General features: G+C 47.4%; 1 protein-coding gene across 1 annotated transcript; it reads right to left on the bottom strand.

Moving 5' to 3' along the window:
- Positions 1 to 8861: 8861 nt before the first annotated feature.
- Positions 8862 to 39145, bottom strand: LOC146199529 (phosphatidylinositol 4-kinase alpha-like). Its single transcript, XM_084595039.1, has 13 exons — positions 38738 to 39145; positions 35106 to 35528; positions 33673 to 33960; positions 32493 to 32694; positions 31072 to 31280; positions 30281 to 30391; positions 28131 to 28426; positions 24951 to 25854; positions 22547 to 24282; positions 21290 to 21860; positions 15844 to 16134; positions 11654 to 11965; positions 8862 to 10452 (listed from the first exon to the last, which is right to left on the bottom strand). The coding sequence occupies exons 1-13, from the start codon at positions 39140 to 39142 to the stop codon at positions 10006 to 10008; spliced, it is 6195 nt and encodes a 2064-aa protein (XP_084451165.1). The 5' UTR covers positions 39143 to 39145; the 3' UTR covers positions 8862 to 10005.
- Positions 39146 to 68369: the final 29224 nt, after the last annotated feature.

Here is a 68369-nt window from a genome sequence, read left to right as displayed (position 1 = left end):
GTGCATACGGCGCTCTTGGTAGGGCCGCGCGCTGACTTCGCCCGCGCACAGAGCGGCAGTAAATGACCGCAAGCGGAAGGGATCCTGATCCCTGCAAGCCCCCCCCCCCTTCCCCCCCCCCCCCCCCACACACACACACTTCCGCTTCGTCGTATATTAAACGTGGGTGCAAAAAAAAAAAACGTGCGTTGTTGGGCGAGTCGGTCAGGCATATCTTCCAAAGTATACTGCGCACACAAAAACAAGGACGAGAAAACTAGACATAACAAGCGCCTTTTGTGTGTACCTTCCTCTTCCTTGTTTCTGTGTGCGCAGTATACTTTGAAGCGTGGGTGCCTCGTGCTTAGCGGACATCTGAATCCCTAGCACACGGCACCAAAATAACGTGGGTGGTGGTGGTCTGTGGTTCAAAACCGTCACCCGAAAAAAAGTGTCGAAGGGTATACATGACATTACACGTGGACTAAAGTCATCTGAAAAGAAATTGCCCCTGCACGTTAAGTGATACAGAAATGATACTTGATGTGTTAATGACTTAATGTCTGTGTCATTTCTATACATAAGCAATAACATAATCAGTTAATCATTTAGCATGCTGTTGAAAAGTAACGCTTTTCCTTATGTAACTGATTAATCTCCTTGATCTCATTTGATTTTTTTTCGTGATTAATGCGCAATTTAAAGAGCGACGATAGTCAGTGCGGAAAACCTAGCCGAGTCTTAACTGCCTCAATATGTAGCTATTATTTCGCTAACCTCGACTAGCATGAGGGTATATCGCAATGCCTTTCACAGCAACCTTGCAGCTGCGTATCTTTCAGCGCGCTGCGCGTGGCTTCAGAGTGTCGTACAGCTGCGATGCACAATGCCGTCTGCCCGTAGCAGGCGGCTGCGATGCGTCGATCGGTGGAGAACAATGGACCGCTTGGCGTGACATGACTCATTCTTCAGCGCAGCTTCGGCCGCGCCACATGCTGGTCCCGACTGACGGTGTCGTCACGTTGTTCGTGCAAGTGATCACCACGCTTTTTCGCCTGCCTGTAGCCGTAGATCTGGTGTTCATGGGCTCCAAAGAAGGTGGCTGCTGAAACTGACATGCACACGGGGATTAGTTTTTTGAGGGCATAACAAAATTTCCGTTGCATAGGCAATCGAAGCGCTGCTTGTAATTACCATAGGAATACATTCACGTCTAATTTCAGTCCACTTCTTCTGCAACATATTTTACCGCCATAGCAGCGAACGAACTGTCCTCTGGTTCTCTCCGAAATCCGGTTTCGGCTTTGTCGGCGTCGGTTTTGTGAGAAATCGTGGACATGGATTTGGCGGGTGGGAGCTGCGCGCTGACGTGGCCGGGCGCTCATTGGGCGTAGACTCGTGCGACTTCACGCATGACATGGTCGTGTTGGCTGGAGCTGCCGACTTGGCGGTTGTCAATGCAGACGGGAGAATGCGGGGAATCGAAACACCAAGATCCCTTTCATTCCGAGACAAGTGCTACCCATAAGCCACGCGGGCACCTTCGTACAACAATGGTTAAGCGGGGCTTTATATGCATGTCGTATGGTCTTTCCCATAGTGTGGTAGCCTCCGAATGTATGCTGGGTGAGCATGCGAGAGATAATTGGGGCACAAATTAAGAGTTTAGTGGGTAAAAGAGTTGCAATGCGCATGTTCGCCAACGGGAATCAGCAATATGAGCCAGGCCATTAATGCTGTGGCATCATACCTTGGTTTCATTAGGCGCCACTTGTACTTTGCTAATCAGGCGTAGTGGCCGCGTCGCGGTAAAAGCTTGTCCTCCCTGCTTGGAGGGAGCCTAACCGATTCTGCAGGCATTTTAAATAAAAGTTGTTCTCTCTCTCTCTCTCTCTCAATCAGGCAACCAAACTGTTAGCATGCACAACTTTGGTAAGATCGCAGCTAAAATATGCCGGTTTCATCTGGAACCCACATCAAACCTATCTCAGAAAAAATGGAATCGCTTCAAAATCTAAGTTCATTACAAGGAAATACGCCCGATACGCAAGCATCACAAATATTAAATCATCTCTAAATTTAAGCTCACTTGAAAAGCGAAGACTTATTAACCTGCTATGTCACTTTCACAGGCTTTATCACAATCCATCGCCGTTCACTGAATCTCATATCACGCCAGCACATCGCATTTTCCCCCGTTTAGACCACTGCTTTAAAGTGCAACTCAAAATTTCTCGCACCCAACTTATGCGGCATTCACCTATGTTCTTGGCGATTTACCATTGGAATAAACTACCAGCAGGTATTGTTTCTGAAAAAAAAAATTACGACGCATTTGTTACCAAACTGAAGTGCTTACTCCATGCCGATGTATAACAGATTGTTGTCAGAATTGTACTCTTTTATTCTTTACATCCAGCACTGTGTTCCACGTGTGTACGTGTATTTTTTTTTTTTCAGCTATGTTCTTTGCTTCTGTCAGCGCATGTGTCTTCATGGTTTGATATTTTATATTTCACTGTTATGTAATATAATGAATTTATGTACTTTTCAGACCGCTTTGTAATGTCCGTAAAGGGCCTTTAGGGTATGTGAATAAAAAAAGACCCTTAAATGCGCAGCTTAGGTATCGCCCCATTTTTTTTTTCGCTGTTCGAAGTTCCCATTAGAACAACATGAGTAACATGTATCTCGATGCTAACTTCGTGGTGTACGTAGTCCATAGATATAAAGGTATAGCGTCATCATCAACAATAAAAAACTACTAAAAATTCTGCAACGTGATCCCAGGTTCGAACCTCGGACCAGGACGAATTTTTCTTTAACTACCAAAATCCTCTGTGGCCATATGGCTGCGCTCAGGTGGATCGTTCCTTCCTTACAAATTCTACTCCAGTTTGGGTGTTTCCTTAAATTTAGTTGGAAACACATTTTCGACTTTGAGTTGTCAGATCAATGCCGATGAATCGGTAATTCAGTAACTATAGTGAGGATGAAAAGAACAAGAAAAAAGTCCCTTCTCTTTAAAGTCCCTCTACCTTTACGGATTAACCGACACTGATCTGATTAAACTGTTGATCGGTCGAGCAGAACTAGAATGTGTTGACTGATCGCAACTAGAATATGTACGGTACTACTTTTACATTGATGTAAACCAGCTCGTGTCTGGTTCTTGCTAATAGAAGTTCGCTCACTATTTTCTTTTCCTCTGCAGGAGAAAGGGAACATAGAATCAAAATGCGGGTTAATGAGAACAAACAATTGCGTCTTTGGTGAACCCGTGCATAAGCTTGGTTGTTTTGTAGCGAAAACTACACTACGCTATACACTTTAGCATTTCGCCGGTACTTGGGTGCCTGAAACAGCGTCAACTCGGGTCTCTCCTCTCATGTGAGATGGGGACACTCAAATAAGCCTGCCATGACATCTGAATCCACGTTACCCCTATGCCACACATGCACGTTCATAACAAGCATGAAAGTGGGTTCTGCATAGAACAGCGGTGACCTTTGATGCGCTCAACGGAACGCTGGCTGTGTTCGATGTAACGCTCGGTCGCCCGCAGCCAAAGCTTTCGCTCCACGTTCGGTTCAGCAGCGTTGGCCCCTATATTATTGTATACGCTTCATTTCAACTCATGCGCAAGGTACGACGCCGAGCTGTTCGTTATGTATGAACGGTTGGCGTTCGGTAATTCCTAGCATGTGCATGCTGGAATGAACATTGGAAATCATAATTAAGATGTGGTGCATACAATAACCCAAAAATAAAGCGACGTCTTCTGTACTCCAAACATTGTAAATCATAATTCAGGTGGTGCAGATACAATAACCCAAAAATAAAGCAATGCCTTCTCTCTGATGCACCATACCACAGTTCAAGAATTTGCATTTCTTGTCTAAAACGAGTTGGTACTGTCCTTCACTGCCATGGCATCAACCGCTGCCTCCACAACTCGGCAGAATTATCAAATGCGTAATTGCTCCCTGATAGACAATATATCATGCCTCCAAAGTTAGAATGTGAGAATAGAAACGTCATAGCGGTTCATGAACTGTCCCTTTTTAGAAAAAGTCAAGCGAAATTCACAAACTATGGGCGCTAAAATCAGCATCCACAGAAATGCATTGCAAAATGGTGTAGCTGTGCATAATCGATAATCAACAATGTCTGACAGGGTTTTAATGTGCTCTCGATAATGCGTTCTCATCAGCACGAGTACCATATCGAACGTGTACCGTACCGTACTGTAGCGAGTACCGCACTGTATCGAACAACCCGTCATCAACGATTATCGAGAAAGATAGAAAATGTCGCCACCTGGACTGCCGCTCTACCAGCCCCACTACGCACCCGTGGCAGCGACCAGCCTGGCTTCTTTTTCTTTCCTAATGAAGCTGACTTGCCTGCCTGAAACATGCGCATATGTGCTTCATCATCTTATAGTGAGATGGACAAAAAAGGGAAGACAAAACACTCACTAAAATACAGACGCTCAACATGTGCCTACCTTTCGCCTTGTTGTTGTTGTGGCTGTAGGAAGAAGGAAAAGAAAATGCACGAGCCTGCTACTGGCTCTGTAGCTGAGCCACCTCCGCTGCCTCGTGCGGACAGAAGAGAAAATAGAGAAGAAAGAAAAATAAAAGGGAGAGAAAGGCGCGCGCCGCAACAGCCGTCGTCCACCACTTCAGCTGTGGCGAGTGAAATGACCGCCTACAACAGATAAAAATTTGGTGGCTGGCTAGCCCTCGCCGCAAGCGGCGTTGACCTACCGTCCCAGCCCCGTAGGGCCAGGAAAAGCCACCCTTCACCACCTCCTTCCTTTCGCTTTCAATCAAAAGAGCCTGCGATTAATCAACTCTTTAAACACGCGCCCTTCGCGTGCAGTCCAACAGCGAATCCTCTCCGAAGTGTTTATTGTATATGTTCATGTCTCATCGTAGTCGCGCTACTATTTGAAAAAAAAAAAAAAAAAGAGACTAACTTCGTGGTAATCAACGACAACGCATTCGGTGCTTCGCTCACATGTCAACATGCGACGGAGACGGCGGAAAAGCGCCAAATGGCCTCGGAACAGCTGCCACCGCCGCTCCCAAGCACAACCGCCTCTCCATGTACGGAAAAAACATACAGAGACAGGGCGCAAAAAAAAAAGAAAAAAAAAAAAACGAGACTTGACTTCAGGGAAAAGAGGAGGCCTCAAGAAGGAACAACAGAATGTCACGAAGTTGCAGTGGAGTTGCTCCGCACTCTCATTTCAACACTCCTGAATCATGTACCGTATTGCTTACCTTTCAAGTGGATGAGAAGTGTTTAATTGCGTTTTTTTTCAATTAACAGATATGCTTAGGAAAGTTAATCACACTGAGAAGGAAACTAGTGCTCAAGAAACATTCAGCCATTTTACAAATGCGCCGCGCTCATTAATAAATCATTCAATGCCCACCAGGGTCATTCAATGTCCACCTGAAATTCATGAATCAAAATTCCTCACAGGTGCTAATTTCAAGCCGTAATACAATATTAATATCATAATAAAGTGATGGACAAGTGTAATGAAGCTGAGAGCTAGCGCACTACTGCAACACCAAGAAACCCGCAGCCTTGCCAGAAGCTCTCGTCAACAATGATAGTAATTGCTTGCTAGCTGATATAACTTCATTATTAACATGTCAACAAAATGCGGCCCCAGAGCAGTCACGCGCAGACATTAGGTGATATCGCTTTCCTTATCGCTTCGAAATAGCGAGGTAAAGATGAATCGCTGGTGGTGCTGTCACGACCACATATTAACTATACATCTATAGCCTGAACTAAAACTGCCGTTCAGTGGAATTTAGATTATATTAGAATCAATTGCGCACGCAACTTTGAAAGCTAGTCCGATCTCCCACCGCGTTTCGCGCTTAAGCGCTGCCAGTTAGAAATGCTACAAATACTCGATTTAACTAAGCGCAATTTAAGGAAATCCCTGATTTACCGAAGTTATCCTGATTCCCCCTCAGACGCTCTACACTGCGAAGCCAATTTCCCGATTTAACGATTTTTATTTCGTAGAATGAAGGCAAAAAAGTAGAAATTTTGGCTTAATTGTAGGAAACTACCTGAATGTTTTTATTGCTAGCCAGGGGCAGCATCGAGGACTGTCTTCTCCCTTTTACGAAACCGCAGCGAGCATAGCGATATTTTTTATTTTGAATTTTATTGACCAGATGGCGGGTGAAGTGGTGGATGCCCTTTTTTTGCTGCGGTAATTTGCTGGAATACACGAAGGGTCGAAAGCCGTTGTGGACGTACATAGAGAAATCAGCCGGGTGGGTCGTTACTTACAATGCGCACGCAAGCAAAGATCACAGACTTCTTTGTCGGGAGACAATTTTGTTGTCTCCTGGGGCTCTCGTTGTTCAGGTAGCAATGTTTGCTGTTCATTTTCATAGGCGCTAGTGGTGACGGTTGTTTCCGCTGGCCGGAATTTCATTTTTAGCACAGTTACACTTTGTAATTATGTGGAGCTGGATGCCACTACAATCGAATGTATAGAAACAGGTGACCGAGAAATGCCTCATTATATTAAGCAACGTTCCAGGTTTAACTAAATATTTCGTGGATCCCCTCAACTTCGCGAAATTAAGTTTTGAACTGTAGATAAAAACAGAGCCCAACTCTGCGTCCTGTTAATTTCTACAATGCCATCATATTCATTTAAACGTATCTCGTAACGCCATGCATTGACTCGAGCAATTGTGTCCGTCGTGAGTAGTAGTGTTCGCGTTAATTAGTGTCAGATGTATGAGGACTATTAGAATGCAGCTGCACGATGATAACTGAGTTAATAATTACCTGAAGAACAAATTCTGTACGCGGATAAAACTCGGTAATGCGGAGGCAAAACGGCACTTAAATTAAGACATCCAGCGTATGGCGACAACCGTTTCTAATGACTTCGCGGTTAATTCTTGAGCGTGAAATCGCAGATGAAAGGCAGATGCACCTGTGAAGGAGAACTTGACGCTGTGATTACGAATTGTGTCCGACTATAGACTCTGCTGCGTACTGCAGTAATCCTCGCTTTGCGCGTTTGATATTGGCAGAAGTTGCCTCACGAGGAATTAAATTCCAGCCAGCAGTTCATGGCTCCTCCATGAATAGTGGCGATTATTGCGGCACTCCACAACTCAACAGTAAAGATTTCCAGCTTCGTGCGAAGACACAAAAGCAGATAGCGAAACATGCGAGGACATTACATACGTTTCTAACTTATACAGAGAGATAAACAAACTTGATTTCGTCCAGCCGAGGGACCAGTTTAGTTTAGCTTAGGTGCAGGCAGAAAATTCTTGTGTCTCAGCGGCAGCATTGGCCAGTCGGATTACTCGTAGTTGGTTATCCTAGTCTTCGCTTTGCATCTGCTGTCTCCTCAACCCACTACAATTTCACCCCTCGCATCAAGGGGGACGAAAGGCTCTGCTATCCCGCTGGCAAACTCGAGCTCTGAGCTCCTGTAACTATAGTCGAAAACAGCTGGTCACGTGTTAACGTGCAATTATTCACAATGTTTCAATCACAGCTGACCATGCAGAATAATTTACGGGAACTTTTTTATACCTTAAGGCGAGCATGTGGGGCTCGGAGGGAGACGTTTACCAACGCTCTTTAATCTCTACCAGTGCATTTCGCCTTTTATGTCTATTCTCATTTATACCTTTAGTTATTTTTCCACCCAGTCATTTCATTGCACTGCATAATTGGACAAAAGACCTATTAATTGTGTAGGGGGACCAGTAACAATAAGGTACCCGTAGTGAACCTAAACTCACATAGTTTTTCTAGTTATATCAGGTTCCAGAGTACACTAACGTTAACGCGTTATTCATTTCTCTAACAACTGAACCCTTGATTAGTGCCTTGGTGGTAGCGTTGCGGCTGGCATCCCGGCCCACCCTGGCTACTCTGCACACACATTTTAAGTACTGGTGTTTTAAATGAGTAAGTAGATTATGGGCAAGTGAGTACTACACGCAAGCTTAGGCGTCAAGGTAAATTTATTCAGCTAGGCGAATGCTGTATAGTGGTCCATGCAATTTTTTTGATGACTGTAAATCAAGAAACAACAGTAGTACTTGCGAGCGGGCTAGATGGCCAGACGACTCCCTAGACCTCTGGCGCTGCATAGTTACACACACACACACACACACACACACACACACACACACACACACACACACACACACACACACACACACACACACACACACACACACACACACACACACACACACACACACACACACACACACACACACACACACACACACACACACACACACACACACACACACACACACACACACACACACACACACACACACACACACACACACACACACACACACACACACACACACACACACACACACACACACACACACACACACACACACACACACACACACACACACACACACACACACACACACACACACACACACACACACACACACACACACACACACACACACACACACACACACACACAAATTAAAGACGTTCACACCACCGATGATGCGAATCATCGGTGTGAACGTCTTGCTTTAATCTCGCGCGCACGTGTGCGTGTGCGTGTGCGAGTGTGCGCGTGCGTGTGCGCGTGTGTAACTATGCGGTGCCAGAGGTCTACGGAGACGAGAAACAGGCGCGCAAATGCGTGACCTAATTTATTGTACGTGCGCTGTTAAAAGATCAAGCATGCAGCCGCTGTTTGCAGGCGCTCCACGAAAGAGTATTTTCTGAACAGAAGTTTTGGACTGCAGAGAAGGAATTCAACGGCATACGAGGTTGCTAAAAAAGCATCGATCCCTACCATGAGACTGGTGAAGGCGCTTTTAGACTCCCCGAATCTTTTCACATTAGAAGACCTGCGTGGCTCCAAACAGCTGACATCACGGACTTAGTAGTGCACGATTTTATGCGTTCCGCTGAACTTATGCTAAGGGTGCTCGGGGAGCAGAAATCATTGTCCCTGAAAGAAAATTGCCCCGTAAACTGTCTTGCAACAAGCTAGACAACGTAGGCTCTGGGATTAAAGCGAAGTGAAGAAAGCATTTAGGTACCTGTAACTACAAAGACGCATAAGTTTGCCACATGTCAATGCTACAATGCAGTACAACGAATAAGCAACATGCATTGTAATGAAGGGTGCAGCTAAAAATGAGTCCCAAGGAGGTAAACGTTTCACACTTAATACACGAATGTGACACTTGCCTAATCTTCTGCATGCCATTCGAAACACCAAAAGCTGTCACTGCAGCAGAGTTGAGCTGCCGACAGCCATTGTTGTTAGGTTCCCATACAGTGATAGTAACATGGTGAGTTTAATCGCACCAAGATGTACTAGATATACTAAGTAGCGTTGTTGTACCGGCTGCCAACAGTCCGATTGTCGGGGCGCTCTCGGCAGAGAACATGAGGCACAGCGCAAGGAACCTCCAGGACAAGATCGGTTCCAAGCTCAACGCCTTCTAAGAGACGTTGTCATATACTCGGCGCGCCTTCACACTTAGATCTAAGTTTATGCTTGGAATTTATGAACGACGGATGTCAGTTCTTATTTCTGGTACTAAATTGAGATTCTCGTAATTTCTGTAATTTATGAACAACGTGGTTTTGGCCGTCTCAATTATAAAATATTCAATTCAATACTTATTAAATAAAATTGCCACTGAGTTAGGCCGCGCGGAACATTGTCTCATCGATCTTCGGCGAGCAGTTCCGGGTCGTTCCGATCGCACTCTGTTGACGTCCTCACAATCTATCCTTTCCTGTCTTGGTCAAAGTAGGTGTCACAAGGCCATGGGCGCCATGCTCACGTTCCCAGCCTGCAAATTTCACCCCTGCTTTTTCTGATGTTCACCCTTGAAGTTTTATGTCATGTCCTGGTATTGATCTTGTAAAACGTCGGTGACGTCACCATTACAGGCGAACAATAAAATGAGGCCTCGTGTCGACTCTCACATCCTCGCACGGATCTCAGTACGGGATTTGGTTCTGGTAGTACTGGATCATGTCGTACGTCCTCGTCCTGATGTTGAGGTACGAGTCATTTATGATCTTGATCATGAAGGCCGCCGCCTCACGCTCGGTGGCCGTAGGCGCGAACCTGAGTCTCAGCAAGCGCACCGTCTGTCCGCGGAAGCACGGCAGCCCTGTGTCGAGCATGAGCGAGACGAGCGTGACCACGTCTTCGCGGTACGGCCTCACGGCCAGGAAGCAGCGCACGCACAGCTCTGTGAACCACTTGAACGGCTCGGCCTCCTGCTTGCCACCCATTATCATGACCATCTCTTCGGTGAGCTTGATGTCTGGCTCGAAGCCGATGTTGCCCCCTGGCGAGCTCTCGAAGAGGAAGCCGAAGTCGATGTGGATGATGTGGCCATCGTCATCCAGCAGGAGGTTGCCATTGTGGCGATCTTTCACCTGGTGATAAAATAATTACATAAAATTAGGCCGTAAGTAGGTCTTGTTTTGCAAGAGCCAAATTCACAAGCACTGACCAAATTCTCATGCGCTCACCGGCACTCTCGGTGTTTACCGGAGCGACAATTTATGCAGTGTTCAAAAACCTTCACAAGCAGTGGAACCACAATGAGTTACTTATTAGCTGCAACCAGACAAGCCAATTATGTTACAAATTTCTTTGTCCCACAGCTTTAGTGCATATATGAGCAATAAATAGACACCGTTGGATTATATTTTAGGCAGCAGTGGGAGAGGTCGTATGATGCCCATGCTCCTGATGAGCATGAAAAAATACGATTTCATTTAATGTCGCGCGGTGCGCAGAGGTGTGGTATGGAGTGGTCTATTTGGTCTAGTTTAGTGTAGTCTGCATGATATGATATGGTGCCATATACGGTGTGGTACGGAACAGTACCACGCAGTATAGTGTAACACCGTATGTTGATAGTTCCGAAAAGCACAAGAAGTGAGAAATGCCGAAGTACGGGTCTCCGGATAAATTTATGAGAACGTGCACCGCCGCCATCGCACAACATACAGCGATTTTGCATCTAACCTTAATGTAATATGAAAGATTATAGCGTCAAAGGGGGATGTGACACACACTTTAGAGCACGTCGTAGAAAAAAAGTATACGCATGGTGAGGACATGGTGTGTCATGCCCCTTAGTCATGAAATGCAGTCGCGCTAACAGAAGTGAACGAAGCTCGCTATTAGGCTTGTAGTCAGATTCACTGACTTCCAGGATTAAATTTGCAGGTGCGACAGGGTCACCTTTTTCTTGGCAACATTGTTTCTTAATTCCGTCTTGAACCCTTGCGCCACGCCTCCACTTAAAACAGCTCCCGCCACGGTGGCTGAGTGGTTACAGTGCTCGATTGCTCAACCCAAGGATGCGGGATTGAAATACCCGGTTGCAGCGGCCGCTTTTCGATGGAGGCGAAAAGCAACGCGCCCGTGTTCTGCGCGATGTCAACGCACGTTAAACAACCACAGGTGGTTAAAGGTTTTGCGGCCCTCTACTACAGCGTCGCTCATAGCGCGAGTTGCTTTGGAAAGTTAAACTGTACAAACCAAACAAAAACAAATCAGCGTGCACTCTTTACATAAGTTCGCGCTTGTACCACTTGAATGACGCGGAGACAAAGATGTGCGCACCTGCAGTAAGAACATGGCGACGCTATAGGCGGCCATGCTCTTGACGAAGTTGCTGCGCGCCTCCTGAAATCCGCGCGTTGTCTCGTCCCCGTACTTCTGCAGGAAGTACTCGTACATGCCGATGTCCGTCTGGCGGCCCAGCTGGTCCCGCGACGTGGTGTCCGGCACGCACTCGATGACGCCGCAGCCGGGCGATGTGGCCACCACTCGGTACGGAAAGAGATACACGTCGATGCCGGCGATGGAGAAGATGTTCTTGAAGAGCGAAATCACTTGCAGCGCCAACATGTCCTGTCGCACGTCGTCGCCTACCTGTATACGAGAACAGCACAAAAAGTAGAGCTTCGAATCTGAGGACACCGAGCGGTAAATGAGGCGCAATGGCGCTGATAATTTTGTACCAGGCAAATCGCAATGTGCCCTATTTCTTTTTGTGTGTGTGTGTGTGTGTGTGTGTGTGTGTGTGTGTGTGTGTGTGTGTGTGTGTGTGTGTGTGTGTGTGTGTGTGTGTGTGTGTGTGTGTGTGTGTGTGTGTGTGTGTGTGTGTGTGTGTGTGTGTGTGTGTGTGTGTGTGTGTGTGTGTGTGTGTGTGTGTGTGTGTGTGTGTGTGTGTGTGTGTGTGTGTGTGTGTGTGTGTGTGTGTGTGTGTGTGTGTGTGTGTGTGTGTGTGTGTGTGTGTGTGTGTGTGTGTGTGTGTGTGTGTGTGTGTGTGTGTGTGTGTGTGTGTGTGTGTGTGTGTGTGTGTGTGTGTGTGTGTGTGTGTGTGTGTGTGTGTGTGTGTGTGTGTGTGTGTGTGTGTGTGTGTGTGTGTGTGTGTGTGTGTGTGTGTGTGTGTGTGTGTGTGTGTGTGTGTGTGTGTGTGTGTGTGTGTGTGTGTGTGTGTGTGTGTGTGTGTGTGTGTGTGTGTGTGTGTGTGTGTGTGTGTGTGTGTGTGTGTGTGTGTGTGTGTGTGTGTGTGTGTGTGTGTGATGTCAGTAGAGTCGGTTATAACAGCTTAAATTTCATCCTTAATGGGCCATTATTTATGCTCTTTATCTTTTACGTCTCTTACATACGCCAGGCCTAATATTCATAACGGAGTCTCAACGGCACAGACAGCTGCTGCCGGTAATAAGAGGGACATCACGAGAGGAACAAAACCTGATAACGCATAACCGCAGGTCCCCGGTACAGGTGAAAATATTTCCGAATTGAGAATCAAGAAAGAATCACACACAAAATCGCGACCAAGCGAAAGAAACACTTCTGTTAGTTTGATATCTACAATACTAGATCCGGCATTCCTAACAGAGTGCATGCGGATTGTGCTCCTAGAAGGAGCAGCGAACAAAAAAAGTGCCTTTTAGTATCTTGCGTCCGCTGTTTTCAAAACTCAAATTTATGGTTGTTTTTCGTTTGAAAATTATTGGCATCACGTAATACTGTTACGTGAAAACTCAGTGCATTTACAGTATATTTACAGCACAGACGCAACTGGCATAGCAGTGAGCAGCAACACGGAAACCATCATCAAAGATTTTGCCCGTATCGCTCGTCTTCTCACCAACCTACTTAAGACTGACGCCGCTTTCCCGTGGGGCCCTGACCAGAAAGGTGCGTTTTCAATGCTTATAAGCTTACTTACGTCTCCCCCCGTCTTGGCTCATTTCGATCCCTTAGCTTCTACTGAAGTTTGAACCTACGGATATGGAATCAGTGCAGTGCTGGCCCTAGCGCCCCCATGGCAAAGACCGCATCATCGCATACCTATGCTAACCGCCTTCTCTCCAACGCCGAACGCAATCATTCGATTACTGCGCTCGAACTTCTCGCCCTTGTATGGGCGGTCGCTAAATTCCGACCTTACTTATTCGGCCGTTCTTTCTCAGTTGCAAATGACCATCACGCGCTCTGTTGGTTGTCATCCCTGAGAGATCCCTCCGGTCGTCTTGGTCACTGGGCCCCGCGACTTCAAAAATACTCGTTGGTGTACAAGTCGGGGCGCCTTCAACAAGACACCGACTGTTTGTCTTGCTATCCTGTAGAGCTCCTGATCTCGGTAACACAGACACCATTCCCTGCTTCTTCGCTCTCTCTAATCTCGCCAACATAAGAGACGATCAGCGCAATGGCCCATCTTTAAGATCTATTATTGAGGACCTGACATCTGGAAGATCGTATTCTATGCAGCTTTTTGTTGCGCAGGATGGTGTCCTCTATCGCAGAAACTTTCATAGTGACGGTTCTCCTCTTCCGTTGGTAATTCCCAAAAAGCTCCGCTGCTCGGTTATTCAAGAACTGCACGACCTGCCCACAGCTGGCCACCTCGGTGTGTCTCGCACTTACGACAGGGTACAATGTCTTTTTTTTTTTTTTGTTTTGCCTGGATACCGCAGCATCCGGGGCTACATCGCAGCCTGCGACACATGTCAGCGTAGGAAAAAAACATCGAGGCCACCAGCTGGCCTTCTCAAACCTATTCATGTTCCCCTGCAACCGTTTTCTCATGTTGGGCTCGACCTTCTTGGCCCGTTCCCGACGCCACGGTCAAGTCACAAATGGATTGCAGTGGCAGCCGATTATGCGACACGCTACGCCATCATACAAGGTTTACCCACGAGCTATGTCGCTTTCATCTACAACGCGTCATTCTGCACCACGGCGCTCCTCGCCAATTCATCACCTACCGCGATCGCTACTTTTTGTCCCGAGTTACTTAAGACATCCTGCGTTCATGTTCTACAAAGCATAAGCTCGCGACCGCGTACCATCCCCAGACCAACGGCCTTACCGAGCGCTTTAACCGCACACTAACGGACATGTTATCTATGTATACGTATCACCTGACCACCACGACTGGGATGTCATATGTGACATTTGCCTATAATTTTTCCAAGCACGACACGACGGGTTATTCACCCTTCTCCCTGCTCTTTGGCAGGAACCCCGCTTTTACATTGGACACGCTGGTCCTGCCTGCTGGCCGCACCATAACCACCTACGCACATGACGCCATTGTTCAAGCCACTGAAGCGCGCCATGTAGCCCGTATTCGGCTCCTCGCCACTCAAACTTCCCAGAAGTCTGCTAACGATAGACGACATCGCCACGTATCCTATGACTCTGGATCCTTGGTTCTTGTATGATCGCCTGCACGCCGCGTTGGTTTCTCGGAGAAACTTTTGTCCCCTTACAGAGGCCCTTATCGGGTGGCGCGCAAAGTCGCCGATGTGACGCATGAAACTTGCCCCTCTTGTGCCCACGCCCTCTTCCTCTTGACCTTCTACTGACATCGTCCATGTTTCCCGCCTGAAGCCATACGAACTCATGCCTTCTTTGCCAGTTTAGCGCCGGGACGGCGCTTACACAGCGGGGTCATGTTACGAGAAGACGAGACAAAGTGCTTCCTTCCCTAGCCTCGCGGAAGGGACAAAGAGATGAAGATGAAGTGGGACTGTTTCCGTGTTGCTGCTCGTATACTATGTCAGTTGCAGCTGTGCTGTAAATGTACTGTAAATACATTGAGTTTTCACGTAACAAAACTTTATCTGCGTAATCGTTACTGGGAACAGAACATACATATAATTACGGGTAGTGCAAATGAGCTGCTGGCTACCTTAAAAATCTACAGTTTGGTGTACAGCCAAGTTTTCAAAGCAATCTTCTCTGTATCGAAATACAGGCAAGTTGGGTTCGAGAGGGTAATCTAAAAATAAATAATTACTGCTTATAAATATATTGCCTGTTATCAAGCATTTGCGCACTGCTTAAGCACTTTACTCGTTTAGCACCGGTTGTGCTATATCGCTAGTAGCGGTATCTCAAACACGCAAGCGCCAACAAATGAGTAGGATTATTATCAGTCAATGGCTGTAGTCCGCACTTGTACAGGTGAAAACAATCTATTATGCGAATGAGTGAAATCAGACAGTTGTCGCTACCATCGCATCGATTCAGCTAGCTCTTATTTCGTACATCCTAGAGAGGTTTGCATCTGCTAATGCACTACTCATAAATGCAACTTATTCCATAAGTGGTTAATAAAATTCACAGATTTGCATCACTGGACTAAACAAACCGGAGTAGGCTAGATCTGTGGCAAGGACTGGCCCTATGTTTTTCTTGTACCTGTACGATAACTGCGTTTCTTAGCGAAGACAAAAGGTTCCATACAAAACCCAATAATGCAAGGGAAAAAATGGTTTCGATACCTTGAAGATGGCGGCCTGCCAGTGCTCCCTGCGCAGATCCGAGGCGCTGAAATATCCAGCATCGCGCAGATCCTTGTAGCCGGCTGTGGCGATCTTTTGCACATTCTCGATGCCCACTGTGCGCACCTTGAACTTTGCGCGGAAGGGCGCCTTGGCTGCGCTCTGCATAGGCGCCCCTGACGCGTAGTCGATGTCCACGATTACGGCCTCAGGGCTGGAGGGCAGGTACGAGCCCTGCTCCACCTTGATCTTGGACAGCTCGCACAGGCACGCCCGTTTACGCTCGGGACCCTGCAAGATCAAGTGTTAATAAACAAATGAAATAATGAATTGAACAATAAGATTAATCACCTCATCAAGACGGAAGGCAAATGTGCACTGCTTCGTAAGGACCGACTTCCTGTTGACGCTGTGCGCTTTTCATACAGGAGACATTACTCTCTTACTGAGAGTGTGTGCTTCGTCCATGTCTGGGTTCTCTCTAAGTTCACGCCCTGTTCGGCCGTTCCTTCTCAGTTCTATGCTACTATGCTCGCTTTCTTCACGAAGAGGTACCCTACGCCGACTTGTTTAAAGGGAGCTGCTTCTCCGCAAATACTCGTATATTCTCATCTACAATTCAGAGTGTCTCCAACAAGACGCTGACGGCTTGTATAACTATCGTATGGAGCCATTCGATCCTGGCACTTCGTCTCTAATTCCTCCATATCGCCTACGAACAGCGCCAGAACTCATCCGTACGACCCAACATCGATGGCATTAGCGCCATTAATCCGAATCCATACCTGGCACTTTATTCACTCGAGATGAGCGTTCACTAACGCAGCAGCCTCTGCTCTGATGGACTTTGGCTACTGATCGCCATTCCCCCAAAAGCTACTTTCCTCTCTTCATCGAATAGTCAACAATTTCCTGACAGCCGAGCACCACTGGATGTCGCGGACGTACTTTAGCGCCAGGCACTTCTTTTTTAGCCTAGTTTATATTTCATTATCTCGCCGATTGTCCCCTTTGCCCACGTCAGAAGAGTAGCACTCCTGCTGTCTGCCGGTCCTCTGCAACCATTTTTTTTTTGTAGGAACTTTTTCGATGTTTCAATGAGGTAGCGACTAGATTGCTATCGCGAATGATTATGCGCCTTGGTATGCATTCACGCATGGTTTGCCCCGAACAGATGTCCTACAGCAAGCAATGGGCTTCTCGTGAATTTCTCACTGACGGCTGTCGCTATTCTCTGCCCAGAGTAGTGACGACCGGCTCCGTCCTTGCGCCACACGTAACATAAGCTCCCGACAACATATCCCCACACCAACAGACTTAGGAGAGGCTGAAGAAAATAACGTTCACAAAAATGTTGATGTGTTGGAAACCCGCCTTACCTTACGAGGCATTCGTGTAAAGTTCTTCATAGCAAGACTAAATGGTCTATTCCAATTTCCAACTTTTGTTTTCTAAACACGCCACCTCACCATTGGATACACGCCGCCCCTGCCCGCCACACAGCATATACACGTAACGCCAATGGTCAAGCCCCAAAGGCGCACTGATAGTCCATCTGCCCAGCTTAATTGCCAAAGGTCCACTTACAGTCGCCAATACCGCAACATCTACTTCGAACTAGGGTGACTCGAACTTCTTTCGTGAACACACCATGTCGGCCTCCGAGTAGTTTCCTTTCTCCAGCAGTGGCTCCTAGGCAGAGCTCTCCTGGTGACCTCGACATCACCCACTCGCCTTTCCACCGACAGCGTCACATCATCATCATCATCATCATCAGCCGGACTATACTCACGGCAGAGCTAAGGCCTCTCCCATATTCCTACAATTAACTCGGTCCTGTGCTGCTGCATCCACTTGACCGCAGCTGCGAACTTCTTAACCTCATCCACCCACGTACCTTTCTACCACCCCCTGCCACGCTTTGTTCCCCTTGGAATCCAGTTTGCTACCCTAAGAGACCATCGGTTATCCTCTCTTCGCATTACATGTCCTGCCCATGCCCATTTCTTACTCTTGATTTACATGCTTCCTATCTCTTAACGTTAGCCCTACCATTTTTCGTTCCATATCCCTCTGCGTTGTCCTCAACTTAGAGCCCTCTTCGTTAGCCTCCACGTTTCAACCTCATAGGTGAGTAAAGGTAAAATGCAACTGTTGCATACTTCCTTCTCAAGCGATACTGGTAAGCTGCTAGTCAATCTGCGAGTGCTTCCCAAATGCGCTACATCCCAATCTTATTCTTATTTCCCTTTCATGGTCCGGATCTGTGGTTACTACCTGTCCGAAGTAGACATATTCGCCTCCTACTTCCAGTGCTTCGCTACCTGAAGTAAGCTGCTGTTGCTTCCCGAGAGTGTTGAACATTACCTTAGTCTTCTGCATATTGATTTTCAAGCGTACATTTCTACTTTACCTGCATAGGTCATTAATCATTCTTTGCAGTTCATCAACATAGTTACTTAGCAAGGCAACGTCATCAGCAAATCGCAGATTACTGAGGTATTATCCATCTACCCTTATCCCTAACTACTCCCGTTCTATGTCTGAATACTTCCTTTAACCAAACCGGGAAATGGGGATATCGTGCCTCCTTGTCTAACACCTTTCTTTATAGGAATTTTGTTACTTCCTTTATGCAGAACAATGGTTGCTGTGCAGCCACTATATATATCTTCCAGTACTTTTCCATACAACTCGTCTACCCCTGATTTCGCAATGCCTTCATCACCACCGAGGTTTCAGCTGAGTCAAATGCTTTTTCGTAATCAATGAATGCTATGTATAAGGGCTGGTTATATTCCGAACATTTTTCTATCACCTGGTTGATGGTATGGATATGATCGATAGTAAAGTACCCTTTCCGAAAACCTGCTTGATATTTAGCTTGATTGCAGTCTAAGGTTGCCCTGATTCTATTAGCGATAACCCTGGTAAATATCTTACACGTAAAGTATAGTCAGCTCATTGGTCCTTAGTGCCTTAGTGCTTAGTGCCCCATTTCTTATGAATTAAGATAATGCTTGCGTTCTTCCATGGTTCCGGTACAGTCGATGACAGCAGGCATTGCATATACAGGCTGGCCAGTATTCCTAGCACGATACCCCCCCCCCCCCCCCCCCTCCCCCCGTCCTACAACAGATATGCAGTTACCTGATCCTCTCCAGCTGCTTTCCCACTTTTCATAATTCTTTCTTAACCTCTTCATTCGTCACTAGCGAAACGTCTGACTTTTCCCTACTGCCAATCTCATTATTGTCCCGACTACTTGGATCAGATAGGACTCCTCGGCTACTTTGACTATGTTATTCATATTAGTAATGACATTGCCCGCCTTGTCTCTTAGCGCATACATCTGATTTTGGCCTACGAAAAATTCTTCACCGTTTGAAGGCTTTCTCCGTTCTTGACAGCATACTCAGTTTTCTCCATGTTATATTTTCTTATATCGGCCACTTTACGCTTATTGATTAGCTTTGATATCTCTTCCAGTTCAATCTGGTCTGTTAGTTTGGAAGCTTTCATACTTTGGCGTTTCTTAATCAAATCTTTCGTCTCGTATGACAGCTTACCAATATCTTCTCTAACTATCCTACCGCGTACTTCTACAGCGCACTCAGTAGCGATATCGCGCCCATATATATAGGCCCACATAGGCTACTTTATAACCGCCGTGTCGTGCTCCTGTCATAGAGACATGTGCAAACGACGACAAAAAAGAATTTCAAACTGATAACGATATTGACGAAGAGCTCCTTTTCAGAAGGCTGCTCGCGCCAACCTCCACAGCCGCCGTATTTTGCAAATACCTACAAAAATATTCTGGCGACAATAATAATAAATGGCACATCAATGCTTGAACATTTTTCTCGCATAAAATCACCTGGCTTCAATTTTACTCAGCGGGCAGCTATTTGCTAACCCACCATGCAAACGCCCTTGTGTCTTTGGATATACACGCGTAGTGTTTATTGGAGACCTTTAAGGTAGAATGTTTAGCTGCTTAGCAGACACAATCATGCATGTACGAGGGGGTATCCAAAAGAAACCGAACTACGTTTTTCGTGGGCACCGCTTTCGTAGTATCGTGTTTTGCCGCTAAGAGCGCATAGAGTGAACATTCCAGAGTCAGTCAGACGAGTGGCATCGCTGAAAGTAAGGCGTACTAGCTTCGACATAGTTTACAGTGACAACCGGTTTTTGTGAGTGTCCTTTTTGCAATAGCTGATTTTTGTGAACACCGTGCGGCGGTTTAATTATGCTTTCTGCTCGGAAAAAATGTAACAGAAACTCTTGAAATGTTGAAGATGTCGTACGAGCTATGCTATTTAGAAAAATCACGTGTTTGAGTGGTTTTCCCGTTTCAAAAATGGTGAAATGTCAATTGATGACCAACCTTGTTCTGGTCGTCTTTCCACGGCCCGAACACATGAAAATGTTGAAACAATTCGTGCAATCATCAACAAAGATCGACTACAGGTGATTGAATAAACTGTGGAGCTGTCGGGAGTGACTTGGAGTTAAGTGCAGCGAATTTTGACAGAAGATTTGAGAAAGAAAAAGATGGCTGCCGAATTCGTGCCACGACTGCTGACTGCTAAACAAAAACAAGGTCGCATGGAAGCATGCTGTGCTTTGAAGGAAGAGTCCGAAAATTATCCAAACTTTTTCCAAAAATTATCACAGGGGACGAAACTCGGTGCTATGCTTACGATCCTGAATCAAAACAAAAATCAAGCCAGTGGAAGACTTCAATTTCGCTTCGCCCCAAGAAAGCTCGTAAGGTGAAATCAAACCTCAAAACAATGATGATTTCTTTTTTCTGCGTGAGAGGAGTCGTCCATTTAGAGTTTGCTCCGTGGGGTAAGAAAGTTAACCAGGGTTTCTACTTGGAAGTTTTGAAAAGATTTAGCAACAGTGTGCGGCGGAAGCGGCCTGATTTGTGGCAGTCGGGTGACTGGTTTCTCCATCATGACAATGCCCCTGCTCACACAGCTTTGTCTATGCGACAATATTTGACCACAAACGGTATGACCCTAGTTCCTCACCCCCCCCATACCCATCGTACCTTGCCCTATGGGACTCTCTTGTTTCCCTGAATAAAAAAAAAAAACATGAAAGGAAGGCGTTTTGCTGATGTTGCGGAGGTAAGGATAAAAACGACGGAGCATCACAAAAGATGAATTTAAACAAGGTTTTGAAAAGTGGAATGAAAGATAGACAAGTGTATTAGTGTATTAGTGTAAGTGGAGAGTACTTTGACGGCGATTGAATGTTTAAAATGTGAATAAATAGGTTAAAAAAAATACAAGTTCGGTTTCTTTTGGGTACCCCCTCGTATCGTGATTATGAAAACAGCACGCTTGCATTAGTGGCTTAGTTAAATGACCGCATCCTCCGCTCCCCCATTTGCACAAAAGTCGCGTACGGCAGCTGCCCAGTATCTCACCTTGGGAAAGTGTCGCAGTACGCCCGATATGGCGGTGATCTTTGTGAAGAAGTCAAACTCAGACTCGTAGAACAGCTTCTCCTTGCCCGTCAGGTTGGCCACCATGGTGTCTATCATCGAGTTGAACACCTCGTACAAGTCGGCGTCCTTCTCCTGGCCGTCCTCGTCCCGGAACATATTAGTGCGCATGTTCCAGATGAACTGGTGTGTCAGTAACTGGCTAATGTTGGCCGACGTGATGATGAAGTTGCGGATGTAGCCCATAGTGTCATACCGCACTGCCTGCGCCAGCTGAGGAATGTAGAACATAAGCACGTCCGGGGGACATGAGGACAGCACCCGGATTGCGTACTGGGCGGTGATAGGGTGCGGAGAATAGAGGCGAGAGAAGTAGGCAAGCACTTTGACAGGAGAAACGGGGGCCCATGCCTGTAGGTAGGACAGATCAGGGTTGTCTTCGAGCACGAATTCTGGCGTGATCATATACTGGAGAGCCTCTGGCATATGGCACACGAGATCAGGATTGGCCTGCACCAGTCTGGTAACCTCGGCGCGCAGGGCGTCGGAAGACCTGAAAGGATTGCGACCAGTTAATTTAGACTTGCAGAAAACATGAGAAGTCGCGAAGCAAGCCAAATCACATATGCTTTGACTGATCCTAATCTGAGGAAACGTAGCAGTTTTGAACAAAAAAAAAGAAAACCCTGCGTATTATACACGTATGTCCATCTTTTTGTTTTTGGGTAACTTCTAAAGGCAACTAGGTAGCATTGCGCGCACGTTTATTATTCCCTTCGTTAGATTTTTCTCCGCCTAGGAACCGAGTTTGACGTGCATAGCGCGGATGAAAAACTTATTCCTTGAGATGAAAAGATTCTCTACCGTCAGCCGTCTTAGGTCATGGGATACTCAGCTTGTCGAATGTTCAGTCAGAACCTGATATCAAGATAAAATAAGAGCTTGATAAGACAAAGGCAAGCTATATAACCAATGCACAGCCTATATGCACAGGATGACACCTCAGTTTCCACTCACATGTTCATCGAATCAGCATATGTTTTCTTACAGAAGTTGCAGCATCAGGCTCATGCAACAGCCATAATTGTTTTCAAGCTACTAACGCATCGATAAAAGTTTCGATAAGCTTCAGCCTTTTTACATTCACGTCCGCTGAAGATAAGCAAATGGTAATACTCTCAAAAAGTGCATTATGTTTATTTCTAATAAACAAAGCATTTGATTTTCCAGAGAGCTCACCGGAAACGGCTAGGCAGGTAGACCGCCAAGACCGGCGAGAGGTTCCAGGCGCATTGGGCCATATCAATCCAACCCCTCTCCGTAATGTGTTGACTCCTCCATGCGCTGATGATCTCTTCGCCGGGTACTACCTTATCGGCCATGGACAGTGGATTGTACCACGTTATCAGGAACTCTATCTCCACCGACAGCAGAGCCAGGATAAGTGAGCGCTTGCGCAGGTACTCCTTGGCGTACGCCGAGTCTGTTACCAGTGGAGTCTCTCGCATCTCCCTAGATGTCGTCGTCGTGCTCTGCCGCGTGGTCGAAGAACTCTCAGTCGACTGCTGGCTGTAACCTTGCGGCTGCCAGCCCGCCGGTGTAGTCGGGAACGACCCCCCTTGCGTGACCCCGCTCTCGACTGCCGAGCTCACCATCGAGGACCCCTGGCTGCGATTCACCAGCTGGTTGCCCACGACGTCCCTGCCGAAGCTGGTGCGGCGCAAAAACTTCTTGTCGTTGTGCATGGCCATCCAGAACTTGACCATCATGAGGATGTTCTCTCGCAGCTTACCTCCCCGCTCGGTCGGGTAAAGCTGAGGCCCGCAGAAGTAGTCGAGACTGGCCGAGTAGATGCGCTCCCGCAGGATACTCCGGATCATCTGGCTACTCAGCGCATCTGCGTCACTTTGCAGAAGGGACACGGCGCTGCTCAGTAGGTTGAACCTAGTGCCCACTACCGAAATGTGGCGGCAGCTGAATTTCTCCTCGCCGATGTTGGGAGAGAAGGAGCGGTAGATGAGATTGGTGAAGATCTCGATCTCGGCCTGGCTGCTGAACTTAGCCGACTCAATCTTCTCGACGATGAAGTTGACCCACACCTCATGAGGGCCGATGTAAGGTGCCTTCGGCTTGAGATCGCTTTTCTCGCCTACGGCACATGGGTCCGTCTGCACGGGGTCCTTGGCGAAGATTCCGAGCTGGCGTTCAACGGTTGCGAGCCATGCGTTGGACATCTCGTGCAAGAAGCGCAGTTCCTCTTCCGGCTTGGCCGCCAGGAACCACTGCCAGCAGTAGATGGCGTTCCTTGTTGGCTCCTCCGAGAAATACTCTACGGGCGACCAGCACAGCGCTCGCAAGAGTTTCCGATCGAGATCCTTCATACTAACCAAGAGAGCGCAGATTCGAAAGATGCATCGTTTATGGAGCTTCTTGTTGCATGTCTTCCAACTAGTATGTAGCTGGTTGAGAAGTTTGGCAGCAAGCTCCTTCCTGGTGTACTCCGTATTCTTGGAACTCATGAGCAGACCCGCAACTTCACCCGAGTACCGGCATCGAATCTCCATGGAACAGACGAATTCGGAGTAGTCTTTCTTGACACAGGCAGGCCATCGCTCCAGCAGAGATGTTGACTGGGGCGAGGAGGTGGCGTTGAGGCCGGCAAACAACATAATGCTCTCAATAGCCAATCCAACGCCTGTGTGCTGCGTGAGGGCTTCTACTAACTCCGAGTTCGTGACCATGTACTCTTGGAGGTGAGACCGGGTGGCTATAGGTGCCCACTTCACAGCTTCTTGAACGATGCCTTGGCAGTGGGCGGCCAGATCCCGAACGATGGTCTCCCGGCCTTCCATGGTATCGGTCAGGGTGACCGAGTATTGAGTGAATGGCACGATCACCTCCTGGCCAGTCTCGTTGGGGTCAAGCTCCAGAGAGTAGGCCAGTGCCTGCAAAATGTCTAGCATGGCCCAGAGAACCTGCCCACAAGAACAACAATTATATTTCAAAAAAGCTTTGAAAGATTTAGTGACGCATTGCGTTACGCTGGTTTTTTACATCCGATATGTGAAACTTTGCATAACGCGCTGCTGTCCCCATAAAATGTTTTTCAGCCTCTTTGTGCTGTTGTGTAAAGCAAGGAGGGCGCTCCTTACAACAATAAAAAAGAAACTTTCTCATTGGTATGGTTACAAGTACTCACTTCTAATGCTTGCTATATTATAGAAAATCTTCGCAAGGCATAAATAATGAAAAGAATGTTTACACGGTTCAACGCTCAACAGCGACTGAGGGATGCCGCAGTGAGAGAATGCAGAAACTTCGGCAACATAGTGTTCTTTAAAGGACACTGACATTTTAAGATACACGAGCGCCTTGCTTTTCGGCTCCATCGTAGAGTGGCCGCAGCCGCCGTGATGTATTCGCGCGTCCTTGGGGTCAGCAGTCAAAAAATGTATTCGAACTTATAGTGCAACATTTGGCGAACAGATTTGACTGATTTTTTTCTTGTGCTGGTATAGGCCGAGTATACAGACAGACGGTATGGCAATTAAAACGATGCCTTTTTAAGCCTAACTTGCTCATTTTAGGTGCCTATAAAAACTATTTGGAAACTGTAGTAACACCATTCAGTTCAAACTCTGACCTTTCGGCTCCACAGCAGATGCGGAAAGCGGTCAATGAAGTTCGAAATGAACTTGTCGGCGACGCGACGAATCTGCTTCTCGGGGTCAACGAACTTCACCAGGAGAAAGACAAATGCATCCTCCAGTTCAGCCTCGCGATCTTCGTGCTTTGGTTTATCGGTCATGACGTCCAGGAACATATCGAATACCTTGTCGGCCACAGCTGACATGCAGACAAACATGCCTCCTTTGTCCTTTTGGATCAACGGGAACTCGAGGTACTGCATCATGGTTTGGTACGGAGTCTTCGTAGTCACCGAATTTTGAATCCTCAGCGCCTCTAAGTCGTTCACCGACAAGAGGTAGGTGGCCTGTTGGAAGTTCATTTTGTACAGTATCGTGCTGATTTCGGTGCCTCCCTTGAGCTCCTTGAGAAGCTGAAATTTGACGTCGTTGAGGTCAACGATTGCCGCAGCTTCGTGGCGCACAGGGTTATTGAACTGAAGTATCGGCCTCAGGTGTTCCTTGCAGACCAGGATCGGTGACTTGAGGGCGATGTCCGCCGTGCCGTAGTACCAATCGATTGGCCACACTCCCGACAGCACAGTGAAGCCCATAAGTGAGGCGTACAGCCAGAAGTCCCAGAAGAGCTTGTGCAGGCGAGGTTTCGCGCTGCTGACCGGGTCCATACGCTGAACCAAAGCCGAGATGACGGGTATGAGGACGCCCATGTTGGCGGCGCATCCAGAGTCCTTGAAGGCAATCTGATTCTCGCAGTATCGGCAACCATCGAGGCCTATCTGCACGAACAGCTCGAGGAGCGTACTGAGCAATTCTAGCTGCTCGTCGGGGCCCTCGATGGCAGTGGCCACTTTGACGAGTACTTTGATTACTGGTAGTGCCACGTGCTTGTAGCCAGGAAACCTGAGAAGAAAGCGCGGATAAATCTGTTTAATTTGGAGGTAATCTTTTCAGAGAGAAGAGAAGAAAAAAATAGGGGGACCAGCTTCACCTGAGCGGACGCGATAGCCTGCCTTAAGAGGACGCGATAGCCTGCGGTCGTTTGCTTCATCTAGTTTATTTAGCTACGACGGACTACGAAAGAATGACTCGGTACTTTGTAGTTTCTGTTGCATTTTTTATTTTTAGCGCTTTTTTATTTTGCTTATTTCACTTTTATTTATTTTTATTCTTTAAATTGCTTTCAATTATCGATATTGTTCAATCACTTCTGGCTTAGTATCACCCATCACACTAATCACAATTCCCATCAATTACCTAGCATTGCAACTGCAGGCCTCCCATTTTTCTGCCATGTTCCCAGCCCTTCAGTTAACACCAGACAACCCCGGAGGCGAAACCGCGGTACGGCAACGGCTTTCCGAACGAATGAGCTGAACACGCTTCGCGTAAAAAGGCTGATATTTTGTTTAACTGCAAACGCTTGCTGTAGATAACAGAATGGCAGTGGAGCTACTGAACGAGTATCGCCATTATTCGGTTGCATTTCTATATGTCGCCCGCGGTGTCCGCTAGGTTCTAACGGAACGACGATATACGCGTACCCTGCGCCTTTGTCGCAGTACGCGTGGCGCGGGCGCTCAGACCTATACTTGCACATGCGGCGCGGTGAAATTGCTACATGGGCGGCCGTCCGCATGCGTTTTCACACGTGTGTCAAGACAGATATATTTGCTCCAGAGCTGCAGTGAGCATGCGCCTGAATCTCCAGCTAAGGTTCCTGATATGTCAAGCTAAATTACTTGCACTATGGACTGAAAACAGGAATATTTCAGACGCGTAGTTTTGCTTCTGAACAGTGAGCAAGACTAGTGTACGTTGTTATGGCGTAGAATTCATTTGCACTGGTGAAATAACTTATAATTGAATTTTCCGCGTACAATTTCGATTTCTGATACGGCCGTCTAACGATGACTTAGACGTCACAGACGAGTTGAGATCACGTGAGTCATTAAAGATTGCAACGTTATTGCTACTTATTATTTGTTAGCGATTCTAGCTCTTAATCAACCTAGTTTAAGAATTGGCACGAATTTAAATCATAGCAGCGACTGTATGCAGTAGATTTTGAATGCCTGCAGTCATCTCAAATCGTCGGTGATGCTGCAACCCATCTTTCCGTGGTTGAAACCTATGCTAACCCTTCATGACAGAACAAATTTCAAATTTTAAATTATTGCCTGTTTTAATCTCAATTCCTACTTTGTCATGTGGTGTACGTAACTACAATTTGGCGGCTATAAATGCTTGTGTTTCACTCGGCATAGCTGTGAAGCTGTCACATGCGCGAAACCTACAGTGCAAAAGCGAAACCTGGATGACTGGTACTCGATTGCCGTAATAGCCAAAGCTTAAAAAACACTCTCAGACAAGCTCCCAAAGCTCCTACGTCCAGCAATAAGATACGTAAATGTTTGTTTCCAAGACAGGTCTGATTTTGAGTCGCAACCGAAATGCGACATTCTCTGTAAACACGATTCCCGCGGCCATTGAGCTATTGATCACGCCATTCGCATAAAAAAAAAATAGCAAGAGTGCAATATATAACAACCAACAGCTCTGCTGGTAACAACAATTGTATACTGGTCCTGAATGAAGCCTGCGCATTTCTACAGTAAATTTCAAATTATTCTGAAACAGAACAATCACTTCGTAGGGAAGTAGTGGTTACCTTCCGCGTATAAGCGATAACCGCTAATCTGGTGGGATTACGTAGTGCGATGTGGTGGCTTTCGGGAGCACAACTGGTACCTCAGTTGTGTGCACTGAAAAACGAAGGAAACTCCCACATCCCTCTATTGAAGTTGTCAGTGCCAGCTATAGTGCTTGTATGCCCTTATTCCTAGTATTTATGGCCCACAATGACCGTGGTGCTTCCGGCCGCGCTTGCCTTTTCTCAGGAACCCCATGTTACCCTGGTGAAACATCTATACACGGCCATGCCCTGTCTTTAGGGCCCATTATAAAGTCAATTCGTAATATATTTGGCCTTCGACGCAAACGAAGGAAGCTTTCATACATCAAGGGTAACTTGAAGGGGACAAGTAATAATTGTTATTGGAGTACCTTCTACCTGGAAGAATGATGCTCCTAGTACATTTTTTTTTTTGCTTCAAGAAGTATTTTATTTCTATACGTGGATTTCTCAGTAACTGAGCATTTCGTTAACGCGCTCTCACTTGGCGTCGGCATCAGCAAGCTTTGCCTGCACCGAGTTGGAGACCAGGGTGACCATGGTGAGCATCTTCATGATCTCATCCCGCACGGCCCTGTCCCCCTTGGAGACCAGCATGCGGCCCATTTGGTCTACGATCAGTGTGTCCAGAGTCGACGGAGGCTTGCAGAAGCGCTGCTGGAAGAACTGCAGCACACACTTCTCTGTCCGAGGTGTGCCGCGTAGCGCCACCGCTAGCTTGCCCAGCGCCATTACTGTGTTAATGGCGATCAGGGCGCCCTCGCCACCACTTATCTCGGCCTGCCAACACAACGAAAGAAAGATTTTTCACAAGTCGCATTACTGATCTCCCTATCGAAGGCTACAGTGAAGGGCGTCACACTACTTGCGGCCCCTTGAGCTGAAACTCGAGGCCCTTTGCACTCTGATTTCACAGTGATCCACCATCCACGCGAACATCTGCTCTTCAGCTAATGTAGACCGATATGAAAGGATTAAGACTGGGACACCATCCTGACTCTTTTGCAGTGCCACCCATACAAAAATCGCTTACAGATATGACCAAGTAGATCAGTACCAATAATCACTAGCATCACACTTTGCTTGAACAACCACCTTCACTTTGTTTTCCCTACAACATAAGCACGTGAAATCAGGTACCATTACGTTCTGATGCTTAGAACAGGCCGTTCCTTGAATCGCATCGTTCTCAATGACATCCGATTCGCACGATCATCTGTATCATGTATTGTGGCCCATTGGTACCGTGATTGGAAGGTTAAAGAAACAGGTGATGCGTCTGACATGTAACCATAAATTTTCAATAGGTTACGAGAGTTTACATATTCTCATGACCTACGTGGGCATACACGACCCCTACGGGCCCCTTATACATCACAAACACAGCAGAACACTCTACATTCTTAAGGTGGGACGCCGCGGACAGAAAATAGTTCTGCAGCCAAGATTATATTACATTTTTCTTTGATTAAGCATGTTTAGGTATCTTATTCTACTGTTTAAGATTTAAAAACAACACAATTTATTTTCAAAGTTTTTTCGTTACACGCCACCAGTGATTACGACTTGAATATAAAATTGAGGAAAGCTTTCGGATATAACTAGCTAAATATATTACCTAAGTAATGAATGAAAAGAAATACAATGTGGTGATTAAATAAATTTGATAAAAATAAACAGCGCAAAAGTACCCATTTTCATCACATTTTGTTTTTCAAAATGAGTTGCAAAATCAAAACTATATTTTATTAACTGTTTTTATCCTGGTTCCTTGCATGCATCAATATACAAGGAACGAGTGTACAAAATTAATTTCCGAAGTGTTCTACCAGAAAAAAAAAATTATCACAGCTTGTATAAGATTTGCTGAAACAAAATCGTGCTTTGGACAAAACGTAAATTAAGGTTTGAAACCAGGTGCAACGTTTCAAAAACAAAGCCATAGCGCCCTATATTCCCCAGGCTCATGGGTGGACCCTCTTGAGCTGCAGCAGCCATTTTTCTTGGTGTAGCTGCTTGTTTTTTCTTTCTAGCCCGTATTCGCTACTCCAGTTAACACCACAGAAAGAAACTCAAATATCTATACCGTCAGCTGCGGTGGCCCTATCGTGCAAACTTTATAGCACGCAAGCCCCAGACCTCCCCCGATTCTGTCTCTTCATCTCACAGAGAAGAAAAAAATAACAATCGCGTCTGGACCAGGGCTTGATTTTGGCCTCGCAATGGCGCGAGCAGATTCGCATCGCTGGTCACTGCATGAAAGCATTATGCTGTCAGCACAGTTAACTGTTACATCTAGCGCTATGCACTGCCATGTCGTCGTCTCGTGAAAACCCATCCATATGAATGGATCAAGGACCAGCCACTGATTTGAGTGACTTGGGCCTTAGAATAACGTTGAAATTCCACCCTCGAACCGCAGAAGAAGTGCGACGTATTAGCTTGCATACCATACATTTGACTATGGTGACTCTACTTCAGGCTCAAGAGGGCCCCAACTATAAGCCTGGTGTATTTTGGCACTCTGCGACTCTCTGGCATTCTGTGCAATAGGTGTCACATCATGTCGCATGATTTATGATCTCTCCGCGACAACGTTTTATTTTGTCTGTACATGAGCATTCTTTCGAGTACCTGGAACAGTCGGTTAGATGCGGAAGCCAGGTACGCCTGCACGATTTCCGTGTCTCGCTCGATGCCCACTCGAAGCAGGCCGCAGAGGCTTTCGATGGCCGCGTCACGAACCTGAGAAAGAAGCTTTGATGCTAAGGTTTCTTTCAAGCCAGCGATAAAACTGCACAAACGAGTCTGTCATTGCTTGAGTTTTGCTGCTGGTGAACACAAGCGGATACGTTCTTCCCTATAACCGTTGCGAACGGCGGAGTAAAGAAGCTTTTCTGGGGAAAAGCTGCGAGCTGTGACAAGGTACAAAACTCTCCCTCCAGATGTCAGATGACGCCTCCTAATGACTTGACCAACGGAAACTCCTCGAACGCGTGGGTGGTGACCAACGCGGGCGCCTGTTGCTAAGCTAATGTTTCCTTGCGGCCTCATGTAATACTCTGAAGCCTCAACGACAGGTTTCAGATTAACGCTACGCCACTTTTCGGAGGTAGGCCCCAGCTTAAGGCGACAAGCTGTCTTTGTGTCGTAAACCAGGCTGACTTGAGCAATTCTTTTTCCTCCTCTTCATGCTTTGTACATAATCTTATATCACAGAATTAAACTTGGACTTGACATATGTAATAGGAAGAAGCCATAATCAAAGTAGCTTCAATGAGGCATACTTCACGTCAAGGAGGGAAAGGAGAAGAATCAGGTAGCTAATTAGTGTTAGAATTGAAAATGACAGTGGGCTACTGACGATAATGATGACAGACAGGAAAGGCCTTTTGCTATAGCTGTCACTCTGGTTCGACACTAACCTGTCTAAGCGCTGCCTGACAGATGGTTCTAACGCCAGCATTGTCACCGCTGGTCAGCTCTTCCATACACTGGTACAGCTTGAGCAATACTGGGGCCGGAGTGCTCAGGAAGTCCCGCACGGCCAGCACACACACATCCACGATCAGGGGAAACATCTCGCCCAGTGTGCGAATGCCGTCCAGGCACACGATCAGGATCGGAAGGTGTCCTGAAAATAACAGGTTTAATCCTGCCGCTAAGAATTCTTCCCCTCAAGTGCCGATGGAGCGTACCTAGTAAAGAGCTTCCACGTTGCCTCCCTCAATATCAGCAGTATAGGGATGGTCAAGCAGTTCCCGGTACAAGCACTGAGTAGGGCAGCTTATGTTGCGGCACAAACTCGGTGAACAAGCGACTTCACAAAATGAACTAAAAACAAAGTTCGCTGCTTCCGCTTGTTTACGGACACTCCGGCGACGCAATTATAGGGAATCTTGATCTGGAAAGTATCGACATTGTTACTTTGCCGCAGCAGTGCCGATTCCCGCAATTCCTCCTCGCCCGCCCTTTTAACAGGCGCTTTCCTGAGCGATAACTGCTTGCTTCGGCAGTCTATAGAGGCAATAGCGTGGAACCCGCTTTTATTGATTTTGTTTCCTTCATGGGCAATTTGCTTGCCAGCTTGCTGTCAGCCACTGTCAGCCGCTGTTGTGCAGCTGATTTCTGCTGTGTAACTGGCAGGAGCAGCTGGCCTACAAAGCATCGGTTCAGCGCGTGAAAAGAAAACTTAAAACCGCGGAGGAGAGGACCGCTACTTTCAAGATCAAGCGGTTTCAGTCGTTACACGTATTTTTAATTGATATGTCATGCATCAATGAACTAAAAACTGAGAGTACTGCAGAGGTCTACATTGGAGAAATGAGAAATCATGTGCGTTGGCTGCTTTTTAGTAGCTCCTAGAGTGGCATGACAGCACTTTTGAGCTTTGACTAGAGACTATAGTCCTTGCCATGACTCCGATCGACAAGAGATGGACTCCATAGTCATGCACATTTGATTTCCGATCTTACTCGTAACCAATCGCTATAGGGTTCATGAGTAAACTATATGACTCACATTACATAACTAGACATGACAAGGTATCTATACCACTTGTATTTACGTGCACAATCATGACTACCAGTCTCATCTTAATGTGACGTCATATAAAATTTACGTTGTTTTCACGTTTTTCAGACACGTTTTCGCAAACATAGCCAAATAAGGTTTTCGTCTTAATAAAAGCATTCCTAAACACTTAATTGTTCGGCTTAATTTCTTGATTTAGAACTATGTGCTCAACTGAACATATTCCTGTTGGGGACGACGACTCTCAGTAACAAACACTGCTTCATATAACGCTTTCTGTAGCTGTCGACCGGATGCTGATTAGCACACGTACCCAGCGCCAGCTTGAGTCCATGGGGCGTGTTTAACTTCTCGGCCAGCTTCCCGCAGAGCAGGTCTGCGCCGCTCTCGTCCCCTTCTGCCCAGACGAGGATGTCGACGCAGGTGGCCACCGTCTGGACGCTGACGCGGAACCTGTTCACGCACGAGTACTGCTGCTCCTTCTGCTCCTGCTCGCTCACGTCGTACGCCTTCACCTGCGCCCCAAGTCGTACGCGATGCCGATGAAAAATATCACAACCTGAATGCCTTAGCCAGCAGATAGTGTAAGAGAAAGCGATACCCTTCCATGCCTGCCGGTTATAACTGAAATACTCCCTGGGCCAGGAGTAGCATGCTAGGCTTACCACCAGGCAGACATCTCCTGTTGCCATTAAAATATATATATCTCTCTCTCCCTGGGCTCACCCGCCCCTCTTCCTACTTATTATCCTCTATGTGTAAGTAATGTAGCCATTATTTAGAGCCATAAACACCCCGGTCGCATCGAATGCTCTCCGAGAGGAGGTTCAGTCACGTCATTGTCAAAAATCTCAACACCGAATGCCTAGCACTTTACACCGGGATATTGTTAGTAGTTCAAAAACTGTCGTTTTCACATTTTTCCGTCGACCGCGGGCGGCTTCGGCTAAGCATTTAATCAAATAGTCGGAATCCAGTGTCCACTCGTATTTTTATGTAGATATTGCACTAAGCGAAACAACTATAGCCCTTCGACTTTATCAAACAAAAATGAGAATATATTTTTGGGCACAGCATCTATTTTTTACCGCCGGCGTATAACAGACGTGCACCCCCTAAATGTATTTCTGGCCCCGCCACTGATGCGCGGATTCGGTAAAACCCGGGAGCCAGCTACAGCGTTCAGCAAGGCCGCTATCGACGAGACCAATCATTCATCATTTGGGAATCATAAATTAAAATTCAGCTTGGTCAATCAGAATGGAACGCCTGATTAGAAGTGGGCAAGAAAGATACTGTGCTGCATCAGTTCTACATGAACCAACTTCTAAAACAAAGCGTTACAGAAACCGATTCATATCGCATTTCCAATGGTAGTAGTCGATTTATAATGGTAACTTGTCTTCGGAGCTACCGATCGTAAATGCTAGTAATGAGGCAGATGCCTATATCGATGAAAAAGTGAAACTGCCTGTAGATATGGTGCCCTTCACCTGTATGTCCTTCTGGCCTGCCAAGAAAAGGTGTTTGGCAAGCTTCTGGAGGTCCTTGGAAAGGCTGTAGAAGAGCGGTGAGGTGACCTTCCACTCTTCCTTCTCGGCCAGCGTGTAGCAGCAGAGCAGCTCCTGTAGCAGCGTGATCCACACCAACTTGAGCACTTCGCCGAATGAGCGGTACGGGTTAACGGCTAACTGTCCGCTCTCGTGCGCATCCGCGGCACAACGGTCCAGATACTCGATCATTTCGTCCGACAGAATGCGGTCCGCGAATGCCAGGATTACCTGGAAAGGATTGTTGCAGAAAACAACTCTGCTGATGATGTCCGCGTGAGCAGCGTGACGAGGCGTTTTCGAGTGACATAAGCTGTTCAGGGGGTAATTTGAAGGTTCCAAAAGTATGTTATAGAAGGAATCCCTTAATTAAACGCTACTTGAAAAGGCTCACACTGAGCACTTGATAGCACATATAGTTAAACGAAGAATTATGCCTATGTTCAAACGATTTCATTACAACTTTAATAAAAGCTTTTACTTCGCAAGCTGGGCGTTGCTTTTGAGTACGTCTAGTGCCCAATAATTCCGAAGGTGGGGATATCAAGGGATGCTGCCTACAAAAAATATTCTCCATAAGGAGCAGGGTTCTGGTTGGTTGGTTTGTGGGGTTTAACGTCCCAAAGCGACTAAGGCTATGAGAGACGCCGTAGTGGAGGACTCCGGAAATTTCGACCACCTGGGGTTCTTTAACGTGCACTGACATCGCACAGCACACGGACGCCACTCCGTTTCGCCTCCATCGAAACGCAGCCACCGAGGTCGGGTTCGAACCCGGGTACTCCGGCACAGTAGTCGGGCGTCTTACCACTGCACCACCCCGGCAGGGTTCTATCCATGACTTCAGTTCTTCGCACTGGTATTTAACTAAAGCACGCTGTGGTTTGGCTAGTTAACTTCGTGTCATCATAATCAGCCTGACTGCACCCACAGCTGTCCAAAGGCCTCTCCCATAAACTTTGACTCGATCTGTGCAAATGGCACCAAATAATCAGTCCTAAAATATTTTCATTTGTGCAACAAGGTAGTCATGTCTCAGCAGCAGTCGACTGCTCTCCATGGGCACGGTTAGCAAAATTGAAAGGCAGTGTGCCAAAACATTTTATTACAGTCGATCACCTCTGTCATAACCATCTGATAAAGATCCACATTATCGATACAAGTTTATACACATTACACAAATATAAAAGAAACAAAGCAAAACAGTACAAAACCAATAAAAATTTAACAAATATCTGAACACAATCCGCTGGATTGTGTTCAGTAATTAAATGTAATTAACCCGAAGCCCTGCCCCGCACAGAAGCAAGACAAAATTCTGGAGTCGCTGCTACTAATGGCTTTCCACTGATGGCACGCGTATTAACATTCCGCACCTGGATCTTGTTCGCCGAGAAGTTGATGTGGTTCTTGCGCACCGTTTCGTGGCGCTCACTGATGATCCGTATCAGGCTGAAGCTGGAGCCAAGCGTCCTGAAGAGGTATGTGGACGCCTTGAACGCGACGGGTGTGGTGATGTTCTCGTATGGCCTCAGACCTTCCTTGCGCTCGCGACCCGAGCCGCGGTGCGCCCTGGTCATCCAGTAGTCGACCATGGCGCGGCGCGGCACCAGGATCGGGTTGTAGAACTCGGCCTGCTTCTTCCTTTTAAGGTAGCCCTCCATGCCCATCTCCTCCTGTATGAAGTCTACCTTCTCTGGAGGCGGGAAGATGTGACAAATGAGGAAGGGTGGCTCGAAACTGGCGCGGCCCAATGCGCGGCAGGTGCCTATGATGAGCGGGACTACGGTCTGGCCAACCTGGGGAGATAGAGATGCCGCATATCTTCGTCAAACGAGCGTTTTATCCGTTCAATTCATTCACATATATCACAAAGATTGACTATATTTTAATTAGAGTGGGGATGCATAGGGCGTGCAGATAAATAAGGAGCTACACAACTCAATGCTTTTTCCCACTGAACACAAGAACATGTTTTCAACATCTCAAATACAGCCTGACATGACACGTGGGATACATAGGTGACCATACTAGAACCTCCACAGGTCTGATTAAAAATACACCTGCGAAATTTGAAGGAATCATACTTGTATTTGTCTAGCTGCAACGCCTCATAGTTCTGTTCTTCACTTTCTTCGCCGCATTTTCTTTTCTTCCTGCGTCGTCTCTGTTGCAGTTTTTAGTAATACCAACCACCGTGGTAACAACAGGCCCAATAATTCATCTTATTGTAGAATTAGGGGGACACTTAAGCTCCGTCGTTAAGGTTATGACGCGATAGCGCTTCACACACACGGACGATGTTTATTTTTTTAATCCTTTTTCCCCATAGACCGATGCTTAACGTCCGCAAATATTGCCTTTCCATTCCGAGCAGTTTGGCACCTTTCAATGCTCTTTTATTTTCTTTTAAAATTAACTGGTCAATTAAATACTCTAAATGTCCTAGAATTAGCATTATTAAGCATTTTCTTTTTATTCTGAGCATTTTGACACCCTTGAACTTGACACCCATGAACACCCTTGAACTAGAACCACAAATTTCCATGATACAATTTTTTACGTAGCCACCGATTATTTCCGACACATAGTGCCGATCACTACGCTAATGGCTTTTCTACGAAACGAGCTTTGCTTAATAAATATAAACTTTCGCATTAATCAAGCCGTACTAACGTGCCTGCGCGACATGCAGCCTTAACTGTAGCATCGCTATAGTACCGATTTGAACCATGATTTATTCGGCTTTTTTTTTTTTTTTTGTACCCTAGTTAGCGCGATAGCATTCAAGACCCCCTTCTCTAGAAATTACACAGTTCTCGGTGTTATGAGAAAGGTATCACAAGAATGTCTCTGGCAGTGAAATGTCGTTGGCAGTGAAATAATTGGAAATTGATTGATCAGTACGATCTGTGATGTCACGGCTCCATAACAATGCAGAAGCTGCCAACTCTGGTAGCTCCTTTGATTTGGCAATCAAACCCACCCGAAACCTTGAATTCCAAACCAGATACGCTGCTCCTGGGCCACGCAGAAACGTTTGTACTGCTAGATTAAAGTGAACCTTAATATTAATGAGTGAATTTTTGAGATAATTGTTACATCACTAAAAACTATAGCAGATACGATGCGGGAAGGTAGAAAGGAAACGAAATAACATGCGGAAATCTAGGCCACGTAAGCGGGCGTTTAAAAAAGGCGACGCTCAAGCTTTTGCTAAGAGTATGACACCGCCTTTTCATTCCGCGACTTTTTTTGTTTAAATTGGTTTTGGGGGAAGGTAGTATCTCACTTCTAGGTGGGCCCCACTACTTATACAATTACCGGCAGACAATAGAAGGCACATATGCTGTCTGTTCGAATCCTTGTCGCAGACCAGTCTCCAGTTTTACTACCAGGTGAATGCTAAATATGAAGCGAAGTGGTATGACATCACTCTGAACGCTGCACAAACATCATAATTTGCATCATAATTTTGATATAAATTCATGTGCGAATTTTCTCCGACACCGTTTTTCTCCATTTGTTTTCTAACCCACCGGAGTGGCTCAATGGATAAGATGCTCGGCAATTGAACCCAAGTTCTCGGGTTCGAACCCCATCGCGGCGGCCGCATTTCAATAGAGGCGAAACCCAAATGCGTCTGTGTGCTGTGAGATGCCAGTACGCTTTAATGATCCCCAGGTGGTCGAAGTTATTGCGGGGCCGCCTCCTCCACTATGGCACTTTTTTTTTTTTGTCTTAAATCTGTCACTCATACCCACCTCTCTTTCCTTAAGGCATGGTTCAGGAGTGCACAGAAAGTGTGAAAGATACTGAGTCTTTTCTTATCTTTAGCTCAGTCTCAAGCTGGGGCACAAGCCCAGAGCCTGCTCCGACAGTACGGACAAAATCACCCCAGCAACCAGCTGAAGGTACCCCCGCTTTCTGCACCCGGTGCTATTGAGGACCGCCGTAGGGACAGAGTCCTGCAGGCGAGGTTTGAAGGTAGCCAGGACGTGTTCTGCGCGGACTCCGTGGAATACTAGAATGACAAGGGTTACGCCGTGGTAGTTTCACGGGATAGCAGAGTACCAGCCTCGTGCTGCAGCACCGGATTATAAGATACACAACCCAGGCAGAGGAGTTGACCATTTCGCTGGCCCTGACGCAACATCAGGCCAAGATCATCATTGGTAATTCTACAATGGCAATCCGAAATTATGACGCGGGAACAGTATCCACAGTAACAGTAAAAGTTCTTGCAGTCGGCTAAGCTCCGACAGAGCAGGTCGCGTGGTTTGGACGCCGGCGCTTCAAGGGTTACAAGGCAACAAAGATGCGCACTCGCTGGCCTGTAGTCACGTTCCGTCGCAGTGGTGTCTTGAGTGAAGGCCCCCTACACTTCGGTGAAGTGCCTAACATGTATCAGGAGATCCTTAATCATTAAAGGTTGTAACATGAGTTGTAGCCAAGTGCACACAAGAAGCACAAGAAACAAGAGAGAAGACGTAACGTGGAGTAAACGGAAATTTCTGAATCACATGACACCTTAGGTGTTTAACCCTCGGTACAAGAAATGCGATGGAATCGCGGACTTGGTCCACATGGCATGGACAATCGCCCTAGCTTTGGAGAGCTGAACCGAATTAGAGATCTTGGAAGGTACTGCTGTTCAACCCGGAAGAACCAGACCAGTGTCAAGTCTCGATCTGACCACGGCTGCCGCTGCGATCTGAAACAACCCGCCATACTGATATGGGGGATGGTCGAGACTTAGTTATCTGACTCTCCGTCAAATTATCTGATAAGAGCAAATAAAGTTCTCTCTATCTCTCTCTCTTTCTTTCTCTCGGCTGAACAAACTGCATACGCATCGCGTATACGAGGCAGTACTCACAACGATTTGACTCAAATAATCCCGAGACAGCTACACTGTCATTAATTTTCTAATGCCGCTAGTCGTTCTGGCAACTGTAATGTCTTTTTGTTTGAATCCGTGCACATTCGGCCCTACAGACCGACTTACCTTGACGTTGAGCGTTGCCGCTGTGCTGGACGGCTCCGGGCTCGCCGTACTGGCGGCTTGCGCGCTGGCGCAGATGCGCACAAGGGCTCCGAGGAACTCCGTCTGGCAGTTGCCGATCTCCTCGCTCAGCTCCTCGCAGTGGTAGGCTACGTCCGAGAGCACTGTGTGCAGCAGGAAACAGAAGCGTTCGCGCACGGGGATCAGCTCGTCGGGCTCGTACTTGATCTCCTCGGTGAAGCTGGCCTTGAGCAGACCGCGCAGCAGTTTCATCATGTAGGGCACGATGCGTTCGCGGTGCTGGAAGCCAGACTCCACTAGGTATACGCTGAGTGCGATAACAGCATCCTGGCCCCGCTGGTCGATGCGGTAAACACCGCGAGACATCTCCACGGGGCAGGCTGACATCACCCTGGCCACCTGCGATCACATGGCCACGATCAGCTGTGATGTGTGCCACTCTTAGGCGCATTTATGCCCACTTATGGAGGCAAGTGTTTTAAGACAACTGCGGGTTGGGTTGTGGGATTTAACGTCCCAAAGCGACTCAGGCTATGAGATACGCCGTAGTGGAGGACTCCGGAAATTTCGACCACCTGGGGTTCTTTAACGTGCACTGACATCCCACAGCACACGGGCGCCTTGCTTTTAAGACAACTGCACCATCAATTCGTCGCGTCCTCCGTGACTGAAACCCCACGGTCACTAAGTCAAAGCGGCGAAGGACAGTAGGGTGTAAGGAGCATCCATTTGTCTTATTCATGTCTCTAAGGATCACTAGGGATAAGCTAACTCTATTCGAGCAGGAAAGAAACGCTTGAGTTCTGGACAAGCTACTCCTCAAAGAAGGTCATCGAGAGAGTAATATTTACCTAATGTCATGAAGCCGTATAGTAATGCGCACCTAATTTAACTCCGGCAGCGCCCTAGCCAGCCCAACCAAGCTTAAGGTTTAACCAATATTACCTGAACGCCGCGGCCCGTGGATTAGCGTTTAAAAGAGTGCACGCTGCTGCAGGCTAAACTTTCGTTACCTCAACTTGACGGGTAAATTAACGTTTAAAAGAACATGCCGCCTGGTTTTGTTTGTTTTGCTCTTTAAAGCTTAACGTCCGAAAGTGCTTCAGTGTATCTAAGACGTGATTGTGAAGGGTTCCGTGTGACTTCTACTATTTGGTAAATAACGTGCACTGGTATTGAACAGGTAATGAAAAGGTGCCTTGCATTTTAACTTCATAGGAACGCGGCCCACAGTTGGGTTTGCACCAGGGGATCGCGGCTCGAAATAGCATGCCTCATCAAAGGCTGAATCCGCCAAGTCGAGGTCCCTCGTTTAACCACAGACCTCTTGCCTGCGTACATCAAAGATACGAGGGAAATATTCGTGCTCGCGAGCCGTGACTGGCCTCGGCCAATGCATCATGGCTCTTGAGTTCCACTGCGGTCGCGCACGGCTCTCGTTCCCCTCGCTCTGTTACCTTGGGCCAAGGCGTCGGCTGAAGACGAGCCAAGCAGCGGGACAGTTGCATGAGGCTGTTTCGGAACGCCGCCCGCTCCCGCTCCTGGGCCAGCATGGCGGGGGAAGCCATTGCCGTTGCTCCCGAGGTCTTGGCCGCCACCGGGTCCTGCATGGGACCGTGGACGGACGCTCCGCGCGGCCTGCTGTTCTGCGGAAATCGTACGTGGCAGCGAACGTGGCTCGCGCCTTCTTGGTTTTCTTCCTTGTCCACTTCGTGGAACGTGAGAGCGAGCACAGCCTGTATCTTCCCGGTCTTCTTTGCCCTGTGCTTGGAGCGTGAACGCTCATGTGGCATCCATCTTATCGCTCAACGTCATTGTCAGTGTCTATTCACAGCGTAGAACTAATGGCGTAAAACGAAAGCCTTCTACGATTTTGATTCTTTCAAGAATTTTGACATATAAGCACCGGTCATGGAAGTTCCAGACAAGGTCCTCGAAGTCTCGCGAAAAAGAAGTATTGACATGTGCATAGCAAGCCAGCTGTCATGTGGAGCACGAGATGGGGCCTTTAAGCGCCACGCTTGCATGACGTGAATTCAGCGCCCGTAACACTTCTTCCAGCTGCTGTAGCATAACCAGACCTAAGTTACGTAGGCACAAGGACCACGGCATCACTCATTCCTTTAAACTCCTTTAGTATATGTAACTGGTTATTTTCGTACACTGATGCGATGATGAACGATCAAAATTAGGAAGCCAAATAAAAGGAAACTTGTGCGTAGTGCCCAATCTAATGTAGTGTTAGCCAGTACCGAAGATAAGAATAATATTTTCTGCATTTTCTATGCTCTATCGCTCTCATTGTTATGCGGAGGCCGCTTTTACAACACCCACACTTTGTTAATGTCATTTGCAGGCCCAATAGCTCAATATACGGTGCCACTGATCTCCACTATAGTCACCTGGACTGTGCGGTGACCTTGCCAGACGCCTCCGTCGTCGGCGCTGCGTTGAGCGCTACCAGCGCCTATTTTTGCGTCCTGGGTAGGGTTGCAGCCCACAATATTACACGTAAAGAAACGTTTTCAAAGGGATTTGTCTGATCTTTCAATACACCTAAGGTCCCGTTCCTTCACGAAGAAAAGCCAAGTACATCCTATCCCAGACTGTGAACGTAAAGAGAACGTCATTTCTGTATTTTTAAAACATCGCTCGGGAGTCATCCCTGGCTGCGGACACGCGAACCATACATGCGCATGGACCAATCTTTCAGAACAGTTTGTCTTGCTTAATATTGCACGCATGAAGGCAGCCAATGGCTAGCAGTAGGCTTTGAAATAGGCTGTGTCAAAGTATTCACCTCAAAGCCATGTCCTTTAGACAATACGGTAGATATGTACTCCGAAGCCAGACATATCCCTGATTAGCTGGTGTTTCATGGAATTGCACAGGCTTCTTCTTGTTGCCCAACATACTGTCCAGTGCACTGCATTTCATATATCACGGAACTGCACAGGCTTCTACTCCCGCTTACTATACTGTCAAGAGCACTAAAATAATTGGGCCAGTAATACACTTGTTGACGCTAAACAGCCCAGAAATTCTGCATGAAAATCACTTTTTTTTTACTACATGATAAGTGAACGTAAAATAGGCAACAGTGCACGGCTGCAGACCACGGCGTTGTTATTAGCATCCCCTTTTTAACGGGGTGGTGAGAAGTGTCACCTAGCTCGTAATGCATTGAGTGCTCAATATTTTGTAGGTTAATTCATTATTTCCTCTGCACAGTCCAACACTACTTCCTTGACCTTTTCCACCAATCCTCAAGTCGCCTCTTGCTTGCTTCCACTGTTTTATAATTTAGCATGCCATGAATCTCCCGAAGCCCCAGTGCTTCTCGAATCCCTGCATCGGCGCCGTGCACTGGTGGTTGAAGTGCCTTACATTCTACAATATTATGTTCAATCGTCTCCCTGCTTTGCATGCAGCAGCAGCAATGTCATCTGTACTGTCAAATATTTGCCGGTTGCATTTCGTCTTCAAGCACCAGCCCTGGCCTTGAAAAGTATGTTACTACCTTTGAAATTGTAAAAAAAAAAAAAAAAAAAAAAACGTTTCTGAGGATTTTACTTTTTGTTTCAAGGTAATTTTTCCATCGTTCTCTTCCCCATGACATTTGTATTTACTTGCAAGCCATCTAGCTCTTCTCCTTCATGTCGCATCAATACTGCACCGGTACAAGTACCTGAAAATCTTTGCCGCCCAGCTCTTTTCATTCATTTGCCTCAACCGTTCTTCATAGTGGTGGTGGTGGTAGAAAACATTTATATAGGACAAATACAGGAGGTTATGCGTGAGCTGACCCTGAAGGGGCCAACCCTCACAAACACTAGGTGGAGGTCCCTAGTTCGGGACCCCAGTGGCGTCTGCCGCCGCTCGGGCTCGCCCGACTAAGGCCCGTTGGGCCTTCAGGTCGGAGCAGCCGAGCAGTGTCGCCTCCCAGTCCTCCCGGGTTGGGTTGGGGTGAGGGGGGATAGCCGGATTTGAGGGGCAGGCCCACACCATGTGGTAGATGTCCGAAGACACCACCCCACAGTGCGGGCAGCTGCCAGAGAAAGCAGGGTCGAAGTGTTTTAGAGCTGCCGGGCACAGCAGTGTGTTTGTATAGAGGCGGAGTAAGAGCCGCTCATCCGCCTTTGAAAGGCATTTACATGGGCGGGGGTAAAGGCTGTGGCTAGATTGGTAGTAATTTACGATATCTTTGAATGTATAAGCCGGATTAGGATCAGCGTCCTGGTCGGAGGGGGAGGAGGAGGAAACTTCCCGGAGAGAGAGCGCGCGGGCGGCGGCGTCGGCAGCCTCGTTTCCAGCCAGCCCCTGATGAGCAGGAGCCCAAATAATATATCGGGTAGCGGGGTCCCCAATGTAGGAGCTATTTTGAAGTATTCGGTAGGCTAGATAAGGGGTCCAGCCCTGTTCGACATTCCGACAGGCCCCTCGCGAGTCGGAAATTATATATTTCGAGTCAGAGTGGGAAGCAGCCAATGCTATGGCGACCTCCTCCGCATGAGTTATGTTGCGGGCCCTGAAGCTAAGACCGTTGACTGTTTTGGCCTCGTGGACGACTGCGGCAGTGTACCACCCCTCATGGTGCGGGCCAGAGGCGTCCACATAAAAAACGCCGGGTTTAGAACCATAATGGCGTGCCAGGGCTTCCGCCCGCGCCAGGCGTCTGCCATCATGGTCTTCGCGTGCCATTTTGGCGGGAAGAGGGCGTACGCGGAGGGCGCATCTCCACGGCGCTGGAATGCGTGCCCGTTCTTCCATAAGTGTCTTATGTTTGATGTGGAGCCGGGCAAGAAGGCGGCGGCCCGACTGCGTCAGCGACAAACGCGTATATTGATTTGTGAGGTGCGCTTCCCTCAATTCCCTGAAGGTGTTCACCATTCCCAGTGCCATGAGGCGCTGGTTTGAGGTAGTCACCGGAATATCGAGGGCCCGCTTATAGATTTTGCGGAGAATGACCTCGAGGGCATCCTCATCTTGCTTCCGCAGGTGGAGATATGGAGTCGAATAAAGGATTCGACTGGTTACGAAGGCGTTTGCCAGCCGCAAGGCATCCTTGCTTCGTAACCCCCCGCGTTTATTGGAAACCCGGCGGACCATGCGGCCCACCTGGTCCCCCACCTTGCGGAGTTTAGCCAATGTGGTGTCTGGCCTGCGGTGTTGGTGAATGAAGAGTCCCAGTACTCGGACTTCTTGTGTTTCTGGAATTGGACCTGATTGAAGAGTAAGTTGAATTTTAGTAGTGCATTTTGGAGAGGGGCGGATGTGCACAAATTCCGATTTCTGTGGGGAGCATTGATCGAAGGCCGCAGCGGCTAGCATAGCGGTCTACTATAGTCGCCGCCTGCTGCAGGCTGGCCTCAATGTCTCCAAGTGAGCCCTGTGTAGCCCACAGGGTGATGTCGTCGGCGTACAGAGCATGCTGCACGCCCTCGACAGCACCCAGCTGGGCCGGCAGGCGCATCATGGCCAAATTGAATAGCAGGGGAGAAAGTACTGCGCCTTGCGGCGTTCCCCTGGTACCTAGGGGGAAGGGGCCGTGTTCGTTATCCTGAATGCGGATGTAAGATTGGCGGTCTGTGAGGAATTGGCGGATATATTGGAAGGCACGGTGGCCACAGTTGGTTTGACTTAAATGAGTGAGAATAATATCATGCGTTACATTGTCGAAAGCCCCCTTAAGGTCCAGGGCGAGTACGACCCTGTCGTTATGAGGGCACTCGAGGGGGTCAAGGACTTCCCGATGTAGTTGAAGCAAGACATCCTGTGCGGATCTGTGTGGGCGAAATCCGTACATGGTGTCCGCGAAGACATGTTGTGTCTCAAGGTACTCAGACAACCGGTCCCGCACCATCGTCTCCATAAGTTTGCCCACACAAGAGGTAAGAGAGATGGGGCGAAGGTTGTCCGTGTTTATTGCTTTGCCGGCCTTTGGTATGAATGTGACCACAGCGGTTTTCCAATCAATGGGGAGTGGCGTATCTCCTCGCCATATTGCATTGATGTAGTCAAATAAAGTGGTATAAGCTGAGTCGGGAAGGTTAGCTAGTAATTTAACAGTGATTTTGTCCCGGCCAGGTGCAGTACCACGTTTCATTTTGCCCAGCGCTGCCCGTAAGTCGTGGAGCTTAAACGGCTGATCAAGCTCAGCGTTCTCAGAGCCTGCATAAGAGTACGCCTGCCCACGGGTGTCCTGTATGTTGCACAAATATCGGTCCCTGAGTTTGTGCGCGAGTTGTGTAGTATTACCAGAGAAGGTGTGGATTACACGCTGAAGATGTTTTTGTGTTTCTCTACGGGTCTGAGTTGGATCAATGAGGGCGCGAAAGAGGCGCCATGTGTTTCGGCTGGACATTTGACGCGCTGCCGTGTTGCACCTATCCACCCAGTTAGAGTCGGCGAGCTGGGCCGCATACTCAGCCGCTCGCTGGGTGAGCTCGGCAATTCGAGCTTTAAGGTTTCTGTTATGTTTCTGCCGGCGCCATCGGCGGTCGAGGGAGTGCCGAGCTTCCCAGAGGTGGAGTAGGTGGTTGTCCACATCCGATACCACCTCTGAAAGCTGAATCTGAGTTTCGGTGGAGCGAAGGTGTGAAACCAAATGCTGGGACCATGAGGTGTACCCTTTCTCTGTAATGGATGTTGTGTTGTCGAAATTTTGTCTGAATTTCGTCCAATCTGGGAGACGGGCTTGTGTTGTGGGTTTAGAGAGTGGACGAGTTCTGATTGTGGTATTGATAATGCAGTGGTCGCTGCCGAGGGTTTCCTCGGTGTTGACCCAGTCTGCATGTTGGATGTTATAAGTAAAGGTGAGGTCCGGACAGGTGTCCCTTGTCACGGAGTTACCAAGTCGGGTTGGGTGGACGGGGTCAGTGTGAAGAGTGAGGCCCAGCGTGGACACAAGCTCCGCCAACCTGCGCCCTCGCTCTTCTTCACGGTGGTAGCCCCAAAGCCGACTGGGGGCGTTAAAGTCGCCTACAATGAGGAGGGGGTCTCGACCCGCGACTCTCAGCGCTCGGCTGAAGAGGTCTGAAAAAGAAATGTGTTGCAGTTTAGGAGGACAGTATACATTGAGAATGTGAAGTGGTGGGTCCTGCTTGCGGAGAGGGAGGAGAGTCACCATCACATAGGAATATACAATTTGGAGGTTGAGGTCGACAAGATTAGCTGTATAATTTTTGTGGACACAAAGACAAGTCGAGGGGTCTTGTTGGAATGTCGTATAGCTTGTGAGTGCGGCGCCCATCCCTGGCTCTTGGAGGGCTACCACGGCTGGTAAGCATTCAAAAGTTGCGAGGTAAAGACGAAAGTTGGCCCGCTTACAGCGGGCACGGAAACCTCTGCAGTTCCACTGTGTTATTGTAAATGGGGAAGCCGAGTTTGAAGGTGGAAAGTGCCTACTTTTAGGGGGCCCCGCCATCATTAGGATTAAATATAAATTTGGAGGGAGCGACTACCTCAGAGCCAGCACCCAAAGGCTGGGCATGGAGCTCAGTCCCCGGGTGAGGGGCAGCTTCCTCGGAGTCCGAGTCTATGACTCGACGGCTTGTTTTGGGAAGTCGAGAGGACACAACCCGAAGGGGTCCCGATCGTCGGAGAAGGCGGGCATTTTCACTGACATGTTTTGAAATCATAACCGGAAGTCTCCATGACCTTGGTCAGGACCTGCTCCATTGCTGCACTGATCATTGAGGTAAGTTTCATAGTCAGGCGGGCCTCCATCTCAGCAAGGACCGCCGGGAAGGCTGGTGATGATGCCACCGGCTCGCTCTCCATGTTCTCCGGGCTAGGAGGGCAGGGAGGATTAGAAGCCAATCTGCTTTCTAAAGCTTGAATTTTGGTAAGCAGCATCTCATTTTGGGCCCGGATTGCTGCCATCTGTTTTTGGAGCTCAATATCAACGTGAGAATGGGAGGGAGGGGGAGGAGAGGAGGCAACCCCACCCATGCCACTCACCTGTTTGTCATTTTTCACGGCACGGGCCCAAGCGTCAGCTGTGCCATCCGTCTTGTTAGTATGGGCTTTGTGGCCTTTTCCCCCATTCGGTGGTGGCGGAGGCGTCTGTCCCTTGGCGCCACCTCCGTCAGGGGACTCTTGCTGCTTTTTCGCTGTGATGTTGGTCTGACGTTTTGCGATGTCTTTGGTTGTGGCGCCGGAGTGTTTTGGCTTCCCGTCAGAATGCCGTGTTGCTGCAGGCCCCGAGCGCTTGGCCGTAGAGGGCGAGCGGAATTTCCTCGAGCACTCAGGAGAGTTTGTTGGGTGCCCGAACCCACATGTCGCACATTTCGGCTGACAGTCGTGAGGAGCCCGCACCCCCTCCACTGCCGGCACTTTTTGGCCACACAGGCCGCAGTTTTCACCATTCGGGTTGGGACATGTGTCCGCCCGGTGTCCAACTGTGCCGCACTTCACACATGCTGGAATTGTTCTTTTGTATGCCCGGACCAGGGCAATTTCTGAGTTGTAATGCACATACCGAGGCACAGTCTTCCCGGCGAAGGTGAGCTGGGCCGCGTTGGAGGTGCCGTATTTTCGGATGTCGACGATCTCTCCGGCTCGCCATTGAATTTTTTGTTGCAGGGACGCAGTGGTCTCGCAGCTCGCTACGGTGATGACACCTTTAGAAACATTGTCGGTTTGCTTAAGATGGCCCCGCATGGCAATGGAGCCTTTCGGAGAGGCAAGTTGAAATTCGCCAATGAGGCGATCTGCCACGTCGGCAACCGGGATGCCCGTGACAACGAGATTTTGCTACCATGAAGGAAGCAGAGTGAGAGTAGCTGCTGCCGACTCACCCAGTAGGGCCTTGAAAGCTTCTCCCAACTGACCGCATTGATACAAATCCCGGAGGGCCACCGGTGTGCTGGGTTTGAGGACGACTTGATAGTCATCCGGATGGAATCTTGGAAGTGGTCTGGGCTTCCACTTCGGTGTCGGCTTATGAGCTGAACCGCCTTGGGACGCATCCTCGCGCTGGACGCCATTTTGCTGATTTGAGAGCGCTGACTTCGCTGACGCGGCGGAGGACGCTATCTTGGCTCGTCGCTGGGAGCGGCGTTCCACGAGCTTGAACAGATTTTCATGCCGGAGAGCTGACCCCGGCGGAAGCTCTTCGGTTGGGGCAACCGGGACAGTGGACCAGGCCATAGTCTCGGGATCGTAGCCTCGCTGAGCTTGCAGAGCGGCCATATTCTCCGGAAGGGCTCCTCGGCTCGGAGACGGCGTCAGCCGCCGGGCGGAGGAGGCAGCCGCGGCAGCGCGGCCTGGGCCAGACGCTTTTCGGCGAATTTCAGCCCCGCTTGGGTCGGCGGGTCGCAGTTCGCGGCGAGAGGCACCGGAGCCGACGGAAAACACGTCAGCCCTTGGTGCGCGCTCGAGGTGAACTCCCTCTTTATAGTGCAGCTTACTTTTCGCCTTCCGCGCTTCGAACGTCGACCATCTCATATCACCTTGAACTGCCTCATTAGTGCCCCCCAAAGCAAGTCTGCCGACTGTCCTATGCTTTATTCTAAGCACCGAAGTTGTGGCAGATCCCAAGCACAGCACAGCGTTTGCAACCATCAAGCCTGGTACCATTGCGCCTTTACAGATTCCTCAAATAACTCCATATCTGTTATATCCCAGAGCCCAGCTTACTTTTCGCCTTCCGCGCTTCGAACGTCGACCATCTCATATCACCTTGAACTGCCTCATTAGTGCCCCCCAAAGCAAGTCTGCCGACTGTCCTATGCTTTATTCTAAGCACCGAAGTTGTGGCAGATCCCAAGCACAGCACAGCGTTTGCAACCATCAAGCCTGGTACCATTGCGCCTTTACAGATTCCTCAAATAACTCCATATCTGTTATATCCCAGAGCCCGAAATTTTTCATGACAGCAGCGTTTCTTGTTGCTTTCTTTACAATTTTGTCTCTGTGATCCCGCAAATAATCTGTACCATCGTTTTCCCAAGTACCAAAGTACTTGTACGCTTTAACTCCAGGTAACTGTAAGTTTTGTAACCTGATTGTGCCGGGCTCATCATTAAAAACCACGACTCCTGATTTTTCTGCGGTAAATCTTACTCTCAGAACATCTGGCTCTCTTCCACAACTGTCTGCCAAGTCATAGAGGCCTTTCTGGCTATCTGCTAGAAGAAAAATATCATCTACATATCAATCTAGTTTCCAATTCACTCCCCCCCCCCCCCCACCCCTTCTGCCATGACATCGTAAAATCCAATCCGTTCAGTTCTAACTTTCGTTCAATACCACTAATGTAGGACATGAATGGAAGTTGTGAAAAAGGGCATCCCTGCCTAAGTCCCATTTTAACCGCAACTCTTTTTGAGCCACCCAAGGCCTGCCACTTCACTGCTACTCCTTAACTACTACTTGCTACTTCTCCTTAACTCAGTTCGATGGTTTTTCGATAGTTCCTGGAAGCTGCTTGGCGGCTTGCTATTCCCTCTTTTACATTTGCGTCCCACCAACATTTTGGTTTCTTTTCGCCTCTCCAATGGTTTTTCTTTAGCACCAAGTCTATTTCCGCCTGAATTACTTATACCACTTCATTATACGTCCATGACTGATTTGCGCCTTTTTTATGCGCTTCTCTACCGCTTTTGATATGGCCGTCAAATGTTGGTCGTTCATACCTTCAGAATAAAGCGCACACTAGTGTACGGTATTGAATTGTGGCCTATAACTATATTTGGCGCTCTGACTGCATAATACGCGATGAGAATAATAATTAAAGAGCACTGCAGAATCTGCATTGGAGTAATGTGAAAGCACGGATGCTGCTGTTGGTTGCCTCTGGTTGCTTCTAGTTGCTTAATTCACTTCTTGTTTGCCCATTTTAGTCTTTGGTGCTTTCGAATTGCGCGCCAATCCCTTCCTATGCCCTTTTTCGGCCCTAATTTCCGGTTGCGTGACGTAACGTCATCGACCTCAAAATTATTTCACTACTTGTTTATGAGGGGGCTACCAGCACAACTTGCTATGAGGGGGCTACCAGCACAACTAAAGCAAATACCGGACTTAAAATTTAGCATGTACGCAGATGACATAAATCTCTGGATAAATAAGGGTAGCGACGCAGAAATAGAGAGCAAACTCCAGGCTGCCGCAAATAAGGTGGTTGAGTACGCTGCGAAACGCGGTCTATCCTGCTCGCCGCAAAAGTCAGAACTATTCATCTACAACCCCAAATATAAGAAGAATAAAGCAGACATAAAGATAAATGTTGAAAACTACCCGGTTCCACAAGTAGAGGAAATTAGAATCCTAGGAATGATCCTCCAAGCAAGAGGGCAGAACACAAACACCATCAAAAAATTGGAGAACTACGCAGCCCAAGTTACGGGCATATTCAGAAGAGTAGCGCTTAGAGGACACGGTCTCAAGGAACATAGTCTACTCAAAATAACACAGGCCTACATCATCAGTCGCATATGTTATGCCACACCTTTTCTCAATCTCAAAAAGACAGAACGTGAAAAAATCGACGTCATAATTCGAAAATGCGTCAAACGCGCACTAGGCCTCCCTGTCTCCACATCAACAGAGAAGCTGGAGAAAATAGGGATTCATAATACATGGCAAGAGCTCACTGAAGCTGTCAGAATCTCTCAACTGGAAAGACTAAGTCAGACGGAGACAGGCAGAGCCATCCTAGACTGGGTCGGACTCCAATCAGACAGAGGCCCACAGACGAAAACATCTATCCCACCCAACATAAGGGAACACATACTGGTACCACCCTTACCTCGAAACATGCACCCAGACTACAACAAAGAACGCAGAGAACACAGAGCCAAAGCCATCGCTAAAAGGATGAAACGCAAAGCAGTCGATGAAGTTGCTTATGTAGACGCATCATGCGGACGACGCACCTAAAATTGCGGCCTCAACACGCACCCGTGACATTAGTACAGCTGAAGAGGTCGCAATAGCGCTCGCATGCACTGGTACACAGGCCAAAACTATAATCAGCGACAGCAAAACGGCTGTCTGGAATTTTGCAAAAGGACGGATCTCAGAGGAGGCCAAAAAGATTCTTCTCACAAATCCCATTACTAGAACCATATCCATCATATGGATACCAGCACACGAATCTGTCCCTGGCAACGAAGCTGCGCACCTGCTGGCCCGAGATCTCTACCACCGGGCAGCGGTAGAACAGCCCGAATGCAAGGGAATTAAAGATTGCGCTATCACATACAATGAGATCACAGAATCTTACAAATTAGATCGAAAAGTATACCCTCCCCCAGATCGGTCTCTCACTAACAATGAAGCACGCATCTGGAGGCGATTACAAGCCGATAACTACATCTGCCCTGTCTGGGTTTTCTTAACACAGACCGGGGAGGAAGAAGATTCTAAATGTAAAAATTGCGGACAAAAAGGCACGCTAGATCATATAATATGGCAATGCGCCGATTCCCCAGGCGCCGGCATTAACATTGATAGTAGAGAAGCCTGGGAGGTTTGGCTGCGGAGCGGAGATCCCACCGTTCAGCGGCACGCGACCCTCCTGGCGGCTGAGGCCGTGAAGAGTGCTTGTAACCTCACCTGACCTCAGCCTGCGGGGCCCTCCTGACCCGCTACCCGGCCTGGGCTCCTTTTCGGTGGAAATAAAGTTTTCATTCATTCATTCATACCATTTTAGCCTTTAGTACTTTCAAATTGCGCGCCAAGCCCTTCCTATGCCCTTTTTTTTCGGCTCTACTTCCGGTTGCGTGACGTCACATCCTTGACGTCATATCCACTACGGCTCCCCTTTCTCTCTTTCTGCTTTCACTCCCACCTTCCTCCCTTCCCTTGCGTGTGGTTCAGGTGTCCACAGAACGAGTGTGGCAGATACAGCGCCTTTCCTTTCCTGTGAACCAGTTATTCTAACTAATTACCTAATTAACTTAGTGGCCTAATTGAATTTTCGGCAACAGCATTACATCCCCCTCTATCGATTGACACCACTCATTAACCTCTACCATTTCTCAATTACTCAGAACCGTTGCGGACACGATTTTGCGGACACGTTCTGCGGACAGAAATCTGTGAATATAGCGAAGTAATGCTTTCGCATTAATAATGCACAATTGATTAGTTTATTGCGAAGCTTGAACACGGAGAAACACTTCAGCCGTGGGGCACACCTATCTGGCATAGTAACGACACTCGTGCAAGTAAGCACATAATTCGCAATGGCATATACGATGGCATCCCAGTATAGGAATATATTAGGCAGCATAGTGACCGCGGATGGAGCCGGCACTTAGCCACTTCCCAGAAGCACTTGCACACTCCTGCAAGCACCACATAATTCGCAATGTCATATATGACGGCATTAGAAAGAGGCACGACCGCAGATATCATGCTGCAAATGTTTTTGCTTATTTGAGTGCACATTAGAAAACTCACTTTCAAATATACAGAATTGTTCACTATTGTCATAACCGAACAATTAAATAATAAAGAACTATATTTTATACCACTGCACCTAAAGTAAAAAGAAAAAGCACTGGATAGAGAAAAAGTTCAAACGTCCCTTAGTTATTCCCATGAAATTACAAGAAATAGCGAATTTATTCCATTTTAAGCTACCATTAAACCTACAAACAAGGTTGGTTGGTTGGTTGGTAACCAACCAACCAAACAAGAACGTCTTTATAAGCATTGACAAGGTTTTGATATTTCATAACAGAAAGTGTAACTAAATTCAACAATTACTAAGTCGAACTTTTGACGCCTACTCCTTAAGGAGAACCCCTAAACACCTCTATAGCATAAGAAAATGCGTTTAGTTTTATATTTATTTTCATATTTTTATTTCCTGATATTTATAAAGTGCCTGATATTTATAAAGTACTTAGAATGGCTTTTAGGGGATTGTTATAAGAGTCGACTGTGCGATAGTTTTATTTTTTCTTTTAATTCAATTCAACGTTGTCCACTTTCTTTAATTTTTTGGGGCCGATTTCGAAATAATGTGGAGAAAAAACGCACAAGTCTAGACTTTAATATATTTCCAAGAATAAAGAACAAGGCCTGGATAATACAGAGATATAGAGAAAATTTTTCAGTTGCAACACTTTACTGAGTCGTACCAAAATGTAAGGCTGAATACTGACAACTTCCAGAACAAGAGCTGAGTTTTATTTTTGTTTTTATAATTTCGAACGATATAATGCAACACTTATTTAGTCCACAATATAACTGAAGTACTGGGGATTGCTGCGAGAAATTTTAATATTTGATGCGCTGTGGAGAACGCAGCTTGACGTCCAGAGCTCTACATTTTGCCTGAAATTAAGAACATAACATGCATAAAAAGAAAGAAAAAGATTTGCTGCAAGCAACTTATTTTATTATCGTTCGGTGCCACCATGCTTGGGTAAAGCCACAGGTCTGTTTTTAGCCCCACTCAAAACTTTTTAATAGAATCAAAACGTCTGCCTTACTAACATGCTTTGAATTTTTTATTCTGTATATACAAATCTCAGATTTCTCCTTCTGCGTGCGTTATTAATTATCCTTTTTATTTTGGTTTTTCATATTTTACTTTCCTTCTCTATTCCCTAGCAATCATTTCTTTTTTTGCGATGTAATTATCCATCTCAAAATCTAATATCTCTGCACCCTAATTCTTGGCCGATCCCTCAGTGTCTCAGTGTGGGTATGTGCCATCAAATTAGAGGAGAACATCTTCGCGCATCATGCCACAATGTAAGGTGTGTGTGTGTGTGTGTGTGTGTGTGTGTGTGTGTGTGTGTGTGTGTGTGTGTGTGTGTGTGTGTGTGTGTGTGTGTGTGTGTGTGTGTGTGTGTGTGTGTGTGTGTGTGTGTGTGTGTGTGTGTGTGTGTGTGTGTGTGTGTGTGTGTGTGTGTGTGTGTGTGTGTGTGTGTGTGTGTGTGTGTGTGTGTGTGTGTGTGTGTGTGTGTGTGTGTGTGTGTGTGTGTGTGTGTGTGTGTGTGTGTGTGTGTGTGTGTGTGTGTGTGTGTGTGTGTGTGTGTGTGTGTGTGTGTGTGTGTGTGTGTGTGTGTGTGTGTGTGTGTGTGTGTGTGTGTGTGTGTGTGTGTGTGTGTGTGTGTGTGTGTGTGTGTGTGTGTGTGTGTGTGTGTGTGTGTGTGTGTGTGTGTGTGTGTGTGTGTGTGTGTGTGTGTGTGTGTGTGTGTGTGTGTGTGTGTGTGTGTGTGTGTGTGTGTGTGTGTGTGTGTGTGTGTGTGTGTGTGTGTGTGTGTGTGTGTGTGTGTGTGTGTGTGTGTGTGTGTGTGTGTGTGTGTGTGTGTGTGTGTGTGTGTGTGTGTGTGTGTGTGTGTGTGTGTGTGTGTGTGTGTGTGTGTGTGTGTGTGTGTGTGTGTGTGTGTGTGTGTGTGTGTGTGTGTGTGTGTGTGTGTGTGTGTGTGTGTGTGTGTGTGTGTGTGTGTGTGTGTGTGTGTGTGTGTGTGTGTGTGTGTGTGTGTGTGTGTGTGTGTGTGTGTGTGTGTGTGTGTGTGTGTGTGTGTGTGTGTGTGTGTGTGTGTGTGTGTGTGTGTGTGTGTGTGTGTGTGTGTGTGTGTGTGTGTGTGTGTGTGTGTGTGTGTGTGTGTGTGTGTGTGTGTGTGTGTGTGTGTGTGTGTGTGTGTGTGTGTGTGTGTGTGTGTGTGTGTGTGTGTGTGTGTGTGTGTGTGTGTGTGTGTGTGTGTGTGTGGTACCAGAAAGTCAGCACGTAATTACTATGAATTTGTATACTATGTATGATGCGAATCAATATCAATGCTGCAAACACCTGAGGCTAATTCACGAAAAAGGATGTCATATACGTATCCGCCGCAAACAGTAAACATCATGTATAGACCTCCTTCATGTTTGCAAACAAACAAGATGATCGAGGTGGCGCTGCTATCGTCAGCGATCCCACGGTAGGCAAAAAGCACGACCGCGGCCGCGGCACTGTGGTCAAGCTTGTTAAGGCCGTGTTATTGTGATTTGTAGGCGCCTTCTTGGCAGACGAAATGACCATGTGCTAATATTTGTGAGCCTCAGCGATGAGGACAGAAGTGATACATTGAAAAACTCTACCTATACGGCGTGCACCGTACGCACCCGCACGCCGTACCGATGGGAATTGGGTTCAAGGCGCACAAGAGAAGCGTTGCTGCCGCCAGGAAAAATGAGCGAAGTTGACATCTATTTGCTGTTTTCTCCGAGAAAATTAAGCGCGGAACGCATAGAGAATTACAAAGCTTCGGATGCTTACAACTACTTTGAGTCGAGTAAGCTGACGGTGATTTTTTTCGCTCAAATATAGCGCCGCAAACCGCGTACAATGTAGTCCGCTCAAAGCATCATTGCGTTATCGGATGATTCTTCACACCGAGCGGCAAATGAGTGTACTTGGTAAGCACGAAGCACCTCGCTAGCGTCGAGCGGCTGTATGGGTAAGGTGATTTAAGTCAGCATGGCAACAGTAGCCTTAACACTGCACGGACTTGCGTATCATTTCGTTATTCATTGAAATCACAACGCTGCGCGTCTGTTATATCTGCTCTGTTCGTGGGCGGCTGTCGTCGTTAATGGTAGCAATTTTATCACGGTTAGTCACGCTGTTAGCTTGCATTACAATTACGAGCTGCAGCGGCCAATGTGGTTACGTGGGTTCCGGTAAAAACGTCCCAGGAAAAAGTGGTCCCGGAAAAAATGGCCTCGGATAAAATGTCCCCAAATAGATGCAATTAAACGTACTACAAAGTCGAGCTTTCGCCTTGGCCGGTGCTTGATTTATCAGCGATAAATTTCGGTCATTGTAATCAACTTTTACTGTTTTTATCTGCCATCTGTGTTTATGGTTTTAGCTTGAACAGTATTTATATTTTGAACCCCGCCCTTTTTTTTTTTGTTTGTTTTTTTCACGTCCTGTAGTTCTTTTACTAAAGGCCTATACTGAGTTTTCTCGAGTCTAGTCGCAGTAATGTAGGCTACAGTGCTTCTTTCTACCCGTCCGCTTGAAATTTGCAAAACATGGTACTGATGCTGTGCATTCGCAAAAAAAAAAAAAATGAAATAAAAAGAAAACCATTATGGCACCGAAATTTGTGCGGCGGAGGACAAGCACGTCTCTCGAATGTGTAATAATAGCCGGGTGATTAGATCTATATTAAAGAGCGATATTTCCCAGCTTGGAAACAGGAACTATGCACCGCATAATACTCGCTGGATATTATATAGTGGTGGGGCCTTTTTTTTTTTTTTTCGATATGCTTTCATGCTAAGTCTTCTCCAGTTTCTGTAAACGCGTAAAGCACCCATAGGACCCAGTACCCAAACAATGGTTACATCTATTCTAAAAAAAAAAAAAAAAAAAAAAAAAAAGGCGTCATAAGATGTTTAATTTTTCGCGAAGTGAGTTCCGGGCAGATTTCAGTCAATTTCTTCGGTGACATTTTTTACTAGGGGCCGCTTCCTGAGGGGACCTTTCTGGACGTTTTTTCCGGGGCCATATAGTCCAGGGGCCTTTGTTTCGTGGCTGTATCTTCTGGGGACCTCTTTTCAGGGGCCGTTTTTACCTTCACCCGTGGTTCCGTAGTTAGGGTGGCCCAGTTCGGTCTCGCCACTGTGGCCGCGGTAATGTAGGATAAACACCACAACTCTCATTCACAATCAGCCGCTGTGAATACAAATAAAAGCGCTCGGCATAAATAAAAAAAATGCAGCTCCGATCCAAATCACTAGCTGTTAACGTGAAGTGGGAGTTTTCATCTGGAAATAATTAAAATAATTTGACATAAACGTGGCGAAGGTTAGCCGCAACATATATATCACAGATCGAGGAGTGCAACACAGATCTTTCGAGTAGCAGCTCACTGCGCATACATACAATTACCAAAGTGAAAAAACGGGCATAAGGAACAGTTCACATAGGTAAACATCTATGCAGGCTGCAACAAAGAAACAGGCCTACGCAATACAACATATATATGACTGCCTCGTCTATGTATGTTACCAGCGCACCCGCGCCCGCACACCAAGATCCCATCACGCGTCGTAAAAAGGCCAAACTCGAGTGATTCGCGACCTTTGATCCGGTAGACCGCTCTGGCGTAAAGGTGAATAAGCTCCAGCTTAGCCGTAACGAAGTGTTTGCCGCATATTCGATGAGCAGGCGTCGGTATTCAGCCTTGGCGCTTCACCGCGGCGGCCCACAACTGTTTACGGCGACCATTGTCGGCAAGAAGCCTTTGCAAGCTTACTAAACTTCCTCTTGTGTGCCTTTCAGCACATGTCATAGTGAAGCGATTAGTCGGTATGGTGCTCTGCATTTCCCGGCAGCAGCAAGCCATCGCACAATCACGGGAGGCAAGGCGACTGAAGCGTTGTTTTGCCTACCACGCGAAAGTCACTAACGACGACAGCGCCACCGCATTTTCGTGACGTAGCCGGAGTGAAGGAGGTCTATAGCCAAAATGTGCCGGGTAGCAGCTGGGGTAATATAGAAACAAAAAAGTCCATTACGTTGTCATTGCCACAAATATAGCATATGGCCCGAGTGCAGTGCCACCTCTAACATGGTCGCTATCTCAGACACTGCACAATGCTAGTTGTTTGCATTACCGAAGTATTTTGGCATCGAAACAGTATGCAGCTGGCGAAAGCGCTTGTTATTCTTTTGCCAGCAGCAGCAGCAGCGGCCGCAGTACAGTGAGCATCTGACAAGCCGAATTATTTATGGCTGCGTTCTGTTCGTTCTTTCTGGAACCACCTGCGGCTTCCCGATCATAAAAAGAGAACACTTAGCCCAGCGATGGTTTTGTCCTTGCATTTACGTTTTTTTTTTTTTTTTTTTTTTTTTTTTTTTTTTTTTTTTTTTACGGATAAGCAGCGAAACGTGCGCTAACCTGCACACCCGTTACGCTCGAGCGAACGTACCTGTCCTCAGCGAACAGTGAATAAAGAGGTATCGTTTGCATACTAATATAAATCAACCGATGCAAACAGAAAGACGCGAGGAAAAAAGACAGTTATGTACGATGGCATATTACGTTAGCCATAAGAAGCAGTCACGAGATCATGTCACGCTTCCTATAACAGATGGCTCCAATGATAATGCCTGCGGAGAGATCATTTCGAAATATATGACCACAATGCAGGAAGCATGCAATGAGGAACGTATACAGTGGACAGTGTGGCTCATCCCAAGTCGCAAAGCGCGCATCATGATCATTAATGAACGTTTTGCCATTTGTCCCACGCTGCTGCGACCGCGTTAAATTCGTTCGGGCTGCCGCAAGTGAAGGAGTTGGGTCAGTAATCGTAGTTTACCCTCATTAGCCCATTTTCAGTGGCAAAATCAGCCGAGGTCAAGAAATCTTTATTGGACGCTACGTTCAGGCTATAAGGTCAGCGATTTCACAGACAGAGAGAGAGGAATAATTTAGCGACAGTGTGCTTCCTCACCTCTAGGCTCTCATGGAATAACTGTTAGAGCATTAGTCTATCGAAGTACTTCCAGCGGATCCTCACTACAGCGCGAGAAATCCGTTCACTTATTGCAAATATTCATTAGCACAAGAGTCATATGGCTTGCAAGGCCTCTTGTTTGGCGAAAACACAACTTGCCCGCTCCACAAAAGAGGAAATAAAGAAAACAATTAAACGTATTATATTAACAGATCTCAGCACATTTCTAGGTAAATCGATACGTATCAAGCATAGCCTTCGTGACATTGTCAGTAGCCTCTGTCGAATTCAAAGATAACCAACAACTTCATGGTGAAACAAGGCGATGTCATTTCTAATCGTAAAATGTACTCATGAGAACGGCAGCAGAGTTAGCTGTCGAAACAAAAAACGACTGGGGTTAACAAAAAAATATCAACATGATGACGATCGCTACTCGCCAGCGTCCCAGCGAAGGCAAGAGCCCGGCGTTCGAAATCCTCCAAAGCCTACGCAACGCACTTCCTCTCCGGGCTCATAGCATCCCCACGAGAGCAGTGAAACGACGAGGAGAAATCGCCGTTGCTGCGCAGAGCGACCATCCACTCGCGTCCGGTTCCACTACGCATCCGGTCACCGGCTGTCTTTTCGCACGCCTGCAGAACGACGAAGACGAAGAAAAGCTGGTCGTCCGTCAGCACACGCTGGTTCGTCAGGCGCAGCGAGTGAGGCCCTGAGGACTTGTTCCGGCTTGCGTGGAAGTGGTTATACGCAGCCCGCAGAGCCAGCACGTCGCGGAACCGGTCGAATCCGCTCACAATTGGCGCCTGGTTGCCTTCGAGGCAAGCCTCGACGTCCCTGAGCTTGGTCCGCGTCTCCGTGGTCAGCCAGCCACCTTGCGGTCCAGTGCCGACAGCAGGCGACTCCTGACTGGCTTCGTCGGCAGTCAGCTGCATCATTAACATGTCAAAGATGCATTTGCCGACGCGCGGACCCTCTCGTGCGATCTGCAAGGGACCCGCGCCGTCAAAGCCGAAAACCTGCGACACGTTGAATGCCAAAAAGGGCACGTACAAGGTGTTCGGGTGTGGCTCGTACCAACAGTCGAAAGAGAACGTCGACCGACGCCATCGCTGTGCGGACCCGCGCGTCAGCGAGTCCAGGAAAGTGTACTCATAGACGGCCATGTAGGTTTCAAGCCCATTACGATTTTTCACGTTGGGCAGGTGTTTCGCATAGACGTCTACGAGACCCACGTTACTAACCCACTCAGGACTGAGTACGCGCAACTGCAGGTTGTCCACGAAGCTGCGGATGGCACCCTTAGAGCTGTTGTCAAGGTACGGTGAAGCGTCGGTGGCCCGCTGGAACGCGGACACACTGTCGCCGGTGAGGCTTGCATAAGCCGTTGCAGGTGTCTTCAGCTGGGCGAGGAGGGACGCAGAGACGAGCGGAAAGAGTGCCTTGTCTGTGACACGGACGCACAGTTCCCAACGTGGCAGGCCACCTCTACGCTTCCCGTAAGCGAGCGTCGTATAGAAATCGGTGAGCTGCGAATCAGGGATAAACGCTGACGTCTGAATCATAAGACGCACGCAAAGGTAGTTGAGAACGGTGTGAGCATCCGTTTCCTTGATAAGCTTCAAGATCTTGTCGACAATATGAGGCGTTTCTATCAACACTTCCGAGCGCATTCCCGCAGAAATATCGTTTGCAGTGCCTGCAAGCACTTCAGTCAGGAATTCTGATAGAGGAGGCTGTTCGCTGACAACGTCGAGCCTGTAGCCGCTGACCGAGGGCCTCAGCTCATTGAGCTGCTCAATGTCGGTGGCAAACTTTACAACGCTCAGGGCGTAAACTGGCGGTACGAATTCCTTCCTCAGCGCCTTCATCGCTGCGAACACGGCTGCATTGTACAGGCGTACCGCATCGTTGACGTCGACGTGGCCCGCGCCTGAAGTGAGCATATCTGGCGCCCCCACTGATATCAGGTCCGAGCCGTCCTTCGACGGATTCAATGCGACGCTAACGCTAAGCAAGGCTGAAGTACCTGTCCTCCGTAACAGCTGCGCGGCTGTTTTCCAAACAGACATGGTTTTGCGTATGGGTGGAGTGAGCGGGAACCCTTCGAGCGACACTTGAAATAGCAGCTGGAGGAATGCCTCCCAGCCTTCGTCATTGGTGCGCCTATAGTCCATGCACTTCGCGTGCAAGTCCCTCATTGGCCCAGGTTTGTCCTGTAGGAGCGCGTGCACCCTGCCTTCCAAGTAGGCAGCGTAGTCATCGTCGGTGGAAACATAGTCGCCAGTCGACAAAGAGGCGAACTGGCTTGTCCAACGACGGCACACAAAACTGTAGAAATCGTCACAGGGACTGTCTTCCCACGACAAGAGGTGGTCCATGTAGAGGGCGGTGCTAATACAGCTCGCGGAAGAGCAGATGTAGTGCTTCTGCTGGGATCTATCTGCCGACACCGGCCACAGCACGATCGTGAATATCAGCATGAAAGCAATGAGCACGCAGAAAGCCACGGGGTAGAAGATGCGATCACCGTACTCCACTGATCCCTCTGGGCGTACTGCGACGGGTTCAGCTGTGGTAGAGCGCGGCAGCGATGGCTGAATGCTGCGATTATGATCGTTGTATTCTGCCTCCTTCACCCAATTTCTGTCTTTAAAGGATTCTGCCATGTCTCTCAGCGTGATCTCCCCAGATTGCTTCAGGCGAGTATTGCGGCCAGCCTGCATTAGTATTTCCTTGTGATTATGCGATGGCCGTGTTGTATGCTGCGATTTGGTAGCGCTGCTGGTCGTTTTGACGGTGCTTTCCAAATGCACGGTCATGCTGGTCTTGCGAGTATCGGCTGCCTGCTCTTCGTGACGGATTGATGGTTTCTGGTCGGTAGTGAACTGTGCCAATATGGCACGAGAGCGTGGGATCGAAGACGACTGGCCTTCGGCGGCAGCATTTTTAATGCGAACGTTATCTGATAAGGACTTCTCTAAATATGCCGGTGCGGTGCCTTCCTGATCGGGTGAAGATGCAGCTCCAGAGGCGCTAGTTGAGGCTGTGGCAAGAGCCTCGACGCGCCGCGGGCCAATGCTTGGTTGCTTTTTGGCCGCTGGGAATCCGATCGTGAAGGTGCGCGGTGAAGTGATGTCCGTGGAGCGGCTCGGTAGTGCAACCTCCACTTCGCTTTCATGCGATAAGGGTGCTAGGCTGGGCTGTTTTTGTGGCAGCGGCGGTTCTTCAGGCAGTTGAGGCTGAGGAGGCGAAGGATCAAATTGTAATGGTAGGTGCGTGGATTGCTTGCAGGCAGTGAAGGCTCGGGTTTCGGGTCTGTAAAACACCACCGAAGGATCTCGGTGAAGGGCATCAGCAAAGTCTGACTCACGTTTAGTTCCGGCCTCTGAAGCAGGTCTTCCCGTCGAAGACGACGCCGGAAGTACGGTTTCATTAGTAGGGTTTGAAGTGGCGTCGAACCCAATCCTGGTTTCAGGCTCCAGTCTGCTGACCGCTGGTAGTGTTAGAGAACAGGAAGGGTACCGGACTGTAAAGTCCTCAATCTTCTTGTCTGGGCTCGGCACCGTTTTCATCAACAATTCGAAGTCTGTTGGACCTTGCGGAGGGAACGGACCTGGTGCAGTATCAGCAGGCGGGTATGAGAGGTCGTACGTATCCTCGGGATCATGCTGCATTGTGCGAGATTCGCGTCGCCTTGCCTTCTGGTGAACTTTGAGGGTCCTCAGTAGCGGTGCATGTCCAGGACCTTCCTCTCAGACATGAACAAGATGCCTAGATATGCTGGCAATAGGGCCCCGCTGCGACCTTTTTGCGAACGGTCTGCTTCGGATTGCGTCCACAGCTCTCGTGATGTGAGCTCGTGAATGCGCGTTCTTCTTCTTCTTCTTCTTCTGCTTTTATATATGGCACATACCCACGAAGGGGGATTGTCCAGGGTTCAGTGTGGACTGCCAAATGTCCTACACAAACTGAATTAGAGCATTAAAGTAATCGTCAACTAAACAAAAACATAAGATTTAAGATCACAAAATTGATTGAAAGAAAAAATACGAAGCAAAAATTTGGAAATTTGTAAATTTGGAATACAATTAGCAAGAGAATCTGTCCGTAGCTGTGATGTAGTTAAGTAAGTACTGACAAATTTGAGGCAACGCAAATCCTTTCGCACTCGCACCGAAGGAGAGTAGAAGCGGGACTGACAACGTAAATCCCAAGCGTGCAATTGGAGTTTCTAAATGCACCCTCCTCTGATGTGAAAACCTTCGGCGAGCGAGAAGGAAGTGATCAATATATTTCAATCTCACCGCAAGCCTCACAAAGGTTTGTAGGGCTTATCCCGCATCTACATAAATAAAGATTTAGGCGAGGAATCCTGCATCTCATGAGAGTCATCGTTACCTCACACTGCCGTGATTTACATGAACGAACTTTCCATGAGTATATGAGATGCTGGTATTCGGCTGTAAATAGCAAAAGATCATTGCATGAAGCGGCTAGGTATTGATAACGCTGGAAACGGGACATTCCAAAAATGGTGATATTAGGGATCGTACATGAAACAGATGCATCAAGAGCTGATTTAGCCAGGAAATCTGCCGCTTCGTTCTAGAAAATACCGCTTTGACTGGGGACCCAGATGAAGCGTATTTCTTTCACCCACCCCGGTATGAAATACTTTAGTGAGCGGCTCAACAGAGCATCCCGTGAGCATCCCGTGCTGACTCCAGTGACAACAAAACAGAAAGAGAGTCTGATAGAAAAATTATTTTTGATTGACTGCGCGTTGAGCATTGCGATTGTTTTGCTTCTTCTTTTGTTCGCCTCTTTTTCACACTTTTTCATTAACGTTAATTCATCGGAACCACGCCGCTAGCCTGCAACATTCTGACTCCGTGTAGGACTTAGCTTCACGAAAGGAGCTGATATGGGTATCAGGTCACCAGGGAGTTGAAGTAAACCAGCACGCACACTCTTCGGCCCGCGTTTTTCTTCCCTGCAATCATTAGGGCTGCTACGTCCTCGCTTACTCATATAGGCTACCTCTCTCCTTTAACAATATATATTCAGAGATACTACAGCATTTGCGCCTTGAAAGGCAGGCACTCCCAAGGCTCGCTAATGGTTTTGGTAAATCGGAAGAGTGTCACCCCGTGAAGGCAGCAAACTATGTCCTCTAATAAACCAGCTACGCTTCATGCCATTGAGACCAATTTCTTTTCGGTGTAGTCATATTTGTGGCCAGGAGGTAGACTTATACCATATGACATGGACTTGAGAGCAAAATAAGGCTATTGACAATAAACAAGCCAACGTGAGAGGGCTGGGAGGTGCCCTGTCCAGCTCGGACTTCAAGGAACAACAAGGCAACAAACGGTATCCCGAACTAAGGATTCGATCAGCTTTCCTTAATCTAAATCGGTATGGCCTGTAGTAACGTTTTCACCATCATCATCGCAAAAGACGAGTCAGCTGCCAGGAATGTCTGCAGAAATGATATATGCAACATAGTTCGATCACTAAAAATTCCTAGCATGCGTTGATAAGGAGCAAGCGGTCGAGCTTCAAACCAAGGCTTATTTTACTGGTCCTCCTAACAACCACTGTTCCGTATGGGATGCAGAAAAAATGGCACCAGTAGTCCCATTGCCACCAGTCTATTTGGACCAGTGTGAATAATAAGGTTTTAGCACCTCCGGCTACACATTCCTGCGCCGGCCTTTTATTCATATTCGCGTTGCAGCGGCAGGCCGATATGTCACGATGGTTTCCTCGCCGGCGTCAGTCAGCCGATGCACGTGAAGGTGCAGGTTGCAGCGAGCACGGCGAGCTCGCTCCAGCCATCGCCAACAAGTAAGCCAGCCGCTGCAACGAGGCTGTCGCGTCACGACTGCAGCTGAATTCGTTCGCTCAAATGACGACTGAGAGCACTGCGATCTCGGCACGCGAATGCGCTAGTCACGTGATTTAATTTGAATTTCGCGGGCTTTCTCTCTAGCGCGGAAAAAAAGATACACGTGAGGCTATCTTTACCGCGAATATTTGAATCAGGCTTCCAAAAGGTGCTCTCCAACTCTGCAAATTACATACTAATTCATTGCGTATTAAAAACTGTGGCACGCAAGTCAGCTGGCAGCTCTATGCGACTGGTATATATATATATATATATATATATATATATATATATATATATATATATATTCTCCCTGCAGGTTCAAAAGGCCGCAGTTTCAATACAATCTCGATATCAGTGTTCAAACAGAGTTGGAAATTTTGGGTGCAGCCTCGCACATTGCACATTCTGTGTCAATAATGATTCTGGAGATTCCACCAGTATCACGCATTCAGGCCGCAGCCGCCGCACTAATCTTCGTCCTACCGAACACTTGTCTTCAGCGGATTATTGTTTTTTCATAGTCATGCAGCAACGGCTCCGCTAAGTACAGCATCAAACTTCCTTAACCATAAATGTCCCTTCGTACGTGCACGAACGTTCGACCGGTTTGGGAAAAAATATAGGCATCGCATTTAACAGCTGAGGGTTTGCGAAGAGATGAAGACTTTCATTTATTTGATTCATGTTAATTAATACACTAATTGACGAATTTCAAGCAGCCAGATTTGAGCTATTGAAGTTATACACCAGGTGGCAATAGGAGATATGAGGCCGCGTTGACTTGAGTTGTACATTTACTCTAGGTAAGTTGTTAATATTATTCACCTGCTTACTGAAGCGTGCCTCAGGGCATTTACTATGCTCCAGAAGCCATCGTGCACATCAAAAGGGTTATTTTTAAATTACTGGAGGCCTGCGCTGAAACACCCTGTGTACATCATAGTGTACTGGTTGTTTCAAGTTATTCAATACTGATTTTCCTTTTTTTTTAATAACGTTGTTTATTGCCTCAGGGCATAATGAAATGTGTAAAAAAATTAAAGGGCTATTAAATGAAAGAAAAAAAGTTGGCTGTTCTAATGACGTTAAAGAGGGAACGATGATAAGGCCCTTGCGTCCATGCAATGTACAAAGATGGGTTGTTCGGCGAAAGGCCCACTGCTATCAGGTGCCGAATTCTCGTCGGCTTCAGTGCCGGGCAAGCCCACAAGTGGTGAATATCTGCCTCATGATCTGCCTTTTTACACCATGCAAGGTTCTTTAGTGCAGTCTGTACAGGTTGAAGATACTGACAAAGTGACAGAGTGAAGAAAAAGATGATTATTTGAATAAATACAATCTAATCAATTTTCTTTTCTTTTTCTTTTTTTTTTTAGATTTGGCTTAGTCCACATGGTTAAACTGCGAACTCCAAGGCTGGGAAGTTCAAAGGGGAGCCCACTTTGATGATTACTTTTCACCGTACCTGCACAGTATTTTTGCGCGTTAAGTTTTAATGTTATGAATTGTACATTTGGATTATTTTTGAGCTGATATTTTATTTTACTGTTCATCCTTTTCAATTATTGTCTTATTTGTTATGTTGGATTCTAGTTTGTGTTAGCATATATTGTTGTCACCCCCCCCCCCCCTTCACCCTACTCAATGCTCCGAACAGGTGTCTGTACAATAGTTTGAATGAAATAATCCTCTCACACTATCCGTGGCATCAAGGTTGCCAAATTGAGGCTCTCGTTAAGCGATCCAGCAAACATTTTGTAGGAAGGGTGAGGGGGCTCGTTATGAGACGCATAAGAAGGGAGCCAACAACCACTGAAAGAAAATAAAATAACCACGTTCTGTCGGTGGGTTGCGAACCCACGGCCTCTGGATTTCACGCCCGGTGTTCTATCGGATGAGCTACGATATGACGGCTGTTCAATATTCTTTTTTCTTGGGTACATTTGTGTTGCGTGTACCCCAACCTTTAGTGTTTTCCAACATCGTACTCCTCCATAGCAGTGGACGTGGAACACCCAGTGATACCGCGAGTGTCACGTGGAAAGTGATACAACAATGAGGATGAGAGTTGTGTATAACTCTCTTACACTACCCATGACATCAGGACTAGCAGATTCGATGCCCTCCTTAAGTGAATCAGCAAACAAATATTGGAAAGAAGAGGGTCTCATTATGAGATACCTAGGAAAGGAGCCAACAGTCACCAACATAAAGGAAAGCGCTGGGATTTTTGTTTTTTCGCAGATCGTGAATTTGTACCCATCTGCTGCATGCTGTTGTTTTGCTTCTACTTTCTAATGCACTACCTCCCATATTAAGTTATTATTCCTATTGGACAAAACAAAATTCTCTATGCTTTCCTTTGTGTCAGCGCTCCTATAATCTGACTCCTTCCTAATGAGTGTGCGTGAGATAGTAAGGAGACAAATTAACCAATTGGTGACCAAGTGAGTATGAAAGTGCATGTACGCGAACAATGATACACAAGAGGAGCCACGAACGGAAGCCGCTAACGCCGTCGTGTCGTACCTTTAAGATCTTAAGTGTCCCTCAATTTTTTTTTCTTAATTTTTCTTCTAGAGCTGTATTGTTCAGTCCAATTTGATACTTTTTTGTAATGCCTGAAATTCTCTTCTGTCCTGTTCCGCATTCTGCAACCTGCGGACACGAAGCAGAATTTGCCTTTGACGTGGCATTTCGCGGTGCGGAAGCTCTGCAGGAAAAGCGGACCGTGGCATTAAATCGCATCTGCCCAATCTAATGATGGCAGATGCGATTTAGATATAGCGTAGCGTATACAGTTCATGGGACACCGGAGTAATGTAAAATTATCTTCCGCATAATATTCTCACGTGACCGCGTGTTTCGTAGATCGCTCCAATCTGCACCATAATTTGTTAAACCGAATTTTTCGGCTGCCACCCTTAACAGATTTATACTCTGCTTGAGTGGTTCCACTAAAGCGAAGTTTTTATAACGCGATTATTACAGTAGGTTCGTAACCGCTGTAACGTAAACGGTTTAGTTTGTTTGCATAGATTTATAATCCCGAAATGGCTCAGGCTATGAGAGACGCCGTAGTGGAGGACTGCGGAAATGTCGACCACCTGGGGTTCTTTAACGTGCACTGACATCGCACAGCAAACTGACGCCACTACATTTCGCCTCCATCGAAACGCAGCGGCCGGGTTCAAACCCCGGTACTCCGGCACAGCAGTCGGGCGTCTTAACCACTGCACCATCGCGACGGGGCTCTGACGTAAATGCCGAATGACTTCAGTTAACATTGAAACCTACAGTGCAAGTTGCAATTCACGCCCACTGACACATGATAACCACGATTCCTTCATAAAGGCGCACAACCCATTAATAATGTAATGATCGCGTTTGCCGATGGGTCTGTTGAGTGCGAGGAGTGGGAATGAGATCTGTCCTGGCTGCGGAGTAGGATTGTTCTACATTCAAAGATTGCACACTCAAAATTTACTGAACAAAGTAAGAAGGTTCGGACAACACAGTCGAGTGAGTCAACGACTGAAACCGTCTTGAGAGAAGAATGAGCTCGCGCAACTAAACTTTGTGCGCACGGCCTCAAGGCTTGACAGCTGTTTGCCTTGCGCTATAGGCGCACAGCCCCAGTGGAATTGACCGTTCTTCACACGGCCTAGGGCTAGTTTGAAAGATCTCAATACAGCATATGAATTTAATTATGTCTTGGAAGGCCACCATTACACTGTTTACGCGTCCTGTTCAGCAAATGTCATTTCCTCAGTTGGCAATACATAAAGAAGAAAACCTAGAAATAAAAACCTGCGAAATGCTTAAAGGTCAATTGCGCAGCGGAGTATAGAAAAATATATTATTACCGAGAGGCTTCGACGAAAAAGCGCAGAAATGTTTTCGTACGAATATCACCGTAGAATGCGTTTTCTAAATATGCCACTGCACGAACACACAACGCAGTCACGTGGCCGTCACGTACTTTCATTGCAACAAGCTCATAACTATGCTGCGAAAACATGAAGGCAAGGATGTTACAATGATCTTCACAGAAAGGGGCAAAGTGTGAGAGACACTAATCCGACGGTAATTATTCTTGGTTTCGGCAGTTGCGGGGCGGCCTGTAGAGCCTCCGGAGCGGTTTATCTCGTCAGGTTGTGCGCACTTACTCGATCAGAAATTTTTTTCGGTGGTTTCGTTTGGCTTTTGGCGTGGCGTAAGTGCTCGTTATATACTGCGCCACTATGGGACTGAAATGTCTCCGTTCATAATTTGCACTTTAGTCATAGCTAT

This window comes from Amblyomma maculatum, chromosome 2 (assembly GCF_055883805.1).
Source record: "Amblyomma maculatum isolate TAMU_Amacu chromosome 2, ASM5588380v1, whole genome shotgun sequence".
NCBI classification, from domain to species: Eukaryota; Metazoa; Arthropoda; class Arachnida; order Ixodida; family Ixodidae; genus Amblyomma; species Amblyomma maculatum.
Note: the sequence above shows the minus strand (reverse complement) of the source record. Positions and strands in the feature narration are given on the sequence as shown.

Coding starts and splice junctions, on each gene's coding strand:
- LOC146199529 (XM_084595039.1), bottom strand. CDS start 39,142: ATGTCAGCCTGCCCCGTGGAGATGTCTCGCGGTGTTTACCGCATCGAC. Junction 28,427..30,280: donor CATCTAACCGACTGTTCCAG/GTACTCGAAAGA, acceptor TTGTGTTGGCAG/GCCGAGATAAGTGGTGGCGA. Junction 10,453..11,653: donor TCGCCATGTTCTTACTGCAG/GTGCGCACATCT, acceptor TTTTATCACCAG/GTGAAAGATCGCCACAATGG.